This window comes from Oncorhynchus tshawytscha, linkage group LG04 (assembly GCF_018296145.1).
Source record: "Oncorhynchus tshawytscha isolate Ot180627B linkage group LG04, Otsh_v2.0, whole genome shotgun sequence".
Classification (NCBI taxonomy): domain Eukaryota; kingdom Metazoa; phylum Chordata; class Actinopteri; order Salmoniformes; family Salmonidae; genus Oncorhynchus; species Oncorhynchus tshawytscha.
The window spans coordinates 53,285,738-53,346,685 of NC_056432.1; the positions used below are offsets into that span (position 1 = coordinate 53,285,738).

Here is a 60,948-nt window from a genome sequence, read left to right on the forward strand (position 1 = left end):
AGCACGGGGGTGGCAGCATCATGTTGTGGGGGTGCTTTGCTGCAGGAAGGACTGGTGCACTTCACAAAATAGATGGCATCATGAAGTCGGAAAATTATGTGGATATATTGAAGCAACATTTCAAGACATCAGTCAGAAAGTTAAAGCTTGATCGCAAATGGGTCTTCTAACGCATACTTACAAAGTTGTGGCAAAATGGCTTAAGGACAACAAAGTCAAGATATTGGAGTGGCCATCACAAAACCCTGACCTCAAATCCTATAGAACATTTGTGGGCAGAACTGAACAAGTGTGTGCGAGCATGGAGGCCTACAAACCTGACTCAGTTATACCAGCTCTGTCAGGAGGAATGGGCCAAAATTCACCCAACTTATTGTGGGAAGCTTGTGGAAGGCTACCCGAAACGTTTGACCCAAGTTAAACAATTTAAAGGAAATGCTACCAAATACTAATTGAGTGTACGTAAACTTCTGACCCACTGGGAATTTGATGAAATAAATAAAAGCTGAAATAAATCATTCTCTCTCCTATTATTCTTGCATTTCACATTCTTAAAATAAAGTGGTGATCCAAACTGACCTAAAACAGGGACTTTTTACGGGATTAAATATCAGGAATTGTGAAAAACTGAGCTTAAATGTATTTGGCTAAGGTGTATGTAAACTTCCGACTTCAACTGTACATATGCACACACTGTACATAGATCTTTCTATTTTTCTTTTGTTTTGTGTTATTGACTGTACGTTTGTTTATGTGTCACTCTGTGTTGTTATGCTTTATCTTGGCCATGTCTCAGTTGTAAATGAGAACGTGTTCTCAACTGGCCTACCTGGTTAAATAAAGGTAAAATAAAATAAAAGGTCAGTTAGTTCCAGTACTTGTTTTAGCTCAATTTCTCTCTCTGTTGAATAGTTGTTTTTAAGAGAGTCTTCCAGGATTTTACAATGATTTTCCAATTCACTGATTTTCTGAAACCTTAATTTCTGTAAATTAGAGGATAATTAGAGGATGTGTAGTGTTTCCTCATATTACACCTTTTACAATTAATCATACCATAGTCGAGTCCTCCACAGAGTGGTCATTTATTTTTTTAAATGATTTTAAATTGGATCTAAACTGAAAGATTATGTTAAGAGGTGTGTAGTAAAGTGTTATTAAACCTCAATCTCAGCGCACACGTTTTCATTGGGAAGAATTAAAATGTACAAAGAATGGGATTATGATCAGATAAAATGGCTGGTAATGTTTTTATATGTTCCATGTTACTTGTAATATCAGTAGATGTTAAAACACAGTAAATTCTCGAGAAAGTCTTAAATCTAGCAGAAAAGGCATGTATAGTCCTTAGTTGTGGGATAATAACATCTCCAGCAGTTGCTCAGGCCCTGAAGACAGGATATGCATATAATTTTCTTACCATTGGAAAGAAAACACTTTGAAGTTTGTATGTTAAAATAATGTAGGAGACTATAACACAATAGTTATGGTAGGAGAAAATCCAAAGAAAAAACAACTGGAATTTTTATTTTTTGAGATGCCCCATGCTCTTACAATGGAAAGTTCAGAAAATAATGAATTTTAGCTCCCAGGATGTAATTCTTATGGCTTCCACAGAGTGTCAGCAGTCTATGTTCAAGGTTTCAGGCTTGTAATTTCCAAAATGAGTAAGAAATATGAGATTTAGTACAGGGACACACTCTTGGAAATGAGTGTTAGTGCGCGCGATGAACACATGATGCACCTGCTAATATCGGTTTCCTATTTAACATACTTCTTTCTGTATGAAATATAATAGTTTGATTACATTTTAGGGTATCTGAGGAGTCAATAGAAACATATTTGGACTTGTTTTAAAGTTTAGTGGTAGATGTTTGGATTATTTTCTCTGCATGTTGAATGAGTGAATTACTCAAATCGGTGCCGCCAACTAAACAGACTTTTTGGGATATAAAGAAGGATTTAATCTAACAAAACGACACTACATGCTATAGCTGGGACCCTTTGGATGAAAATCAAAGAAATATTTTCAAAAAGTGAATATTTAATCGCTATTTGTGAATTTATGAAACCTGTGCCAGTGGAAAAATATTTTGATGTGGGGCGTCGTCCTCAAACAATCGCATGGCATGCTTTCGCTGTAATAGCTACTGTAAATCAGACAATTCAGTTAGATTAACAAGAATTTAAGCTTTCAGACAATATAAGACACTTACATGTACATAAATGTTTAAAATCCACAATATTTATGATTATTGGTTTGAATTGCCGCCCTCCAGTTTGACCGGAAGTTGTCCCGCTAGCGGGACCCTAGCAATAAGGAGTTTTTAAAGATCTCAATCTTAAGTGCATTGGAAGCATTCACTTGTGATGAGCTATGAGAAGGTTCAGATCTATATAGCTTAGAATCAATAATGGCATTCATGTTAGTTCCAATATTAAGCGTATATTCCGATAAATTGAGCAGGCTTCTGGTTACAGAAGGGATAAAATCTTTGTCAATTGAGTTAGGAGCATAAATAGATACAAATTCTGTTTTCCTTTCATACAGAGTGGAACATGTGTAAGTAAATCTGTCCTATTTATCATTTTCACTTTTTTTCAATTGTAAAGGGTAGATGGTCTTCATGTAGAATAAGCACCCCTTTAGATATAAAGCAGGAAGCGGCTGCCAGTTTGTAGTATTTGTTTTTAAGTCTGTCAGAGATATGTGTATAGGTGGCAGGGAAGTCAGGCGCAGGAGAGTCAAACGGAGTGTAAAATGGAGTCTTTAAATATATGTCCAAGTAACATGCTCCATAACACTAAATAGAAAAATGAATAATAACAAATATGGGTTCGAAGACCCGTCGCGCACCTATACAAAAAACACTACACTGACAATCTCTGACAAAGACATGAGGGGAAACAGAGGGTTAAATACACAACAGGTAATGAATGGGATTTTAAACAGGTGTGTGGGAAGATAAGACAAAACCAATGGAAAATGAAAAATGGATTAATGATGGCTAGAAGACCGGTGACGTCAAACGCCGAGCACCGCCCGAACAAGGAGAGTCAACGACTTCGGCAGAAGTCGTGACAGTACCCCCCCCCCTGACGCGCGGCTCCAGCCCGTCCTCCACTGGAACCCAGCATCTCTCCTCCGGCCCGTAACCCTCCCAGTCCACGAGGTACTGAAGGCCCCTCACCCGACGTCTCGAATCCAAAATGGATCGAACAGAGTACGCCGGGACCCCCTCGATGTCTAGAGGAGGCGGAGGAACATCACGCACTTCAGTCTCCTGGAGCGGGCCAGCCACCACCGGCCTGAGGAGAGACACATGGAACGAGGGGTTAATACGGTAATTAGTGGGCAGTTGTAACCTATAACATACCTCGTTCACTCTCCTCAGGACTTTAAACGGCCCCACAAACCGCGGACCCAGCTTCCGGCAGAGCAGGCGGAGGGGCAGGTTTCGGTTCGAGAGCCAGACCCTGTCCCCTGGTGCGAACACTGGGGCCTCACTGCGGCGACGGTCTGCGCCCATTTTCTGGCGCCTTATGGCACGCTGAAGGTGGACGTGGGCTGCCTCCCAGGAAACCAATTGTCCACCGCAGGAGCCTCGGTCTGGCTCTAATGCCAAGGAGCCAGAACCGGCTGATACCCTAATACACATTGAAAAGGAGTAAGGTTAGTGGAGGAGTGACGTAGCGGGTTCTGAGCCATCTCTGCCCAGGGCACGAACTTCGCCCACTCCCCCGGCCGATCCTGGCAATAAGACAGCAGAAACCTACCCACATCCTGGTTAACTCTCTCCACCTGCCCATTACTCTCGGGGTGAAAACCTGAGGTAAGACTAACCGAGATCCCCAGACGCTCCATGAACGCCTTCCAGAGCCTTGATGTGAACTGGGGACCCCGATCAGACACTATATCCTCAGGCACCCCATAGTGCCGGAAAACGTGTGTAAACAGGGCCTCTGCAGTTTGTAAGGCCGTAGGGAGACCGGGCAAAGGGAGGAGTCGACAGGACTTCGAAAACCGATCCACAACGACCAGGATCGTGGTGTAACCCTGTGAAGGTGGAAGATCAGTCAAAAAATCCACCGACAGGTGCGACCACGGCCGTTGAGGAACTGGTAGAGGTTGTAGCTTACCTCTGGGCAGGTGTCTAGGAGCCTTGCACTGGGCGCACACCGAGCAGGAAGAAACATAAATCCTCACGTCCTTAGCTAAAGTGGGCCACCAGTACCTCCCATCAAGACAGCGCATCATCTGACCTATCCCAGGATGACCAGAGGAGGGTGACGTGTGAGCCCAATAGATCAATCGGTCACGGACAGCAGACAGAACGTACAGACGACCAGCTGGACACTCAGGGGGAGAGGGCTCTGCACGTGACGCCCGCTCAATGTCCGCGTCCAGCTCCCACACTACAGGCGCCACCAGACACGAAGCTGGGAGTATGGGAGTGGGATCCATGGATCGCTCCTCTGTGTCATACAGCCGAGACAATGCGTCTGCCTTAACGTTCTGGGAGCCTGGTCTGTAAGAAAGAGTAAACACAAAACGATTGAAAAACATGGCCCACCTTGCCTGGCGAGGATTCAGTCTCTTCGCCTGCCGGATGTACTCCAGATTGCGGTGGTCAGTCCAGATGAGAAAAGGGTGTTTAGCCCCCTCAAGCCAATGCCTCCACACCTTCAAGGCTTCTACGACAGCTAACAGCTCTCGGTTCCCCACATCATAGTTTCGCTCCGCCGGGCTGAGCTTCTTCGAAAAGAAAGCACAGGGGCGAAGCTTCAGTGGCGTACCCGAACGCTGAGAGAGCGCTGCTCCTATCCCAGCTTCGGATGCGTCCACCTCCACTATGAAGGTCAAAGAGGGATCCGGATGAGCCAACACAGGCACCGGAGGTAAACAGAGTCTTCAGGTGCCCAAAAGCCCTGTTCGCTTCAGTCGACCACTGCAAGCGCACCGGGCCCCCCTTTAGCAGTGAGGTAATGGGAGCAGCCACCTGACCAAAACCCCGGATAAACCTCCGGTAGTAATTGGCAAACCCCAAAAAATGCTGCACCTCCTTTACCGTGGTTGGAGTCGGCCAATTACGCACGGCTGTAATGCGGTCGCTCTCCATCTCCACTCCTAAGTGGAAATCCGATGCCCTAGGAAGGAGATGGATTGTTCGAAGAACAAGCATTTCTCAGCCTTGACATATAGATCATGCTCCAACAGGCGACCAAGCACCCTGCGCACCAGGGACACATGCTCGGCGCGTGTAGCAGAGTATATCAGAATATCATCGATATACACCACTACACCCTGCCCGTGCAGGTCCCTGAAGATCTCATCTACAAATGATTGGAAAACTGATGGAGCATTCATCAACCCATATGGCATGACAAGGTACTCATAATGACCTGAGGTGGTGCTAAATGCCGTCTTCCACTCATCACCCTTCCTAATACGCACCAGATTGTACGCACTCCTGAGATCCAATTTTGTGAAAAAACGTGCCCCGTGCATTAACTCAATAACCGTATTGATCAGAGGTAGCGGGTAACTATATTTCACTGTGATTTTATTAAGACCTCGATAATCAATGCACGGGCGTAAACCGCCATCCTTTTTTTTCACAAAAAAGAAACTCGAAGAGACGGGTGAAATGGATGGCTGAATGAACCCCTGATGCAGGGATTCAGAGACATATGTCTCCATAGCCTCCATCTCCGCTTGCGACAGGGGATACACCTGACTCTTGGGATATGCAGCGTCTACCAGGAGATCTATCGCACAATCCCCCCGTCGATGGGGTGGTAAGTGAGCCAAATCGGCATATTCGGGGGGAATGCGCACTGTGGAGACCTGGTCTGGACTTTCCACCGTAGTAGCACCAACGGAAACCCATAAACACCTACCTGAGCACTCTCGCGACCACCCCGTGAGAGCCCTCTGTGGCCAAGAAACAGTGGGGTTATGGCAAGCTAACCAGGGTAGGCCTAGCACCACAGAATACGCTGGAGAATTAATAAGGAAAAGACTAATCTTCTCCTTGTGACCCTCCTGCATTATCATACATAAAGGTGCGGTTACCGCCCTGATAAACCCTGACCCTAATGGTCGACTGTCTAAGGCATGAATAGGGAAAGGCATATCCACAGGAACAATAGGGATCCCTAAACTATGAGCTAAACTTTTATTAATTAAATTCCCAGCCGCACCTGAATCTACTAGCGCCTTATACTGGGAATGCAGGGAAAAATCAGGAAAAGAGACAGAGACAAACATTAGTGCAACAGAGGGCTCTGGATGAGAATGGTGCCTACTCACCTGGGGTGATGCCAGAATGCCCTGCCTGCCTTCTCTATTCCCAGAGGAACCAACCCGGCACCGACCAGCAGTGTGCCCTCTGCGACCATGAATGGTGCTCGAGCGGGAACCCCCTCCGGTCTCCCTGCACACCATCCCTCCCAATTCCATAGGTTCGGGAGAGAGGGTGCGGGAGGGTGGAACAACCAGACCCCGATCTAGACGTCCACGAGTAGCCAGCATGTTGTCCAGCCTGATGGACATGTCCACCAGCTGGTCGAAGGTGAGGGTGGTGTCTCTACAGGCCAGCTCCCGACGGACGTCCTCGCGTAGACTACAACGGTAATGGTCGATCAGGGCCCTGTCGCTCCATCCAGCGCCGGCAGCCAAGGTCCTAAACTCCAAAGCAAACTCCTGTGCACTCCTCGTCTCCTGCCTCAGATGATAGAGGAGCTCACCCGCTTTTCCTTCGGGTGGATGGTCGAATACTATCCGGACTTGGCGGGTGAACTCCTCAAAATAGTCCAAAGCCGCATCCTCCTTTCTACACACAGTGCTGGCCCATTCCAGGGCTTTCCCGGTGAGGCATGAGATGAGGGCGTAACTCTTCTCACGGTCAGATGGTACTGGGGAGACCGTGGCCAGATACAAGTTCAGCTTAAGGAGGAAACCCTGGCAGCCGGCAGTATCTCCGTTGTATCCCATGGGTAGGGATAAATGGATCTTCGGTTCCGGAGGGGAAAAAACGTTCAAGGGAGATTCCGGTTGTGGTGGTGGCGCTGGAGAAACTCCCTGTCTCTCCCAGCGATCCATATTTTGGACAATGCGATCCATGACGGAGCTTAAACAGTCAATCTCCTCCGCTTGTTCCCGAACGCGTTCCTCCACCTCCATGAGCGTAGTGTCCTCTCCTGCTGACTTCGTATGTATTGGTCAGAGATTCTGTCAGAGATATGTGTATAGGTGGCAGGGAAGTCAGGCGCAGGAGAGTCAAACGGAGTATAAAATGGAGTCTTTAAATATACGTCCAAGTAACATGCTCCATAACACTAAATAGAAAAATGAATAATAACAAATATGGGTTCGAAGACCCGTCGCGCACCTATACAAAAAACACTACACTGACAATCTCTGACAAAGACATGAGGGGAAACAGAGGGTTAAATACACAACAGGTAATGAATGGGATTTAAAACAGGTGTGTGGGAAGACAAGACAAAACCAATGGAAAATGAAAAATGGATCAATGATGGCTAGAAGACCGGTGACGTCGAACGACGAGCACCGCCCGAACAAGGAGAGGCAACGACTTCGGTAGAAGTCGTGACAAAGTCTATGGACATCACCCTCTAAAATATGTATTTTGCAATAGTGCAATGTCAATTTTATTCCTATGTAATACGTCAAGACATTTAATTAGCTTATTTGGCTCATTAGAACCCCTCAGATTACAGACAATTATCACTAAAGTAGCCATGATCCATCTGTGGTGATGTGAATGGCAGTTTGATGGATAAAAGGGGAGAAAAGTAACTTACGACAGCAATAAAGTGACTCTTCAGTTGCCAGCTAAATAAATGTCAACCAGATATTCCAGAAAAAAAACAGTACACACCTCCATTGTTGGATAAAATTATATATCAAATTACAAAACCCTTCAATAACCCTGCAAAATGTATCAAAACAATTGAAACAAAGAAACGCTCCCCTCCCTGATAGGTTAGAACACAACTGTCTGCCCTCTACCCTCAATGTTAGACCAGTGACTGAACGCAGCAGTGTCGATCACTAAAACCCTCCCAATACTCCTGAATGTCTCACTCCATTTCCTAAATATCTTGCATTAACTGACACAATGGAGATATTAGAAAGGCAAGAAATACTCAACTGACTGAATGATTAAGCCTTAACGTAGCACAAACATGGAAAACTAACTTGCTAAATAATTCAGTGCTGACAGTTTCAACAACATTAGGTTATACTGAACACTACTGAATAGATCATCAGTTAGCTAGCTAACAGTTGTTACTATGACTTGCTTAGCTAGCTGCTAACATTATTATCTGTAACTTTTACTGTCCTAATCATCCAGCTAGCTGGAAAGCTAGTTCACTAGTTAGCTAGCTTGCTGGTGCTCCTTTATCGAAGTTCATAATGATCACAAGTAATTAGATCAAATGTTTCTCAAAACTCCTTGGAGTTGTGAATAAATCCTCTTGACCAGTTCACTTATTCCATAGGTTTCCTGTGCTTGCATGGCCCCGTTGTTGAGTCTTCCTCCTCACAACAGGACCAGCGGTGTGGTGCTCACTGCGGTGCTCGTGGTTGTCCTTGCCCACTGATGCCACGAACTTCTCCTGTGTCTTGTGCTGTGATGAATGACAGGCGCTCTCCCCTGTGTTTTGCTCGGAGCGTTGCTGAATAGACTACGAATGTCCAGAATGTTTGTTCCGGACCACGTTGAAGACTTTGCCACATTGGGAGGTGTGCGTGCTGTAGTCAGGAAAAAAACGTAGTACCTTACCACCATGGTGAATGAGCTCTGCTGCTCTGGCTCCTTGTAGAATGGCTTGGCGGTCATTGTACCGGAGGACCTTCAAGATCAGCGTTCTCGGTCTGTCTGAAGAATTACTAGTCCCAGGTCCTGAGTAGATGAGATGGGCTCTTTCTATCTCAACCTTGTGAGATATGGATGGGATCCATTTAGGGATCATTCTCTGTAGGAATTCGATCGGATCGTCAGTCTTGTCTCCTTTAAATAAATTAATCTTACATTTGAGTGACTTGAACGGTCCTCCATTTCAGCCATCTTCAGCTGCATCTTCTCCAGTTGTGATTTTCCATTTGCTTTCCCTATTGTCACCTTGCAGATTGTCCACCTTAGTAGACAGATTGTCAATTGGTTCACCAACTACTTCTCAAATAGAGTTCAGTGTTCCAAATGGGAGGGCCTGTTGTCCGGACCTCTGGCAGTCTCTATGGGGGTACCACAGGGTTCAATTCTCTTTTCTCTGTATATATCAATGATGTCGCTCTTGCTGCAGGTGATTCCTTGATCCACCTCTACACAGACGACACCATTCTGTATACATCTGGCCCTTCTTTGGACACTGTTACCAAACCTCCAAACGAGCTTCAATGCCATACAACACTCCTTCCGTGGCCTCCAATTGCTCTTAAATGCTAATAAAACTAAATGCATGCTCTTTAACCGATCGCTGCCCGCACCCGCCCGCCTGACTAGCATCACTACTCTGGACGGTTCTGACTTAGAATATGTGGACAACTACAAATACCTAGGTTTCTGGCTAGACTGTAAACTCTCCTTCCAGACTCACATTAAGCATCTCCAATCCAAAATTAAATCTAGAATCGGCTTCCTATTTCGCAACAAAGCCTCCTTCACTCACACTGCCAAACATACCCTTGTAAAACTGACTATCCTACCGATCCTCGACTTCGGCGATGTCATTTACAAAATAGCCTCCAACACTCTACTCAGCAAACTGGATGCAGTCTATCACAGTGCCATCCGTTTTGTCACCAAAGCCCAATATACCACCCACCACTGCAACCTGTATGCTCTCGTCGGCTGGCCCTCGCTACATATTCGTCGCCAGACCCATCTGTAAGTATTTGCTAGGTAAAGCTCCACCTTATCACAGCTCACTGGCCACCATAACAACACCTATCCGTAGCACGCACTCCAGCAGGTATATCTCACTGGTCATCCCCAAAGCTAACACCTACTTTGGCCGCCTTTCCTTCCACTTCTCTGCTGCCAATGACTGGAACGAATTGCAAAAATCGTTGGAGACATATCTCCCTCACTAACTTTAAGGATCAGCTGTCTGAGCAGCTTACCGATCGCTGCAGCTGTACATAGCCCATCTGTAAATAGCCCATCCAACTACCTACCTCATCCCCATATTGTTTTTATTTAGCTCTTTTGCACACCAGTATTTCTACTTGCACATCATCATCTGCACATCTATCACTCCAGTGTTAATTTGTTAAATTGTAGTTACTTCGCTACTATGGCCTATGTATTGCTTTACCTCCTTACTCCATTTACACACACTGTATATAGATTTTTTTCTATTGTGTTATTGACTGTACATTTTTTTATTCCATGTGTAACTCTGTGTTGTTTTTTGCTGCACTGCTTTGCTTTATCTAGGCCAGGTCACAGTTGTAAATGAGAACTTGTTCTCAACTGGCCTACCTGGTTAAATAAAGGTGAAAAAGAAATCCCTTTCATCCTTCGCTCAATGTCGATCGTAAGAGCTTCAACCGTCTCTAAAATGTCTCTTGATGTTTTCTGTTGAGTGGTTCCACCACCTCAGCTAACACCCGTTGTAGTATATCCTTGAGAGAGTTCTATTGCTTGGCTAACGCCTCAGAAATCGCACCAGCTATGAAGGCCTCAGTTTCAGTGCTGAGGGCTGTCTTCTGACGCATAACTATGGAGGAAGAAGTCAGAGAAGTGTCTTTTTTCTCGCCTCCTTGGGTAGTCGGCATTGGTAGTCAGTCTTTGTCGTTTAAGAGTTCCTTACAGAAATAATGTAATAAAATAAATATGAAAAAGGGAATACCTAGTCAGTTGTACAACTGAATGCATTCAACTGAAACATGTCTTCCACATTTAACCCCTCAATGAACCATAAACAATTAATGAACATGCACATGTGGAACAGTCGTTAAGACACTAACAGCTTACAGACGGTAGGCAATTAAGGTCACAGTTATGAAAACTTAGGACACTAAAGAGGCCTTTCTACTCACTCTGAAAAACACCAAAAGAAAGATGCCTAGGGTCCCTGCTCATTTGCGTGAACGTGCCTTAGGCATGCTGCAAGGAGGCATGTGTGGCCAGAGCAATAACATGCAATGTCCGTACTGTGAGACGCCAAAGATAGTGCTACAGGGAGACAGGATGGACAGCTGACATGTAGCAATACCTACACAGGATCGGTACATCCGAACATCACACCTGCGGGACAGGTACAGGATGGCAACAACAACTGCCCGAGTTACACCAGGAACGCACAATCCCTCTATCAGTGCTCAAGACTGTCCGCAATAGGCTGAGAGAGGCTGGACTGAGGGCTTGTAGGCCTGGTGTAATCACCAGCAACAACGTCACCTATGGGCACAAACCCACCGTCGCTGGACCAGACAGGACTGGCAAAAAGTGCTCTTCACTGACGAGTCACGGTTTTGTCTCAACTGGGGTGATGGTCGGATTTGCATTTATTGTTGAAGGAAGGAGCGTTACACCGAGGCCTGTACTCTGGAGCGGGATCGATTTGGAGGCGGAGGGTCCGTCATGGTCTGGGGCGGTGTGTCACAGCATCATCGGACTGAGCTTGTTGTCTTTGCAGGTAATCTTAACGCTGTGCATTACAGGGAAGACATGCTCCTCCCTCATGTGGTACCCTTCCTGCAGGCTCATCCTGACTTGACCCTCCTGCATGACAATGCCATACTGCTCGTTTTGTGTGTGAGTTCCTGCAAGACAGGAATGTCAGTGTTCTGCCATGGCCAGCAAAACTATATTGGACTGCACCAGATTTGCCAGTTCTTGCTGTGTGATGTTACACCAGATGTGTGAGATGTTAACCCATTATAAACTCAGCAAAAAAAATAAACGTCTTCTCACTGTCAACTGCGTTTATTTTCAGCAAACTTCACGTGCAAATATTCTTCCACCAAGGCACCTGCAAGTTCCCGGACATTTCTGGGGGGAATGGCCCTAGCCCTCACCCTCCGATCCAACAGGTCCCAGACGTGCTCAATGGGATTGAGATCCGGGCTCTTCGCTAGCCATGGCAGAACACTGACATTCCTGTCTTGCAGGAAATCACGCACAGAACGAGAAGTATGGCTGGTGGCATTGTCATGCTGGAGGGTCATGTCAGGATGAGCCTCCAGGAAGGGTACCACATGAGGGAGGAGGATGTCTTCCCTGTAACGCACAGCATTGAGATTGCCTGCAATGACAACAAGCTCAGTCCGATGCCGGTGTTCAGCTATGGTATAACTGTACCACCATCAGAAAAAAAATTGGCCCTAGGACGAGTTATGGTTTACAATGCTTGCCAAATATCAGAACTCAAAATCAAACTGATCATGCAGTATAATGTGCGTTGGGTGTATTTTGGACCATTTTCAATGATGTTGACTACTTTAACATGCAAACGTCACGCCTCTCACCACGTGTTAGCTAGCGTCCAAAAAATTAGTACATAGGTCCCTCTTCACACAAAACATATTTGTGGAGAAGGTGGAAAGTTTTAAGTTCCTCGGCGTACACATCACATACAAACTGAAATGGTCCACTCACACAGACAATGTGGTGAAGGCGGCACAACAGCGCCTCTTCAACCTCAGGAGGCTGAAGAAATTTGGCTTGTCACCCAAAACCCTGACAAACTTTTATAGATGCACAATCAAGAGTATCCTGTCGGGCTGTATCACAGCCTGGTACAGAAACTGCACCGCCCTCAACCGCAAGGCTCTCCAGAGGATGATGTGGTCTGCACAACGCATCACCGAGGGCAAACTGCCTGCCCTCCATGGCACCTTACAGCACCCGATGTCATAGGAAGCCCAAAAAGATCCTCAAGGACATCAACCACCCAAGCCTCTGCCTGTTCAAACCGCTACCATCCAGAAGGCGAGGTCAGTACAGCTGGATCAAAGCTGGGACCGAGAGAATGAAAAACAGCTTCTATCTCAAGGCCATCAGACTGCTAAACAGCAATCACTAACTCAGAGAGGCTGCTGCCTACATTGAGACCCCAATCACTGGCCACTTTAATAAATGGATCACTAGTCACTTTATACTATGCACTCTAAATAATGCCACTTTAACCCCCAACAACAACTATTTTCCAGATGTCGATTAAGGCAGCCCCCTGCACCGGAAGTGGCTTCTCCCGTGGTGGAGGGGAGGGGAGACTGAACAGCAGTTTAACAAACCATGGCTGCCGCAGAAATAGTTAATGTCACCGCAGGGTCACTAGACTATGGTGCATTTTTCTCGGTTGAAACCTGCAGGACTGACTTTACTGAATGCAGCAGAGCCTGGCTAACTTTCCCTACCATTGCTTCATTGGTAACATAAGCTCCAGATCTCTTTGCTCCAGTGCAAAGTGTACATTTTAGTAACAATTTTTTTTGACAGTCTGGTTAACAACGTGTTTAGTTATTGTCCATCAAGAGACCTACAGACACGAGCCACCACCCTTCTTGGTTTGGTCCAACCAGTGGTGTAAAGCACTTACGTAAAAGTACTACTTAAGTAGTTATTTGGGTTATCTATACTTTACTCATTTATATTTTTGACAAGTTTTACTCCACTACATTCCTAATGAAAGTAAGTTTTACTACATACATTTTCCCTGACACCCAAAAGTACTCATTACATGCTTAGCAGGACAGAACCAATTCACAGACTTATAAGGAGACCACCCCTGGTCAACCCTACTGCCTCTGATCTGGCAGACTCACTAAACACAAATGCTTTGTTTCTAAATGATGTCTGAGTGATGGAGTGTGCCCCTGGTCCTGGCTATCTGTAAATGAAAAAGAAAACAAGAAAACGGTTTGCTTAATATAAGGAATGTGAAATGATTTATACTTTTACTTTTGATAGATAAGTGTATTTAAAACCAAATACTTCTATACTTTTTCTCAAGTAGCATTTTGCTGGGTGACTTTCATTTTTACTTGAGTCCTTTTCTAATAAGGTGTTAACTTTTACTCAAGTATGACAATTGGATACTTTTCCCAACACTGGATTTATCTTCAAGTGTGAGCATGGTTGGTGAAGGTGTCAGAAATGATAAAATACTAGAGGCACTTACTTAGCATATTCCCCTATAAAAGGATGAATATTAAACTGAATAATGGCTTAGTCAAATGATTGCACTTTCATGAAAATTAACCTATGCCAAATAAGATTCTTTAGAGATAAGCCTCGATTTAGCCATTCTTATGCATCGGCAACATATAAAGGCAGCCAATGGTTCAGAAGGAATGCAATAATTATGATACACCACAGAATGGGATTGTCAACCGAGTGCCTTCATTGGTCAAATAGACAGAACCTCTACAAGTGTAGTCACACAACCATCTCTGTTACATATTAATTTATCCAAGGAATATCTGTAGTGCAGACAACACTGTTTCGAGTCTGAACTGACAGAGGATTTGGTGTGCTGTCCTCTTTCTGAGAGGGGGCTGACAGGCACCTACGTTATAAGAGATGGAGGCGTTATATGTGTTTCCCATGCGTTGGCAGTGTTACATGTTGTTTCTAGTGGGAGCACACACATCGCTGATGCATTTAAGCCATTCTGCCTTGTGTTTTGACACAGATAGTCTAAAGGTGTGAGCTTGATCCCCTTGTGTGGGTGAATTGACCTTGAGTTACAGACCTGAGCCTGTCCACGTACCAAAGGAGCTAAACCACTATATTTACACTTAGACAGACAGGTAAGACAAATCTCACTATTCCAAGGCAACAGAGTTTAAAAGATTTGAGTCCACCCCTGTGCAAGGTATAAGAAAGGTCCTTGTCGGATTAAAGCAATCATATATGGAGCAATACCCTTATGATAATATCTATACGTGCAGAGGATAACAGAGCTGGGGCAACCCTTCTTGGTCACTAAATCAAAAGGGAGAACAGGTGAGCATGTTGACTTTGCAGACTCTTGTGTTCATTGCTGATTTCATTGACTATCTCTGCCTCTAAATTTCATTCCTTAGTGTGTGTGTGTAAACTAGTGTATATCTGAATGGCATGCGTGTTACCCCTGAATATTTATGTTTGACTGTAATTTTTGTATTTGTCATGCTCAAAATAGATGATACAACTTGTGGAGAGGTAGAACTTGATCTGGAAGTGTTCCAAGGCAGTGTGATCTTTCAATGTTTATTTTATTTTTTATATTACCTTTATTTAACTAGGCAAGTCAGTTAAGAACAAATTCTTATTTTCAATGATGGCCTAGGAACAGTGGGTTAACTGCCTGTTCAGGGGCAGAACGACAGATTTGTACCTTGTCAGCTTCCAGTTACTAGTCCAACGCTCTAACCACTAGGCTACCCTGCCGCCCCAATGTGACTAAACTGAAAAGTTGAAAGACTTTCATGAGATTTGATTTTGAGATGTACTGTACAAATGTAATCTCTTAATTGTCTCCCCTTTTCACCTTCTAATTTGCTTGGGTACCCTGACTGTAGCGTTTTATAATGCAATAATATAATAATACAATAACAACAATACATTTTTCCTAATTTTAAAAGACTCCGTGTAGCACAGATTATTTGATCAACTAATTGACGATTTAATCTGAACATTTCATGTAATCTAATTCAACATCATTTTGGTAATACATTTGTCCTCCCTTCTTCCCTCCCCTGGACGCCTGCATTGACTTACATCAAATTACTTTTTATAGATGATCTTATCTTGTCCACCGCACAGTAACAATAGCCTTAAGCTGTCACTCTTTGCACCTTTCATCCTGGCCACAAACATCTAAGAGGGCTATGTTGATGTAGAATAATCTATTCTCTTAATGAGTGAAGTAGCTTCCAACGGTATACTATCTTTGTCCTCCCAAACCTACTATTGGTTTTGGCTCATGACCAAACAGAAAATGACTCATCTGACTTTGTCTGTATTCTTTATGTGATTTGATTAGAATCTCTCTTTGCGCATCTGAAGATCTCAGATTTTGATGGCATTATCTCTGACAAACATCTTTAACAGAGCCACAGCAATGTCCTCCGAGCGGTTGTGAATCACTGATTGAAATGGTAGATAAAGGCCATCATTTTAGATGTCCATTTGGGAGACCAAGAGGGAATGTTATGTGGTCTGAGAAAATCTAATTTAGGAAACCTGCCACTATGGCCATAATCATATTCAGGTTATAATAGAAGTGATACAACAGGTGAAATACGTTTGTCTGGTGCTATGGCAAATGTGGCACACATAACCCTATATGCCACCCTTCATATAGGATGACATTTCCTTAATGATTTGGGGTGCCCTTATAAAGGGAGTCTGAAGGCCTTATAAGATAAACGTTGTTTAAAGTGTGACTTAACATGCTGACCAGACCGCTTGGGCACATCCGCATGCACCATTGCACGCATGTTGATTTTGTCCACCCACACCAGATGCGATCAGGACATGCAGATTGAAATGTCAAAACGAACTCTGAACCAACCACATTGTGGAAGCATTATGTACTGCACCCACTTAAGGAAGCTGCAGCTGGCCATCATGGCAACACTGTGGATGACACCAGTGAGGGCGGGGACAGACTGCAAATGTGGCAGCCGACTAAACAACATGAGTCACGGAAGCATCACCATCACCATCTGCGCCGGCCTGTGCGAAACAACGGTAGCGAAATAGGGATAGACAGTACTTATTTAGGGTTGTGTGTTTATTAGGTACCAAACTGGACAGGACTGACTGAAACAGGGAGGGCCTACCTGGACATCTTTTTATTTTCTGATACAAAAAGATCTCTGTTGAGTGTCCTAATGAACACAACACTGTTGTTTATCAAAGAAGGTTACAATTGTTTTTCATTACATTGAGTTATATTATGTTGCATGTGAGCTGTTGTGTAATATATTGTAGTGCAACCATGCTACAGTGTCTGCTGTTTAATGTAATTGTCTAGGACTATGTGCTAATTGAGCTAAATAATTAATTATACTATTTGATGTTGCACTAGCACCGTTTGATAAATACTGAACAAAAATATAAACACAACATGCAACATTTTCTAAGATTTTACTGAGTTACAGTTCATATGAGGAAATCAGTCAATTGAAATACATTCAATAGGAACCTAATCTATGGATTTCACATGCCTGGGCAGGGCATAGGCCCACCCACTGGGGAGCCAGACCCAGCCAATCAGAATGAGATTTTCCTCACAAAAGGGCCTTATAACAAACAGAAATATGCTGTCAAACAATGGCGCCTACGGAGATGGCAGCATCGTGACTAGCTCGCAACTCTGCAGTATTTAGTTTGTTTATGTACTATTTTTTTAAAACATTATTAGCTCAGGAATTGTTTTGTGTCATTACATACAGCCGGGAAGAACTATTGGATATTAGAGCAGCGGCAACTCAACAGAACATCCAGCATCACGACCAGGATTACAACTTCCCTGGAGTGGATCCTTTGTTTGCTCTCCCGAGAGCAGTCACACTTATTCCAGAGGCTGACCCAAAACAACGCCGGCAAAGGAGAGGTACTAGAGGCGGTTTTCTGGTCCGACTCAGGAAGCGTGCACACCACCCACCACTCCCGAGTATTTTACTGGATAATCAAATTGATGAGCTCAAGGTGAGAGTTGCTTTTCAGAGGGACACCAGGAATTGTAACATATTCCGCTTTACAGAAACATGGCTCTCTCAAGATATACTGTCTGACTCTGTAAAGCCAGTTGGTTTCTCAGTACATTACGACAACAGGAACAAACATCTCTCCGGGAAGCAGAAGGGTGGAGGTATATCTTTTATGATTAACGACTTATGGTGTAACTGTGATAACATACAGGAACTCAAGTCCTTCTGTTCACCCGACCTAGAATATCTCACAATTAAATGCCGAACTTACTATCTCCTGAGATCATTTATGTCTCGAAGAACTTCACTGTGGATAGATGGGAGCCGTGGATAGAGGGGAGCATTCGCGCAAAACTGAAAGCATGAACTACTACATTTAACCAGGGCAAGACGACTGGGAATATAGAAGAATACAAATAGTGTAGTTACTCACTCTGGAAAGTAATCAAGCAGGCTAAACGTCGGTATAGAGACAAAGTTGAGTCCCAGTTCAACGGCTCAGACACGAGACGTATGTGGCAGGGTCTACAGAGAATCACGGATAATAAAAGGAAAACCAGCCATGTCGCGGACACCGACGTCTTGCTTCCGGAGAGGCTGAACACCTTTGCTCACTTTGAGGATAATACAGTGCCACCGATGCGGCCCGCTACCAAGGACTGTGGGCTGTCATTCTCCATGGCCGACGTGAGTTACAGGCTAACGACACTGCTCGCGTCGAATACTCGAGTGTTGCAAAATAAATTTAGACATGTCATTCAGTTATTGCGCCAATGAGCGTCTGCATTGCCAAGGGCTAAAATAGACACAGATCGCGCTGAAAATCCTGCCTCTCCCATCTCATTGGTTTGTAGAAGGAGGTACCCACGTCCCATCTCCTCATTGGTTTTTCCCACGTGGGTGACTGAAAGACGAACGAGGTCAGTGGTGGTAATGCACCTAATTTATGAAAGTTGCCAATCGCAATATAAAGAGAAGAAAAAGCCTGGAAGGAAGAGAAATTACTAGAAACGATTCGGTTGACCGTTTTATGTGTGGATTAATTGGCGGAGTAGAGGACCTTGTGCATTTCAGGTAAAATAACAACTCAATGCTTGTATCCCAGGACAAATCAGCTAGCAACAGCAAGCTAGCTAAATAGGACAAATTAGCTAGCAAGTGCCAGCTAGCTAGCTAAATGCCATAAATGTTTAATGCTTTTCGACCTGTCCCCAAATTAATATAATTGGTTCAGAGTTTGTTTTGATATTTTAACCTGCGTGTCTTGATCGCGTTTGGTAGTGGGGGAACAAAATACATTTATGCACGATGGCGCACTCGCGCAGCAGGTTTGGGTTCCGTGTAAGACATTAAAGAGTGTTAACCCTCACATGGCTGACAGCCCAGATGGTATCCCTAGCCGTGTCCTAAGAGCATGCACAGACCAGCTGGCTGGTGTGTTCACAGATATATTCAAATCTCTCCCTATCCCAGTCTGTTGTCCCCACATGCTACGAGATAGGGACAATGTTGGCTAAGAAAGCAAAGGTAATTTAACTACAGTGCCTTGCGAAAGTATTCGCCCCCCTTGAACTTTGCGACCTTTTGCCACATTTCAGGCTTCAAACATAAAGATATAAAACTGTATTTTTTTGTGAAGAATCAACAACAAGTGGGACACAATCATGAAGTGGAACAACATTTATTGGATATTTCAAACTTTTTTAACAAATCAAAAACTGAAAAATTGGGCGTGCAAAATTATTCAGCCCCTTTACTTTCAGTGCAGCAAACTCTCTCCAGAAGTTCAGTGAGGATCTCTGAATGATCCAATGTTGACCTAAATGACTAATGATGATAAATACAATCCACCTGTGTGTAATCAAGTCTCCGTATAAATGCACCTGCACTGTGATAGTCTCAGAGGTCCGTTAAAAGCGCAGAGAGCATCATGAAGAACAAGGAACACACCAGGCAGGTCCGAGATACTGTTGTGAAGAAGTTTAAAGCCGGATTTGGATACAACAAGATTTCCCAAGCTTTAAACATCCCAAGGAGCACTGTGCAAGCGATAATATTGAAATGGAAGGAGTATCAGACCACTGCAAATCTACCAAGACCTGGCCGTCCCTCTAAACTTTCAGCTCATACAAGGAGAAGACTGATCAGAGATGCAGCCAAGAGGCCCATGATCACTCTGGATGAACTGCAGAGATCTACAGCTGAGGTGGGAGACTCTGTCCATAGGACAACAATCAGTCGTATATTGCACAATTCTGGCCTTTATGGAAGAGTGGCAAGAAGAAAGCCATTTCTTAAAGATATCCATAAAACGTGTTGTTTAAAGTTTGCCACAAGCCACCTGGGAGACACACCAAACATGTGGAAGAAGGTGCTCTGGTCAGATGAAACCAAAATTGAACTTTTTTGGCAACAATGCAAAATGTTATGTTTGGCGTAAAAGCAACACAGCTTATCACCCTGAACACACCATCCCCACTGTCAAACATGGTGGTGGCAGCATCATGGTTTGGACCTGCTTTTCTTCAGCAGGGACAGGGAAGATGGTTAAAATTGATGGGAAGATGGATGGAGCCAAATACAGGACCATTCTGGAAGAAAACCTGATGGAGTCTGCAAAAGACCTGAGACTGGGACGGAGATTTGTCTTCCAACAAGACAATGATCCAAAACATAAAGCAAAATCTACAATGGAATGGTTCAAAAATAAACATATCCAGGTGTTAGAATGGCCAAGTCAAAGTCCAGACCTGAATCCAATCGAGAATCTGTGGAAAGAACTGAAAACTGCTGTTCACAAATGCTCTCCATCCAACCTCACTGAGCTCGAGCTGTTTTGCAAGGAGGAATGGGAAAAAATGTCAGTCTCTCGATGTGCAAAACTGATAGAGACATACCCCAAGCGACTTACAGCTGTAATCGCAGCAAAAGGTGGTGCTACAAAGTATTAACTTAAGGGGGCTGAATAATTTTGCACGCCCAATTTTTCAGTTTTTGATTTGTTAAAAAAGTTTGAAATATCCAATAAATGTCATTCCACTTCATGATTGTGTCCCACTTGTTGTTGATTCTTCACAAAAAAATACAGTTTTATATCTTTATGTTTGAAGCCTGAAATGTGGCAAAAGGTTGCAAAGTTCAAGGGGGCCGAATACTTTCGCAAGGCACTGTAAATGACTATCGCCCCATATCACTCACCTCTGTCATCATGAAGTGCTTTGAGAGACTATTTAAGTATCATATCACCTTCACCTTACCTGCCACCCTAGACCCTCTTCAATTTACTTACCGCCCAAAAAGATCCACAGACGATGCAAATCGCCACCACACTGCCCTGTCCCATCTGGACAAGAGGCATACCTATGTAAGAATTCTGTTCATTGACTATAGCTCAGAATTCAACACCATAGTACCCTCCAAGCTCATAATCAAGGTCGAGGCCCTGGGCCCGAATCCCACCCTGTGCAACTGGGTCCTGGACTTCCTGATGGGTCACCCCCAGGTGGTGAAGGTAGGAAACAACACCTCCTCTTAGTTGATCCTCAACTCTGGGGCTCCACAAGGGTGCATGCTCAGCCCCCTCCAGTACTCCCTGTTCACCCATGACTGCGTGGCCAAGCACGCCAACTCAATCATCAAGTGTGCAGATGACACAACAGTAGTAGGCTTGATTACCAACAACGATGAGACAGCTTACAGGGAGGAGGTAAGGGCTCTGGGAGTGTGGTGCCAGGAAAATAACCTCTCACTCAACATCAACAAAACTAAGGAGATTATAGTGGACTTCAGGAAACCGCAGAGGGAGCATCCCCCATCCACATCGATGGGACTGCCGTGGAGAAGGTGGAAAGCTTCAAGTTCCTTAGCGTACACATCACTGACAAACTGAAATGGTCCACCCACACAGACAGTGTGTTGAAGAAGGCGCAACAGTGCCTCTTTAACCTCAGGAGGCTAAAGAAATGTGGCTTAACACCTAAAACCCTCACAAACTTTTACAGATGCACAATTGAGAGGATCCTCTCGGGCTGTACCACAGCCTGGTACGGCAACTGCACCGCCCACAACCGCAAATCTCTCCAGAGGGTGCCTAACGCACTACCAGGGGAAAAATTCACACCCTCCTGGACATCTACATCGCACACTTTTTGAAAGGCCAAAAAGATCATCAAGGACATCAACCACCCGAGCCAGAAGGCGAGGTCAGTACAGGTGCATCAAAGCTGGAACCGAGAAACTGAAAAACAGCTTCGATCTCAAGGCCATCAGACTGCTAAACAGCAATCACTACCGGCTACCTATAGACATAGATTAGGATTCAATGGCCATTTTAAGGAAATTAAACACTGGTCACTTTCATAATTTCTCTGTATCTTGCATTTCTCATCTCATATGTGTAAACTGTACTCTATACTATTCCACTGTATCTTAGTCACTTTCATTGTTTTGGAATATTGCATCACCCATCTCATATGTATATATACTGTACTCTATACTATGCCACTGTGTCTTAGTCAAATGCCGCTCTGACATATGTATGTATATTCTTAATCCATTCCTTAATTAGATGTACGTGTATTTTGGGTATACAGTTGAAGTCAGAAGTTTACATACACCTTAGCCAAATACATTTAAACTCAGTTTCTCACAATTCCTGACATTTAATCCTATTAAAAATTCCCTTTCTTAGGTCAGTTAGGATTACCACATAATTTTAAGAATGTGAAATGGCAGAATAATAGTAGAGAGAATGATTTATTTCAGCTTTTATTTCTTTCATCACATTCCCAGTGGGTCAGAAGTTTACATACACTGAATTAGTATTTGGTAGCATTGCCTTTATATTGTTTATCTTGGGTCAAACGTTTCAGGTAGCCTTCCACAAGCTTCCCACAATAAGTTGGGTGAATTTTGGCCCATTCCTCCTGACAGAGCTGATGTAACGGAGTCCGGTTTGTAAGGCCTCCTTTCTCGCACATGCTTTTTCTGTTCTGCCCACAAATGTTCAATAGGATTGAGGTCAGGGCTTTGTGATGGCTACTCCAATACCTTGACCTTGTTGTCCTTAAGCCATTTTGCCACAACTTTAGAAGTATGCTTGGGGTCATTGTCCATTTGGAAGACCCATTTGCGACCAAGCTTTAACTTCCTGACTGATGTTTTGAGAGGTTGATTCAATATATCCACATAATTGTCCTACCTCATACCTTTTTTTTCAGAGGTCTTGGCTGATTTCTTTTGATTTTCCCATGATGTCAAGCAACGATGCATTGAGTTTGAAGGTAGGCCTTGAAATACATCCGTAGGTACACCTCCAATTGACTCAAATTATGTCAATTAGCCTATCAGAAGCTTCTAAAGCCATGACATAATTTTCTGGAATTTTCCAAGCTGTTTCAAAGGCATAGTCAACTTAGTGTATGCTAATTTCTGACCCACTAGAATTGCGATACAGTGAATTATAAGTAAAATAATCTGTAAAAAATTGTTGGAAAAATGACTTGTGTCATGCACAATGTAGATGTCCTGACTTGCCAAAACTACCACTGGAGTGGTTGAAAAACTAGTTTTAATGACTCCAACCTAAATGTATGTGAACTTCCAACTTGAACTGTTTGTTGTGAAACTGTTAGATATCACTTGTTAGATATTACTGCACTGTCGGAGCTAGGAGCACAAGCATTTCACTACACCCGCAATAACACCTGCTAAACACGTGTACTTGATCAGTAAAATTGGATTTGAAATACTCCTGTGCCTCCCACCCCCACAGATGATCCTGCAGGTGAAGCAGCAGGATGTGGAGATCCTGAGCTGGCATGGTTACACATGGTCTGCTGTTGTGAGGCCAGTTAGACGTACTGCCAAATTCTCTAAAACGATGGAGGTGGCTTATGGTAGAGAAATTAACATTCAGTTCTCTGGCAACAATCCTGCAGTCAGCATGCCAATTGCACACTCCCTCATAACTTGAGACATCTGTGGCATTGTGTTGACAAAACTGCATATTTTAAAGTGGCCTTAATGCCCCCAGCACAAGGTGCACCTGTGTAATGATCATGCTATTTAATCAGCTTCTTGATATGCCACACCGATCAGGTGGATTTATCTCGGGAAAGGAGAAATGCTTACTAACAGGGATGCAAAAAAAAAAGTGTGCTTAAAATTAGAGCGAATTAAGCTTTTTGTGTGTGTATGGAACATTTCTGGATTTTTTTTATTTCAGCTCATGAAACCAACACTTTACAAGTTGCGTTTATATTTGTGTTCTGTGTAGCTCACAATGGCAGCAGAAGAGTAGCACAATGAATCATGCAATAAAAAAAATGGTTTTCATTAACCGAATTGCAGACCCGTTTGAGCTGTCTTGCCAAGTCCTATGGTTATTGCCATGCCATTAGTTGACTATACATCACAACAGATCTGGGACCAGGCCAGTGTTTCAACTTACTGGTATGAATGCGGTCATTGACAGGATCTGAACTATCAGAGCAAATGTTTGACACGCTCCCAGGGGGTGTGTAACTTCAAGGAGTGGTCCTACGAGGTCGACCTGAAAGGCTGTCCATCTGGGGCCATCCCCTACATCATACCTGTTGCCAAAAGCTGACTGCATCAAATGCAAGACAGACAACTCCAACTATGATCGCATAAGCATGGCAACACCCAGCTGTGTAGTTAACCCACTAGAAGCGTAAAACTGTAGAGTTGAACTGTGGCTGCTCCAACACCCTATGTAAAGCAACAGTTGGACTAATTTATGATACTGTTGCCATCATTGATGTGCTCACAAAATAAAACACTTAAGTCAAAGTATTTGCTTTTAAATACTCAAGTATCAAAAGTAAATGTAATTGCTACAATACACTTAAGTATCAAGTAACAGTATAAATAAGACAATTATATTAAACAAACCAGAGCAGCGTGTTCTTTTTTAATTTATTGATACCCAGGGGCACAGTCCAACACTAAGATATAATTTACAAATGAAGCATGTGCTTAGTGAGTCCGCCATATCAGAGGCAGTAGGGATGTTCTCTTGATAAATGTGTGAATTAGACCATTTTCTTTCCTGTTACACGTTCAAAAAGTAACAAGTACTTTTGGGTGTCAAGGAAAATGTAGAGTAAAAAGTACATTATTTTATTTAGCAATGTAGTGAAGTAAAAGTAGTCAAGATATAGTAAAGTAGAGAACAAAAGAAAACTAAAGCAGTACTTCCCAGTATTTTTACACCACTGTGACTACACAACATTTATCACTACCCATAAATAGACCTAATATGTCACAGAAAATAATTGTGAAATTGCACAAAACACCCTTTATTGGAGCTCATCTGTGGTAAAGCAGCACACTAGTTTTAGCCGCTTAACACCTCGTGGACATTTGAAGAAATTGATGCAAAACCACACATACAATACTGAAGAAGCCACCAGTCACATCACCGATAATTATTCTAAACATTTTAATAATGATTTAAGACCAATGTAATTGACAGCTGTGGGCACAAAACAAATATGTAAATCACTAATCAAAACAAGTGGAAAATTGCAAAAACCATAATGCAGAATGTCAGAAAACGAAACATAGAAAATTCTTCACGCATGCATACTTTCAAAAAAGGTCAAAACAAATCTCCGTCATATACCTTTTTCACCCCTTGCATGAGTTCTCGTAGCGAGGCACCGGTGAAGTGTATGTGCATAGACTTTCTTGAATTGAACCTCTGTACAGGAATTAAACTACATATGCAGTGTCTATAACACCTGGTTGAAATCATTGTGGGAGTATTATTTCTTATTTACTCTTGATACATAATCAAATCAAGTTTCTCTTTTGGCAACTTCAGACCAATTCTTATTCTCACTCTACAGAAAAAAAAAATATATATATTATTGATCTCAACAACAGTCATAGTTGAAGGTCTAAGTGTTGGGGAGACTAGCCAGCGTACTTGTTGCGGATGATCTCGCCCCCGCCTCAACCTGCTCGTAGAGCCACTTGCGGTCACAGCGGCACTCCACGCCACACATGCGAGAGCTGCACTCGGGGCAGGGGTAGAAGCAGCCCATGCAGTCCGTGTCCAGGCAGTCACACATGTCCTTGCCACAGGAGAGCATGCGCCCTTTGCTGTCATACACTTTGCTCTTCGCCCCTATAGTCTGTCTGCAAATACACAAAAACGGGAACGTATGACAGCCCTGTCCATTTTTTTCTTCTCTCTGACCTGCCTCCTGCAAGTAACTAAATTCTGCGTCTGCACCATTTACAGAATGACACTACTTTCTGCTGGATTACCTTATCCCTTACACTCATTTTCACTGACTAGTCTCTCCAGTAAAAAAAGGCAACAATTTGAAACGCAATATTGAAAACAAACATACATTGCAGCCTTTGAGGAAAGTAGCAGAGCAGTGCACCAATGCAGTGATGGATTCTGGAAACATGTGTCCACTCTTACCAGTCAGTGTTTGAGGAGACGCCTCCTCGTTGTCTTCTGCCATCACCTCTTCACTGCAAAAACAAAAAAAAGAACTGAGTGAATGTTGATGACAGGGGGAAGTATGCTCTTGTGCATGTGAAAAAATCCCCTGAAAAACAGCACTTAACTGTGCAAAAATTCGCAAACTCCCTATATACAGCAACAGGATTTACACTAACATGAATTTAAAGATCATTGAGAGGTGATTTACCAAAAAAAGTAAAGTATGAAATGTACGCGAGCTGAGAAAACACGAGACACACCTTGCCAGTATCCCGGGTACTCTGTCGTTTCTCTTTGGCCTTGCTCTTCTCCAGCGCCTTAGCCCTCTCCCGGTCTGATGGTGCCCCGAAGCGATTAGCCGCATTTGTGTCTTTGGTCATTATCTCCCTTTTTCGTAATTCAGGCTGCAATGTTTTTAACATGCATTTTATAGTCCAGTTGAATAAAAAATAAAAGACAGTAGGCAAAGCTCGATGGAGCAACTATGAAACCACATATTACCTTCGATGAATCAGCACCGAAATGGTGGGCACTGCATCTTCCCTAAGAAACTGTTTGCCATTGTAGTCTCGGAAACAATCTGGGTTAAAATGCTCTGAACAGAGGAAAGTGTTAGGTGTAGGGATGAACTTTGTACCCAATGGTTGGCAAGCTGAGGTTTACTGATGGGGAACCTAAGAACAACAGGACAAGAAACACTGCTTAACACAAGCAAGCGCAGCTGACACATGCATACATGCATTCCCTCTCTCTCGCACGTATAAACACACCTAATTTAGCTAGCTTGCTAACTAGACTCAACAGCGACTATCTAGTTAGCTGGCTAACAACTAGAGACAACAACATTTGAAGAAAGCGTTTGCTAACGATAGTTTGAAGTCCTTTACTCCTTACCTGTAAAATCTTATTTCTGACACTTTGATAAACTTGTTGGTGCAGCCGTTTACTGCACAGGTGACAGGCATGATGAACCTCCTGCTCGTATGGTCTGATGCCAATTTATTTAGTAACAAAAACTTTCAGAAGCGCGCTTCCACAACTCCTGTGATTCTTCTTATATTTTATAATAGCGGTTTGCAAACAAACATTTGCCGCCACCTACTGTGCTGGAGTGTGTAGTCAATCACGGTTTACAACATTAGCGCCACAAGTCTAAATCCTCTTACCTAACTCAGTACTTCTGATAAAATAAAAGAGCCCTACGAACTTCCAATAGACCCTTCCCAATCACCAAAATTCCTTCCAAACCCCACCAACCTCAATGACCCTACACTTCAATCTTTCCCTCTCGTCAACATACTTACAACAATGTAACACATGCTCCACTATTTCATGACCATACACTCCTGAGACAAACCATTCACATGCTTGCCAACCAGCTGTAATGACGAGTGCAATGTCCTGGAGCAAACACTTCCTCTTCCTTCCTAATCAAACCTATGAATCTTGGTCCACCGACCTTTCTTTGGAGGGCATATTCTGTAAATGCCGGCTCTTGGGCTCAGAGTCCCATCACTTCTGCCACACATCTATCAAAATGGCTCTAATCTTACATTTCGCCTCACCTCTAACCAGTGGAACATTAGTATCAATTATATCTTGTTTTAAAGCACTTTTGGCTGGTCTACAATTTCATTCTCTTCCACACCCGAAAGAGCTGGGACACAGCAGAATCTCACTACCACACCTAGTCTCTCAATTCTGCATAATAACCTTATTACTTCCAATAGTAGGCCACTCCTATTAGATTTTCCAGATGATAAACAATTCAATACAGACAGGAAATCTGAACCCACCATAATTCTGACAAGTTGTTTGTCCTCCACCCACTAGAGGGCAACTACTATCACCAACAGTTCAACTGAGTATGCTGACAATTTGTCTATTAGTCTTCAACATATCTGCACATCAAATTCAGGAACGTAAACACCCGCTCCTGAGCGACCCACTATCTGGATCCTTGGATCCATCTGTGGAAAGTGCAAAAAAATGCATAAAATCTTCTACCAATGTACTTGTCAATCAGTTTCACTACATCATTGACTTCTGACCAATCTTTCCTTTTCTCTACCAAGGTTGGATCAACAACAGGATCTGGGAGTAACCATGGAGGAACATTCTCTATCACCACAGAAGGGCCAACCATAAACCACTCTCATCAGCAAGCATTTCCAACTGTCCAACCAAAACCACTGCCTTGTCTATTAGTATATTCCCAACAGTCATCTAGAACAGTAGCAGTGCGATGGTCAACCTCACAGCCTAACCCAAAAAGCTAATAACTATTTTTTCCAAAGGCATCTCACCTGCCTCCAGAAGTAAGAAACATAAGGATATTGATTTAAAATGCACCATTACGTATCCTTAAAAACATGTATAAAACTATGTACTGGATTCTGTCCAGCCTCTGAAGCCAAGTTTTCCCCGCTGTTTCATAAACTATACACCAGTAATCAATTGTCGTCCTGATCAGAGCTCTATAAAATATCCATCAACGATTGTTTGCACCCTACTCATAACCATACAACGAACGCATAAGATTCACCACCTTCTTACACTTTGTTTCAAAATTTATGACATGCTCTTCCCATGTATATCGCTCATTGTACCATAGACCTAAATATTTGTACATTTTAAAACTGAACCATCTTTCAACATCCATTATAGCTTGTTGAATAGATTTGGTCACATGAGAGATATTCCTTCCCCTCTTCCAAATAGCTCCATCCTCAGTATATAGGGAAGCCCCAATACTTGTATTTATTTAACCTTTGTTTAAATAGGCAAGTCAGTTGAGAACCAATTCTTATTTACAATGACGACCTACACCGGCCAAACCACGAAAATGCTGGGCCAGTTGTGCGCCGCACTATGGGACTCCCATTCACCACTGTTTGTGATACAGCCTGGAATCGAACCAGGGTGTCTGTGGTGATGCCTCAAGCACTGAGATGCAGTGCCTTAGACCGCTGGAACCGCTTCAGAAGTTCCAGCTAGGCAGGCTAACGTTATTTGGCTAATTGATTTGCTAGCTATCACACAGTAAGCATATATTAATAATTATATTACATGCCATCACAATGTACTGTAGCTACCGGTGGCTGAAAACACAATCCCCGCGGGATGAACGAGTGTAAGGGCGAGCCATTTAAAAAATAAATAAAAAATCCTTCATTTTTTTTCTTCACAACAAATCAATACAGGAAGTACATGTGGGTTTAAAAGCACGAATCATTCCTTCCTCACCTTGCAAGTGTGTACTCGTCAGACGGCACCAGTAGTGTCCAATTAATTTGAGGGCTGAGGGTTTGTCTTTTAAGTGTTTGGACTGAAGCCATTGTTTCCTTTTGATTTAACCAGGCAAGTAAGTTAAGAACAAATTCTTATTTACAATGACTGCCTACCGGGGAACTGCCTTGTTCAGGGGCAGAACGACATATTAAACTATAATATTTTTCTATGGCATTCGGTAACCAAAGCAATGCTCATTTTCGCCGCCTGGAGGATGAGCATGGTTCCACACCACCATGACCTCTGTGATTTAACATGGAAATACATTCTTTGACCGTGTTTTCTTTCTGCTCTGCTTTTCGTATTTATATTTTGATGTGAATTGTCTGTAATTTGTCACCCAGGGCTCATCTGTAGAAGAGACATTGGTCTCAGTATGACTCCCTGATAAAATAAAGGTTAAACAAATTAAATAAAACCATGGCAGGAATGATATCGTTTGCTAAAGTCCCCACATATTCCAGAAATACTGCCGCGTTCAGAACAACTTGGAACTCGGAAAAAAAACTAACTTTGATTTGAACGGTCCGAAATTTGAACAGTCTTCCAATTTGGAATTCCAACTCCAGAAATCGGGCCTCTTTCTATATCTCCACATGAAGATCACCGAGGTCATAATTTGACCTCGTAGTTTTTCGAGTTCACAGTTGTTTTGAAAGCAGCATACATTGCGATCCCTCTTCAAAATGGAGTGAGTTTATAAATTGTCGTTGTGACGTCATGTGCTATCGATTAGAAGTGTTTGGACAAGGCCGAGGCTGGTGCAGTTAAATATGTGGCATTCGTAATAATGTATTTTAGTTGTGTCTAGCTATGTGTCAACTCTGACAAATCTTTGCGTCGGGTGAAATTTATTTAGGCCTAGCTCTACCTATTTCCTGCTCAAGTCACATGATTGAATACACCAACCGTGCAGCAGGACTTCGCGGGATCTGTCTGGCTAGTCGCTACGAAACGGGGTAACTATCGGTTACAAACTCAGGCAAGCCACCAATTCTGACCTTTTTGTGTTGCTTAGGATAGTTTGTCTTGAGATGCCAGTTTAGACATGATACAGTTGTCTTTTTCGGTCTACTGGAATAGCTAGCTGACGAACTTGGTAGCTAGAATCCACCACCAGCCAGAGTTAGCCCTTGAGCCTTAGTTAACGTTAGCGTGCTAAGCCTGTCTGTATTAGTTTACCGAACGAGCTAACATTAGCTAGTAAGCTCTTTTCTAATTAACTAGCTATAGAAAAACGCACGACGAGCCACAGAAGACGTCTAACAGCTAAAATGTGAAGTGTTTGTCAAGTTTAAATGAGTTGTGCTTAGCTTGTTGCGTTAACAACTTGCTAGCTACTAGTAGTTACCTAGCTAACGCTACCTATTTAGCCAGCTAACGTCAACATAACTGATGTCATCAGAAAACAATGTAGTTAACTAACGTTAGCTATCTAACTACCCCAATGGTCATGCCCTGATTGCGAAATCGTACGTTGGGATCTTGCCATATTGCAACATAACTTCAATAGCAGGACAATGTTGTCACATAAGTTAGCGAGGTACAATTTCATAGGTACATTTTAGCCATTAAGCAGACGCTCTTACCCAGAGCGATTTAGGCACATCGGCGGATTGTTCACCTAGCCGGTTCGGGGATTCGAACAAGGTTCTTTATCGCTGGGCTACCCTGCCGCTAAATTTGACATCAAAGATGTTGGTGACTAATGGAGCCCGTGCTCAACTTTTCAGACAGAATTATTACAAATGAGATTAGTTGTTTTTGAACATGGGTTGTTCAATGTGATTGATTGCATAGCTAGCAGATTGTAACGGGCTAACAATTATGTTCCATTAGCCTTTATTTAACTAGTTAAGCACATGATTAATTTCATGGAACAGTGCCTTGTTAAATGCTGTGTTCAGGGGCAGAACAACAGATTTTTACATTGTCAGCTCGGGGATTCGATCTTGAAACCTTTTGGTTACTAGTCCAACGCTCTAACCACTAGGCTACCTGCACTAGGCTACCCGTGTGGAGGGAAAAAAGGCACAACACACCAACATCAAAACCTCAACCCAACTGTAAAGGATTGTAGAGGGAGCATCATGGTTCGGTGCTGCCTCAGGGCCTGGACAGCTTGCTGTCATTGACCGAAAGATGAATTCCCAAGTTTATCAAGACATTTTACAGGAGAATGTTAAGTTATTAGGCTATCTGAAGCTCAACAGAAGTTGGGTGATGCAAACACAGAAGTAAATCAACAACAGAATGGCTTCAACAGAAGGAAATACACCTTCTGGAGTTGCCCGGTCAGAGGTACTGTTTGGTTTAACACAGTTAAACTTTTTATGCTTTTTATGTCCTCCAATTATCAGTATTGGCGTTGAAAAATCATAAATCGGTCGACCTCTACTGAAAACAGCCTGTAGCAGACTACAAAAGACTCATTGTGTGTCATTCAACTGCTAAATTTCAATGCCTCAAGGATCTAGACAACAATTACAAAATAATTCAAACCTGTCCAAGTAACAAGCTACCATTAGGATGCCTTCCTCCAATTGGATTCAACTCTAATGAATATGATGTCATGAGGCTGAGATGGAATCTGTGTGGAAAAACTAGGTCTGGGAATTGCCAGGGAACTCATGATACAATATTGTCACAATACATAGTTGCTGAGAAGAGACGTATTGTGATTCAATACTGCAAATGTATTGCTATTTGAGGTTCCAAATATATTGCTCAATATACACTATATTAACAAAAGTATGTGGACAGCCCTTGAAATTAGTGGATTTGGCTATTTCAACCCCACCCGGTGCTGACGTGTATAAAAATCGAGCACACAACAATGTAATCTCCATACACAAAAATTGGCAGTAGAATGGCTTTACGGAAGAGCTCAGTGACTTTTAATGTGGCACAGTCATAGAAAGCCACCTCTCCAACAAGTCAGTTCGTCAAATTTCTGCACTGCTAGAGCTGCCCCGGTCAACTAGAAGTGCTGTTATTGTGAAGTGGAAAGGTCTAGGAGCAACAACAGCTCAGCCGCGAAGTGTTATGTTATAATAAAGTCTATGATTTGACAGAGCAGTCTGACTGAGCGACGGTAGGCAGCAGCAGGCTCGTAAGCAATCATTCAAACAGCACTTTCGTGGGTTTTGCCAGCAGCTCTTCGCAAGCACAGCGCTGTTTATGACTTCAAGCCTATCAACTTCCGAGATTAGGCTGGTGTAACCAATGTGAAATGGCTAGCTAGTTAGCGGGTTGCGCGCTAATAGCGTTTCAAATGTCAATCGTTCTGAGACTTGGAGTAGTTGTTCCCCTTGCTCTGCAAGGGCTGCGGATTTTGTGGAGCGATGGGTAACGCTGCTTCGAGGGTGGCTGTTGTCGACGTGTTCCTGGTTCGAGCCCAGGTAGGGGAGAGGAGAGGGACGGAAGCTATACTGTTACACTGGCAATACTAAAGTGCCTATAAGAACATCCAATAGTCAAAGTTATATGAAATATAAATGGTATAGAGAGAAATAGTCCTATAAATACTATATTAACTACAACCTAAAACCTCTTACCTTGGGATATTGAAGTCTCATGTTAAGAGGAACCACCAGCTTTCATATGTTCTCATGTTCTGAGCAAGGAACTGAAACGTTAGCTTTCTTACATGGCACATATTGCACGTTTACTTCTCCAACACTTTGTTTTTGCATTATTTAAACCAAATTGAACATGTTTCATTTATTTGAGGCTAAATTTATTTTATCGATTTATTACAGTGCCTTGCGAAAGTATTTGGCCCCCTTGAACTTTGTGACCTTTTGCCACATTTCAGGCTTCAAACATAAAGATATAAAACTGTATTTTTGTTGTGAAGAATCAACAACAAGTGGGACACAATCATGAAGTGAAACGGCATTTATTGGATATTTCAAACTTTTTTAACAAATCAAAAACTGAAAAATTGGGCGTGCAAAATTATTCAGCCCCTTTACATTCAGTGCAGCAAACTCTCTCCAGAAGTTCAGTGAGGATCTCTGAATGATCCAATGTTGACCTAAATGACTAATGATGATAAATACAATCCACCTGTGTGTAATCAAGTCTCCGTATAAATGCACCTGCACTGTGATAGTCTCAGAGGTCCGTTAAAAGCGCAGAGAGCATCATGAAGAACAAGGAACACACCAGGCAGGGCCGAGATACTGTTGTGAAGAAGTTTAAAGCCGGATTTGGATACAAAAAGATTTCCCAAGCTTTAAACATCCCAAGGAGCACTGTGCAAGCGATAATATTGAAATGGAAGGAGTATCAGACCACTGCAAATCTACCAAGACCTGGCCGTCCCTCTAAACTTTCAGCTCATACAAGGAGAAGACTGATCAGAGATGCAGCCAAGAGGCCCATGATCACTCTGGATGAACTGCAGAGATCTACAGCTGAGGTGGGAGACTCTGTCCATAGGACAACAATCAGTTGTATATTGCACAAATCTGGCCTTTATGGAAGAGTGGCAAGAAGAAAGCAATTTCTTAAAGATATCCATAAAAAGTGTCGTTTAAAGTTTGCCACAAGCCACCTGGGAGACACACCAAACATGTGGAAGAAGGTGCTCTGGTCAGATGAAACCAAAATGTAACTTTTTGGCAACAATGCAAAATGTTATGTTTGGCGTAAAAGCAACACAGCTCATCACCCTGAACACACCATCCCCACTGTCAAACTTGGTGGTGGCAGCATCATGGTTTGGGCCTGCTTTTCTTCAGCAGGGACAGGGAAGATGGTTAAAATTGATGGGAAGATGGATGGAGCCAAATACAGGACCATTCTGGAAGAAAACCTGATGGAGTCTGCAAAAGACCTGAGACTGGGACGGAGATTTGTCTTCCAACAAGACAATGATCCAAAATATAAAGCAAAATCTACAATGGAATGGTTCAAAAATAAACATATCCAGGTGTTAGAATGGCCAAGTCAAAGTCCAGACCTGAATCCAATCGAGAATATGTGGAAAGAACTGAAAACTGCTGTTCACAAATGCTCTCCATCCAACCTCACTGAGCTCGAGCTGTTTTGCAAGGAGGAATGGGAAAAAATGTCAGTCTCTCGATGTGCAAAACTGATAGAGACATACCCCAAGCGACTTACAGCTGTAATCGCAGCAAAAGGTGGCACTACAAAGTATTAACTTAAGGGGGCTGAATAATTTTGCACGCCCAATTTTTCAGTTTTTGATAAAAAAGTTTGAAATATCCAATAAATGTCGTTCCACTTCATGATTGTGTCCCACTTGTTGTTGATTCTTCACAAAAAATACAGTTTTATATCTTTATGTTTGAAGCCTGAAATGTGGCAAAAGGTCGCAAAGTTCAAGGGGGCCGAATACTTTCGCAAGGCACTGTATATTAAGTTAAAATAAGTGTTCATTCAGTATTGTTGTAATTGTCATTATTATTAAAAAATTGTCCGGTTAATCGGTATCAGCTTTTTTTGGTCCTCCAATAATTGGTATCTGCGTTGAAAATCATAATCGGTCGACCTCTAGTGTCTACCCCTTCTATAAGATTATAGCGGTCTGCGAACAAACGTTAGAGATGCATGCTGCCACCTACTGTAGTGTAGTCAATCACAGCTTAGAGACTAAATTAATAAAGAAACATTCAGAGAAACTAAACCCTCTTACCTAATCCTGTACTACTAAGAAAATAAGAGCCCAGCTAACTGTTAACAAACCCTCCCCCATCCCCCAAATCCCTTCCATCCCTGTCCAACCTCAATAACCATACATGTCAATCTTTCCCTCTCTTCCACATACCGGTATATAGAACAATACATAAACGCATGCTTCACATGGCAGGTAGCGTAGTGGTTAGAGCGTTGGGCCAGTAAACGAAAGGTTGCTGGCTCGAATCCCAGAGCTGGCAAGGTAAAAATCTGTTGTTCTGCCCCTGAACAAGGCAGTTAACTAACTGTTCTTAGGTCTTCATTGAACATAAGAATTTGTTGTTAACTGACTTGCCTTGTTAAATAAAGGTAAAAACAAAAGATACACTCCAGTGGGTCCACCCAAAAGTGCAGTATGCCATTATGACACTCACCTGTCTCGATCAATGACAGAATATTTGAATTAGACAAGATGGCGACGTACACACTGTTGGATTTCTTCATGAAGGAAAACATGGATTTCTTTTAATAACTGAATTTAGAAAATGCTCCAACGAACCACTTGAAACTGGACACTGACTTTTTTTAGAAGATACAGTGCATTCGGAAAGTATTCAGACCCCTTCACCTTTTCCACGTTTTGTTAAGTAACAGCCTAAAATGTATTTTTCTTCCCCCTCATCAATCTACACACAATACCTCAATGACAAAGCAAAAATGTGTCACATTTACAAAAGTATTCAGACCTTTTACTCAGTACTTCATTGAAACACCTTTGGCAGCGATTGCAGCCTCGAGGCTTCTTGGGTATTACGCTACAAGCTTGGCACACCTTTTTTTGGGGAATTTCTCTCATTCTTCTCTGCTGATCGTTAAGCTCTATCAGGTCTCACCAGAGATGTTCAAGTCCGGGCTCTGCCTGGGCCATTCAAGGACATTCAGAAACCTGTCCCGAAGCACTCGTGTTGTCTTGGCTGTGTGTTTAGGGTCATTGTCCTGTTGGAAGATGAACCTTCACCCCAGTCTGAGGACCTGAGCATCCTGGAGCAGATTTTCATCAAGGATCCTGACTAGTCTCCCAGTCCCTGTTTCTGAAAAACATCCCCTCAGCATGATAGTGCCAAGTTTCCTCCAGACGTGACGTTGGTCTTGGTTTCAGCAGACCATAAAATCTTGTTTCTCATGGTCTGAGAGCCCTTTGTGGCTTTTGGCAAACCAAGTGGGCTGTCATGCCTTTCACTGAGTAGCTTCCATCTGGCCACTCTACCATAAAGTCCTGATTTGGTGGAGTGCTGCAGAGATGGTTCTCCCATCTCCACAAAAGAACTCTGGAGCTCTGTCAGCATGACCATCGGGTTCTTGGCCACCTCCCTGACCAAGGCCCTTCTCCCCCGATTGCTCAGTTTGGCTGGGCGGTCAGCTCCAGGAAGAGCCTTGGTGGTTCCTAACTTCTTCCATTTAAGAATAGAGTCCACTGTTTTCTTTGTGATCTTCAATGCTGCAGAAATGGTTTGGTACCCTTCCCCAGATCTGTGCCATGACACAATCCTGTCTCGAAGCTCTACAGACGATTCCTTCGACCTCACAGCTTGGTTTTTGCTCTGACATGCACTGTCAACTGCGGGACCTTTATATATAGATCGGTGTGCCTTTCCAAATCATGTCCAGTCAATTGAATTTACCACAGGTGGACTCCAATGAAGTTGTAGAAACATCTGAAGGATGATCAATGGAAACAGCATGGACCTGTCTCGTGGAAATAGGTCTGAATACTTAAAACAGAAATACCTTATTTACATAATACTTTTGTAAAAATGTCATCTGTTTTTGCTTTGTCATTATGGGGTATTGTGTGTAGATTGCACATTATTTAATCAATTTTAGAATAAGGCTGTAACGTAGCAAAATGTTGGAAAAAGGGAAGTGTTCTGAATATTTTCACAATGCACTGTACATGTTTGGCCAACTTGAGAATGAGGATAGTATCGTTATGGTTGGTCAAAAGTTCTCTGTGCTACTCCAAACAGTACCTATACGGTAACTGCTAATTGAGCATCACATTATCCCTTTAGCTAGCAAAGCTAGTGATTGTGTCCGTGTCCAATTCTACCTGTGTGTGTGTGTGGGAAATTTAATTTGATGTTACTTTTCTTTCCTCAGTGGGTCAACGGAGGCTAAACTCATAGGAATAGAATGACTAGTTCTCTACCTTAAATTCCCTAAAATGTGATTTTTTTTTGGATAGTCAATCTGCTAACGTTACTGTATCTTCCTTTCACACACTGTTTTCGGTGCTGAGTATGGAGTACTTTTGCTTAACCAGTAGAGTTACATCTGCTGATGTGACGTTCAGGCGAAAAATAAAAGTTACACCCAATTTGCTTACTGGCACTAGATGTTCTACTGTGATGGAGCTCAGTCTTCTGCTGCCTTTTACTGTGAGATTGTACGTGCTCACATGCATGCTCCCCATCAAAGGAGGTACTGAAACTTGGGCATTAGCAACATTTTGTATTTTTATTAATGCTTTGAATGGTAATCATCACAATTGTTCAGTAACAATCCCATGTTTACAAGTGAGGGGATCGTTCCATATAGTTCTCATGACAGGCTTAGAATAAAGTACAGAATAAAATAGGTTAAAGGGCATATTCCTTACTTCCTACCTCAATGTCCACTCCCTCAAGCCATGGGAATACATTCATAATCTATTATGACCAAAAGGATATCTTTCAGGTTTTTGAATTAGGCCTCTTCAGGAATCAGTGGGTGTATATCATGAATAAAATAAAAAAAATGGATGTAGTTAATGCAGATTTCCCCTTAAGATTTTAAAATGTATTGTGAATGCCTCCTATGATATGAATTCTACATGTCTTTGAGAACAGTAGCACTCATTCCCTGGACAAAGGTACCTGACAAGCTCAACAGAGCATTGGACTTGAGTGAGGTGACTTTAGGTCAGTGGCCCACAGCCCAAAGAACCTCATTCACCCAGTCAACTCGAGCTTTCAAACCAGCTGCAGCTTTCCTGTCCTCCAAAGTGGAAATTGTTAGCCTAGGACACAGTACATTTGAATAGGCAAAAAGTCTTTAATGTAACAATCCTTCCTTAGTTTTTCATCTCAATGGCAGCCCAGCCGCTCTTGCCGTAACTCTTTAGAAATGGTCTGGGAGAAATATAGGCCTAATCACTCTCACATTCATAGATAGTGCGATGGATACAACTGACAGTCCATGATATCAAAAAGCTAGTTTTAAACTTATTTTGAAACTTGTTTTAAAAACAATGGATTAAAACAACTATAGCCTATTTGGGGTTGTCGGTAGTGATAGTTACATATTACAATACTATTTCAATAATGTTTGTCCCAATAATCAATTTGTAAAAAGCAGTGGTGGGAAAATACTACTTCATTAGTTCTTTGGAGTTATCTGTAATTACATAGTAAAGTATTTGAAAAAATGTTTTCTCCCCAATTTTGTGATATCCAATTGGTAGTTAGTTTTGTCCCATCGCTGCAACTCCCGTACGGACTCAGTAGAGGTAAAGGTCAAGAGCCGTGCATCCTCCGAAACACGACCTGCCAAGCTGCACTGCTTCTTGACACAATGTCCGCTAAACCCGGAAGCCAGCCGCACCAATATGTCAGAGGAAACACTGTACAGCTGGTGACAAAGTCGGTGTGCCCGGCCAACCACAAGGAGTCGCTAGAGCGCGATGGGACAAGGACATCCCAGCCTGCCAAACCCTCCCCTAACCCGGACGACGCTGGGCCAATTGTGCGCCACCTTGTGGGTCTCCTGGTCGCGACCGGCTGCGATACAGACCCGGGTTCGATCCCAGGCGGTGGCGAGAGCCCTGAATTGTGTAGACATATTTGAGGTGTTGGCAGCTGCGAAGGCTATTCTCGTTGAGCGTGGCGACATACTGTTAACGTTTTATCAACTCCCTGTCCTTCGCTGTTGTAAACTGGGAAGTCTCAATGTTCCCAAACTGGAGGTTTAAACTAGTTCCTGGCTGCGTCTCACAAAAGCACAGTTTCAAATTCGCCAATTAAGATTAGAATTTTGATTACAACGTGCTTTGTTTTAACGGAATAGCCTGAAATGTGTTTTTCAGCTCAGATTTACTCGCGGCATATGCCTGCAACCCGGCATAGCCTATAGGCCTAGTGTTTTTTAAAAATTTTGTAAATATTTTTTTCTATTAATTTGGGTTCACAATGAGGGTAGACCTGCAGTCCCCGTACCAAACGTTTCTGTACAAATAGTCTACTGTTACACCCTAATTTGTGATTGGTTAGTTCTCTGTTAACTAGCCTACTTTAGGCCCATTTTTTTTTTGTTTTTGTGAGAAGTGGCTGGTTAGACACACTCCAAGAGGAAAAGACTTGAGCAACACAAGGCCCTATGGGGATTTCAGAGCCATGCAATTGACCGATAGTTACCTCTCCTGTGTTCCCGTTTTCACCCTGCCTCCCCTCACTCCCTTTTTCTGTTTCTCTCTGACTCCCACAGAGTGTTGACAAGCAGAAGGGTTTGTTTCTCTGAAGATATTATTGTCGTAAAACTTCCACGTGACCGAGGACAGAGGGATTTAGTATTTTTGTTGTTGAGTGGAACACACAGGCCTGTCCTTTTAAAGCTGTTCATCTGTCAATGCCAGGGTAGCAGCCACATTGAATGAGGTTTCAGTCTCACATGGGCAAGATGGACCGATCATAACAATTACTTCAAAGGTATGTTGAACACCAGATGCCCAATTCAACGGTCTCTCTGGTAAATCTAAACACACTGACACACAATACACTTGTGCCGCTTAAACGAGTAACAGGTCTATGCTATGTCTGTTTTTTAATTATTTTTAAAATTATGCCTACATTTGCCAAAATGTTTAATTGAATCAATGTCAATACTCATATCTGAAGCTAGGGCAGACTGCAATCAGCTAAAAGTGTTACAAATGATAGTAATTTAGCAGACGCTCTTATCCATAGTGATTTACAGGAGCAATTACAGTTAAGTGCCTTGCTCAAGGGCACATCAACAGATGGCGCCTAATCGGCTCGGGGATTCAAACCAGCAAACTTTCGGTTACTTGCCCAACGCTCTTAATCTAGGCCACCTGCCGTCCTGCTTTTTTCTTAGTTGATCATGTTTGAACAATGCTGATGAAGGAAAAATACTGGTGTTTTTGTTGCAGGTACAGCCAACTAGTGCAAAATTAAATTTGCGACATTGTATAATTTTGACCATTTAGTTTTGGGGCTATACAGTTTGTTTACACTTACTTTACTCTAATGTTTGTAAATAACGGCAGCTTTGGGTTCTGATGGGGACAGTTGAACTAAACTCATGAGGCATTTATATGTTCTTAAAGAATCAGTTGGTATCAATTGTTCTACAAATAGAGTACAATTCGCATCTCTTTGATATTTTAATGCCTGTTAGATTAAATGAAGCGCCCTTTAATATAGACCACATGGAACATTCGATATATATATATTTTTATGAATAAAGACAGCATTTTTGTAATGTTTTTCAGACTTCTAGGAAGATTTCAACCCACTTAACCTCAATGTCTTCTAAATTTTCAACATCACTAAAGCCCTAGTTATGGGCAGTTCCACAGTAATGGAATTGCGCTGAGACCCTTAAAATGGATACCAATCAAAAAAACATTTGAATCTCAAACTCTATGCACAAGGACTACTTTTAAGAATTGACCCAGAACATTTTATAAAAACACTTTTACTCGAACTGTGCAGATGCAAAGTTTGGTAGCAGAATTTCAGTAACAAAAGTCATCACGTTTTCCTAAAAATGTTAAATAACTGCTCCAAATTAAGATTCAAAGATGTCTGCTGAAAGAATGGGGTGACAACTGACATGACATGTTGAACATCTCAGTTGGTTATTGAACTACAGTAAGTAAAGTGGATTTACACCCGGTAACAGAATTATGCTAATGGGATTTCATCATGGGTCCCTGATCTGTACAACACAGAATTGCATAATTCTAGATATGAATGTCATTCTCTTCATGGTGATGTATCCTTAATAGCTACACAAAGGTAAAAATATGCAATATCCTCCGTTGCATATTTGGGTATTATTCTACACTCTTGTCTATTTATTTTAATGAGCTCTGGCACCATACAAGACCAAATTTGTTGGTTTTGGACCGGACCAAATCCGAACCAATTATAGACATCTGTTGCGCAAGTTTGGACATCAAAGTACAGCACAATTTAGCTCCGTAATTACAATATAGGTACACTACATAACACGACCCCTGTTGAGTACACTTAACTCAGAATTCAGCATTTTTCACACACAAAATGTAGCCGCTTAAGAATGATCTTGCTGCGTTTTGTTAACGCAGATCTAAAATGCTACATATTGTAAGCATGAATTCTGTACTTCAGTCGCACTTCTCCACTCGGATGAGAATTCACAAATGGGAGTTTTTTTATCAGCAGACAACGCTCTGACTGATGTGTAGCTACTTTTCTAGGTGTAACCTACTTTTTTCCGGTAATATGCAAGATGAACTTTAAACAAAACATTACAAAATGTAGCTAGCTACATTCTTTCTATTATGAACATTAGAAATATGATGGCCGTGAACAGTTTTGACAAAGTTATTTTTTCATTGTAAGCTCATTTTACTTGTGGCTGCTATAAATAGCGTTGCACTTCTGTTATCTGATGAAAATTAAGCTATTTTATGACGTGTTGCACTAATGTATTTTCTGTGAAGGAACACTATAGTTGCACGCCCCTGATCACTCTATATATACTTTCAATATATAACCCAGGTTAAATGGTTTATAACGCAGATTTTTTTTAAGGTCGTTTTGAAAATGTAGATTTCTGAACTCTAATGCAACCCCTGCTCAACTCTAGTGTGCTCTACTGTGTACTGTACTAAACTCTACTCCATTCTATTGTACTGTTCTGAACTATACTCTATAGTACAGTAAAGTACTGTACTTTTCTTTAGTGTACTATACTCCTATTGTACTGTTCAAACTTTTGAAACCTGGACGTCTATGATCTGTTCAGATGTGGACCGGACCAAATCTGAACCAATCATGGACGTCTAGATTTGGGCCAAATTAAAGTCCAATTAAGGACCAAACAACATTTGTGGATGTTGAAATTAATGCCAGATGGACCGACACTTTCAACTACAGTTGAACAAATGAATGAAAAGCTGAAATGTCTTGTCAACTATTCAACTCCTTTTGACACGAGTAAAAAATTGCTTAAGTTGCATGGACTCTGTGTGCAATAAGTGTTTAACATGATTTTTGATTGACTGATCTCTGTAACCCACACATACAATTATCTGTTAATCCTTCAGTCGAGCAGTGAATTTCAAACACTCAACCACAGACCAGGAAGGTTTTCGAATGCCTTGCGAAGAAGGGCACCTATTTGGTTGATGGCAAAAAATGTAAAAAGCAGACATTGAATATCCCTTTGAGCATGGTTAAGTTATTAATTCCACTTTGGATGGTATATCAATACACCCTGTCACTACAAAGATACTTCTTAACTCCATTGCCAGAGAGGAAGTAAACTGCTCAGGGATTTCACCATGAGGCCAATTGTGACTTTAAAAGCGTTGAATGGCTTTGACAGGAGAAAATCTAGTCAAAATTATAATGCACAAAAATAGCCAAATAAATAGTTTAAAATACCAGAGATTCTTACGTGGCCCATTTTATATTCGGCTGGTGGTATTATTGGGCTATATCAGCCAACCCGGGTAGACGTAGTTTGAAAGAGGAGTTGGGGCGAAATAAAGGAGAAGCCACTTTCTTGACTTAAGCTACATTTTGCATAAGTTGTGGCGGCAGGTACCCTAGTGGTTAGAGTTGGGCCAGTAACCGAAAGGTTGTTGGTTCGAATCCCCGAGCCTTCAAGGTGAACCTGTCTGTGCCCTTGATAAGAGCATCTACTAAATGTGAACCGGATGATTTTCAAGCAGTGTAAAATCTATTTCCAGTCGGTGTTGGAGTCTATTTAAACTATAGCCTATCATATTTAGGAAGTTAAAGACGAGTGCTGTGCTTCTGCATCCTATATAGCCTAGTCTACAGGCTATTTAATTGAGACCACACGTAGAGGCGCACTTGATCTGGCACACTTTCTACTTTTTCACTTCTTTATGGCATTTTCCTTCACATAAAGTGGTCTTTTGTGTCTATTGGCTCTTATATTAGTTATATGATATTATTTTTATTACCCCCAGGTGCAGATTTGATTTCGTAATGACAAGCTGCTGTGCAGAAGATGTCCACACTGTCTGCGACTGATATCACAGATGTTGGTCATGGTAAGAGAGCCCCATGTTTTAGTCATGATCTGACTGAGTCCTTGAACTGTTGATGTGAATTTACATTATCTCCCATTCATCAGCTGGGTTCTGTCTTTTTATTCAGTCACCCTTATTCTGCCCATCCTACAAGGGTAAAACATTTATTGGAGTTTTAAAGATTATTTACACCAGCGATTCTCAACTGAACGTTTTGAATGTGTCGTGGGTAAAATACAATAATACTCCAGTCTGAACTTAAACCAGGTATGTGGAATGTTAATGTACTTACATTTTCACACTTGTTGTTCTGATGTATGAACTCACTACTGTAATTTGTTTTCAATGTAGCGCTATTAGTGCTATTTACTGGTAGATCTGTGGTCTCAAACCAGTGAGGTCATCAAGAATATGGGCATTTTATTATTGACATTGAAAGAGGTGGAAAGGGATGAGCTCTTGTCATATAATTGCTACATTTGCTATCAATATAGCATAAAAAAATAGTTTTCCAGATTGTATTCTGGTGACTCTTTTTTTGTGATGTGAATATTGGGTTGCTTCTGAGACAACCTGGTTCAATTTGGGTCCTGAGGCAAAACCAGTTGACAACCACTAATCTACACAATTAACATTATTTTACCCATTGGTCAAAAGATGCGTTTTTGATTGGACACCCTACAATGTGTGTTTTTATTTGTTTTACCTTCTTATTTAACTAGGCAAGTCAGTTAAGAACACATTTTTATTTTCAATGACGGACTAGGAGAAGTGGGTTAACTGCCTTTTTCAGGGGCAGAGCGACAGATTTTTAACTTGTCGGCTCGGGGATTCGATCTTGCAACCTTTCGGTTCCTAGTCCAACGCTCTAACCACTAGGCTATCTGCCGCCCCGTATCACAGGTGAGGTGTTTGACGGGGACCCAGAGCTGCAGCTGGACTGCCTCTGCAGTGGTGACGACCGCAGCAGTGCAGAAATGAAGCATGAGGGCAACCTCCTCCCCCTGGAACCACCTGACCATGCAGGGTTTTCCAGCTCCCCCCAGAAAAGGCCTTCCTCACTAGCTGAGGAGAGCAGCCCATTGCCCATGGAGCCCAGTGACATCAAGGCCGACCCCGCCGGCAGCATGCCTGCCAACACAGGTGCGCATGTTTTTGTATTTTGGTTTGATTTAACCTTATGTATATCTATAAATTCCCATTTGCGTTCAAGAGACCTATTTTGTGAGGGAGACCTGACACCTGTGTGTTCAGTAATGTCATCAAACCAGTCAGACTGGTCCAAGCATCAGGCTAATCTGTCTCATCTTATATATTTAGAATACATACATTTTCCCAGATAGTTCCATATAGTATATTGACAGTACATGTATGCATTTACTGTTTTCTCTGATATTTGCATATCATCTATTGATAGTACATATATTTTATGTATTTCCACAGAGGGCCAGCCGGTGAAGAGGAAGAAGGGTCCAGCCCCCAAGATGCTGGGAAACGAGGTGTGCAGCGTGTGCGGGGACAAGGCCTCAGGCTTCCACTACAATGTGCTGAGCTGCGAGGGCTGCAAGGGCTTCTTCCGCCGCAGCGTCATCAAGAGTGCCCAATATTCGTGCAAGAACAACGGCCGCTGTGAGATGGACATGTACATGCGCCGCAAGTGCCAGCAGTGCCGGCTGCGCAAGTGCCGTGAAGCGGGCATGCTGGAGCAATGTGAGTTGTGGTTGCCACTGTTCCCTTTTTTACTATTTTAAAAAATATATATATACACCTTTAGCTTCAGAAATACCTGTGCTTTTTTTGGGACCTTTTCCTTAGATATGTAGGGGTTTTTCAAAAAAACAAACAGAAGATACTTTCTATAAAAAGCTGAAGTACATCATTGAAATGTACCTCCCAAACTATGGTAGTACTTATTTTTCCTACTTTTCATTACTGTGCTGATTGTGTTCCTGGCACCCACAGGCGTTCTCTCAGAGGAGCAGATCCGAGTGAAAAAGATGAAGAAGAACGAGGAAGAGACTGCACGCACGTCTGCCGTGGTGACCCCCACCCCAGTGCCAGAGGTGGTCCCGCTGGCGCCCGAGCAGTTGGAGATGATCGAGAAGCTGGTGGCCATGCAGAAGCAGTGCAACAAGCGCTCGTTCATCGACCGGCCCAAAGTCACGGTGATTGTCTCGGAGTGTCCCAATCCTTTGACGCCACAGGGCAAACTACCAACATATGGCATGCTTAGATATCTTAAACAGTTTTGATTGATTGACAGTTGCACTAATGTAAGAATTGGTATGAAATCTTCATCTTGATGTGGAGGTGGAATACAACATTTCTGCATTCCACAATATTTACACACTACCTCCGCATGTTCAAAGACATGTTAGCCAAGAATACTGCAAATATATTCTTACTGTTGAATTTTGGACAAATTAACTGTCATCCAGACAATTTTTGGTAGTTCAGCAGCTCTGAGCACATGGTGAAATTTCTGCATTGTATTAGGTGTTTTTATTTTAAAAATGTAATTTAATAATTTGTTCATTAATCTATTGATGTCGTTTTCTCATCTAATTTCCAGCCGTGGCCCCAGAGTCAGGACCCTCAGAACAGGGAGGTGCGGCAGCAGCGCTTTGCCCACTTCACTGAGCTGGCCATCATGTCGGTCCAGGAGATAGTGGACTTTGCCAAGCAGTTGCCTGGCTTCCTAGAGCTCACCAGAGAGGACCAGATTGCCCTGCTGAAGACCTCAACCATTGAGGTGAGTCATTGTTTTTCTAGTGTATTGCTCTTTCCCCTCACATTCTCACAGGTTTGTTTAAGTGGTAAATACAGTAATACCAAATGCGGGCTTGATATTGTCTTTCGCCTATTAAAACCCCCCACAAATAAAACACTTGTAGTCAAGACCACTGGGAGGGTGGAATCATGTCTGGCTCAAGAGCATTATGTTGGTTTTCAGGATCACATGTCTCAATATGTCAAGTAGATTATCTACTTTGCAGGATGTTTCACACTTGATCCCCAGTCACTGAGATGTGCCTTGTTTTTTGGCAGATCATGCTGCTGGAGACATCGCGGAGATACAACCCTGCCATTGAGAGCATCACGTTCCTGAAGGACTTCAGTTATAACAAGGAGGATTTTGCCAAAGCAGGTACAGCATCATATTTTGTTTGTCTGAGATGTTCATGGTCCACATTCAAGCTGCAATCAGTCAAAAACAAGCTGCTCGCCTTCAACTCCCTCTTGTTCTGTACCCCATACTTCAGGGGCTCCCACCCTTTTCCCCCCAGGGTCTCCTTTTTAACATAAATTACTTTTATTTTTTTGAAGGTCATTTCCTGCAATTCCATGTAGTTTAAGAAGATTCATAACATATTTTAGGTAGGCTATTTGATGAGGATAATAATGGATAAGGAAAATTAAGTCTATACCCGTCTTCCCAAAAATGTTATTCAGCTTAAATGTTTTTATTATAATTTATGAACCCGCAATCTTAAAAAAAAAAAAAGGTGAATAGATCAATTGAAAGCGACAGTCACACACAAGATTACTTCTCAAGTAAAGTCCAATTTCTTTGACTTTACTTTAGGTCGTAGCTCAGCTTCTGATTGTCATGGAGACAAACCAAATATATCCCCATGTGCATCAGTCGTGTCTTTATCTGACATTTTACCACTTAATAATTTTTTTTTTTTATATACAGTACCAGTCAAAAGTTTGGACACCTACTCATTCAAGTTTTCTTCATCAGGTCATCACTCTCCTTAGCAAATAGTAAATAGCCTTAGCAAATAGCCCTTACATAGCCTGGAGGTGTGTTGGGTCATTGTCCTCTTGAAAAACAAATGATAGTGGGACTAAGAGCAAACCAGATGGGATGGCGTATTGCTACAGAATGCTGTGGTAGCCATGCTGGTTAAGTGTGCTTTGAAATCTAAGTAAATCACAGGTAGTGTCACCAGCAAAGGATCATCACACCACCTCCATGCTTCACGGTGGGAACCACACATGCGGATATCACCCGTTCACCTACTCTGCTTCTCACAAAGACATGGCGGTCAAATTTGGACTCCAGACCAAAGGACAGATTTCCACTGGTCTAATGTCCATTGATCTTGTTTCTTGGCCCAAGCAAGTCTTCTTATTATTGGTGTCCTTTAGTAGTGGTTTCAGAAATTTGACCATGAAGGCCTGATTCACGCAGTCTCCTCTGAACAGTTGATGTGCCTGTTACTTGAACTCAGTGAAGCAGTGGTGGTCCTCATGGGAGCCAGTTTCATAGCGTGTGATGGTTTTTGACTGCACTTGAAGAAACTTTCAAAGTTCTTAATTTTCTGGATTGACTGACAATGTCTTAAAGTAAAGATGGACTGTTTTTCTTTGCTTATTTGAGCTGTTCTTGCCATAATATGGACTTGGTATTTTACCAAACAGAGATATCTTCTGTTTACCAGCCCTACCTTGTCACAACACAACTGCTTGGCTCAAATGCATTAAGAGGGAAAAATTCCTCAATTTAACTTAACAAGGCACACCTGTTAATTGAAATGCATTCCACCTCATGAAGCTGGTTGAGAGAATGCGTAGTGTGCAAAGCTGTCAAGGCAAAGGGTTGCAACTTTGAAGAATCTCATGTGAAATATATTTAGCTTTAACACTTTGGTTAGTACATGATTTCATAGTTTTGATGTCTTCACTATTATTCTACAATGTAGAAAATAGTAAAACATGAAACACCCTTGAATAAGTGGGTGTGTCCAAACTTTTGACTGGTAGTGTGTGTATATACACTACCGTTAAGTTTGGTCACGTAGAAAAGTCTTAGTTTTTAAAAAGCTTTTTCCCCCCCATTAAAATAATGTCAAATTGATCAGAAATACAGTGTAGACATTGTTAATTTTGTAAATGACTATTGTAGCTGGAAACAGCTGATTTTTATTTAAATTGATGGAATATCTACATAGGCGTACAGAGGCCCATTATCAGCAACCATCACTCCTGTGTTCCTATAGCACGTTGTTAGCTAATCCAAGTTTATAATTTTAAGACTACTTGATCATGAGAAAACCCTTTTGCAATTATGTTAGTACAGCTGAAAACTGTTGTCCTGATTTTAAAGAAGCAATAAAACTGGCCTTTAGACTAGTTGAGAATCAGCATTTGTGGGTTCGATTACAGCTCAAAATGGCCAAAAACAAAGACCTTCTCAAATTCGATAGTCTATTCTTGTTCTGAGAAATGAAGGCTATTCCATACGAGAAATTGCCAAGAAACTGAAGATCTCGTACAATGCGGTGTACTACTCCCTTCACAGAACAGCGCAAACTGTCTCTAACCAGAATAGAAAGAAGTGGGCGGCCCCGGTGCACAACTGAGCAAGAGGACAAGTACATTAGTGTCTAGTTTGATAAACAGACGCCTCACAAGTCTCAACTGGCAGCTTCATTAAATAGTACCTGCAAACACCAGTCTCAACGTCAACCGCGAGGAGGCTACTCCGGGATGCTGGCCTTCTTGGCAGAGTTCCTCTGTCCAGTGTCTGTTCTTTTGCCCATCTTAATCTTTTCTATTTATTGGCCTGTGAGATATGGCTTTTTCTTTGCAACTCTAATGATCAATTAGCCTTTTAAAATGTTAAACTTGGATTAGCTAACACAACGTGCCATTGGCACACAGGAGTGATGGTTGCTGATAATGGGCCTCTGTACGCCTATGTAGATATTACATAAATCAGCTGTTTCCAGCTACAATAGCAATTTACAACATTAACAATGACTAGACTATATTTCCGATCAATTTGATGTTTTTGTAATGGACCAAAAAATTTGCTTTTTTCAAAAACAAGGGCATTTCTAAGTGACCCCAAACTTTTGTATATACACACACACCTCCCTCAAATCAAGGAAGATCCCCCCCCCCCCAGGAAACTTTGGCGCCACCCCTGCCATACTCTGTAGAGACATTGACCTGTTACCCTTAACCCATATTTGTTTCCCTCTGTCTGTATTTCCCTCTCCTCTCATCCCCCTCAGGGCTGCAGTTGGAGTTTATCAACCCCATATTTGAGTTTTCCAAGGGCATGAACGACCTGCACCTGGACGAGGCGGAGTATGCTTTGCTCATCGCCATTAACATCTTCTCTGCAGGTCAGAGGTCAAGTGGTATGCTAGTGTGGAACAGAGCCCATATGCAAGGTCCCTTTATTACAAAGGTCTGGACATTGTCGTAATCATTAGGGACTCACGTTTGTGGATATTCTGGGCCGATACCAATATAAAATATTTTCTTTGCAATATCGATTTAAGTTATCGGCCGATACCAATATTGTCACTGACATATTGTGCATCCCTAGTAATCATATGCGGAAGCGTCCCGAAAACGAACAAATTCATGGGAACAGCGCTGTTTTTAAAGATTCTACAAGGTTTCAGGTGAAAATATGACCAGGGGTCAGGAAATTAAGTAATAAGGTGGCTGTAGATATTTTGAAAAACTTTTCAATAAATAGAATGACAGTTAATGATGCAGTGCCTTCAGAAAGTATTCATACCCTATGACCTATTTAAAATGGACTGAATATGTTATCTACATATAATACCCACATAATGACTAAGTGAAAACAAGTTTAGAAAATGTAGCAAATTTATTGAAAAATTAAAAACATATCTAATTTACATAACTATTCACAATACATGTTAGAATCACCTTCGGCAGCGATTTACAGCTGTGAGTGTCTGGGTAAGTCACTACGAGCTTTGCACACCTGGATTGTACAATATTTGCACATTATTACAATAATTCTTCAAGCTCTGTCAAGTTTGTTGTTCGATCATTGCTAGACAGCCATTTTCAAATATTGCCATAGAATTGTAGGCCTATTTAAGTCAAAACTGTAACTAGGCCACTCAGAAATATTCAGTCATCTTGGTAAGCAACTCCAGTGTATATGTGGCATTGTGTGTTTAGGTTATTGTCCTTCTGAAAGGTGTATTTGTCTGTCAGTATCTGTTGGAAAGCAGGCTGAACCAGGTTTACCTGTAGGATTTTGCCTGTGCTTAGCTCTGTTCTGTTTCTTTTTATCCTAAAAAGGTGTGAACACCTTCTGAAGGCACTGCATGCTTTTGCTGAGGAGTTCACTACGTATGTCTATTTTCCACTTTGAGTGAATGGTAGCGGCACGGAAAGTTCACCATCAAAGTTATTTTCACTCTCCTCGCTGGTCTCTTTGCCTAAAAGCGGAAGAATTCTAAACAAAGAGTTTGGGATATCAAAATATTAATGTCTTGACCTGGGTACTACAAAGACCTTCCCCATATGTAGGAAGTAATATTCAACATATCTATGCATTGTATTGGGTATAAAACATTCAGCTGTATATGTATGTTTCCCAGACCGGCCCAATGTGCAGGACCATGAACTGGTGGAGCGACTGCAGCAGCCGTATGTGGACGCACTTCGTTCTTACATCATGATAAAGAGACCAAACGTGAGTGCCCTAGTTATATACACTGCTCAAAGAAAAAGGGAACACTTAAACAACACAATGTAACTTGAAGTCAATCACACTTCTGTGAAATCAAACTGTCCACTTAGGAAGCAACACTGATTGACAATAAATTTCACATGCTGTTGTGCAAATGGAATAGACAACAGGTGGAAATTATAGGCAATTAGCAAGACACCCCTAATAAAAGGAGTGGTTCTGCAGGGGGTGACCACAGACCACTTCTCAGTTCCTATGCTTCCTGGCTGATGTTTTGGTCACTTTTGAATGCTGGCGGTGCTTTCACTCTAGTGGTAGCATGAGACGGAGTCTACAACCCACACAAGTGGCTCAGGTAGTGCAGCTCATCCAGGATGGAACATCAATGCGAGCTGTGGCAAGAAGGTTTGCTGTGTCTGTCAGCGTAGTGTCCAGAGCATGGAGGCGCTACCAGGAGACAGGCCAGTACATCAGGAGACGTGGAGGAGGCCGTAGGAGGACAACAACCCAGCAGCAGGACCGCTACCTCCGCCTTTGTGCAAGGAGGAACACTGCCAGAGCCCTGCAAAATGACCTCCAGCAGGCCACAAATGTGCATGTGTCTGCTCAAACGGTCAGAAACAGACTCCATGAGGGTGGTATGAGGGCCCGACATCCACAGGTGGGGGTTGTGCTTACAGCCCAACACCGTGCAGGATGTTTGGCATTTGCCAGAGAACACCAAGATTGGCAAATTCGCTACTGGCGCCCTGTGCTCTTCACAGATGAAAGCAGGTTCACACTGAGCACATGTGACAGAGTGTGGAGACGCCGTGGAGAACGTTCTGCTGCCTGCAACATCCTCCAGCATGACCGGTTTGGCGGTGGGTCAGTCATGGTGTGGGGTGGCATTTCTTTGGGGGGCCGCACAGCCCTCCATGTGCTCGCCAGAGGTAGCCTGACTGCCATTAGGTACCGAGATGAGATCCTCAGACCCCTTGTGAGACCATATGCTGGTGAGTTTGGCCCAGGGTTCCTCCCAATGCAAGACAATGCTAGACCTCACGTGGCTGGAGTGTGTTAGCAGTTCCTGCAAGAGGAAGGCATTGATGCTATGGACTTGCCCGCCCGTTCCACAGACCAGAATCCAATTGAGCACATCTGGGACATCATGTCTCGCTCTATCCACCAACGCCACGTTGCACCACAGCCTGTCCAGGAGTTGGCGGATGCTTTAGTCCAGGTCTGGGAGGAGATCCCTTAGGAGACCATCCGCCACCTCATCAGGAGCATGCCCAGGTGTTGTAGGGAGGTCATACAGGCACGTGGAGGCCACACACACTACTGAGCCTCATTTTGACTTGTTTTACAAGGACATTACATCAAAGTTGGATCAGCCTGTAGTGTGGTTTTCCACTTTAATTTTGAGTGTGACTCCAAATCCAGACCTCCATGTGTTGATAAATTTGATTTCCATTGATCATTTGTGTGATTTTGTTGTCAGCACATTCAACTATGTAAAGACAAAGTATTTAATAAGAATATTTCATTCAGATCTAGGATGTGTTATTTTAGTGTTCCCTTTATTTTTTTGAGCAGTGTAAATGATTTACCTTGTACAAGCCGCCATGTGTAGGTTTTGACGATTCAGTTGTCACATGCACCCTTGAGTCCGCATTGAGTTGAATTCCGTTTTCAATTCCAGTCGGTACAGGAAATGTATTGAAATGTAGGTCATGAGTGGGAAAATCCAAATAGAAAGTGAAATGAAAATGTTAGGTTAAAAAATACAAAATGTATTGATCCCCACAACTGAATTATGCCACCAGAGACTCTGGGTTCGAGCCCAGGCTCCGTCGCAGCTGGCCACGCCCGGGAGGTCCATGGGGCGACGCACAATTAGCATCGTCCGGGTTAGGGAGGGTTTGGCCGGTAGGGATATCCTTGTCTCATCGTGCACTAGCGACTCCTGTGGCGGGCCGGGCGCAGTGCACGCTGACCAGGTCGCTAGGGGCACAGTGTTTCCTCCGACACATTGGTGAGGCTGGTTTCCGGGTTGGATGCGCACTGTGTTACGAAGCAGTGCGGCTTGGTTGGGTTGTGTTTGGGAGGACGCATGACTCTCGACCTTCGTCTCTCCCGAGCCCCTTACGGGAGTTGTAGCAATGAGACAAGAGAGGAACTACTAAAAACAATTGGATATTACGAAATTGGGTAAAAAAAAACAATTATTTCTCTTCTGTCTAGGATCACCTGATGTTTCCACGCATGCTCATGAAGCTGGTCAGCCTCCGCACCCTCAGCAGCGTCCATTCTGAGCAGGTCTTCGCCCTGCGCCTCCAGGACAAGAAGCTCCCGCCGCTGCTGTCTGAAATCTGGGACGTCCACGAGTGACTCCGTTGACGCCCTCACGGAACTCTGCTGCGCTTCGCAAACGTGTGTACTTGGATTGACATTGGATCTGTCTTTCAAGTGTCGAAAAAAAGACTTGAATGATGCGATGCCTCCAAGGCTACCCAAACACGACGAATCAAACCTACAGATTGGTTGCCAGATTGGAGGAACTTTTTTTAAATTCTTTTTTTTAATGTCTTCTGTGCGGTTTGGCAGGATATTGATGGCCCTCTGTCCTGCAGACTGGGACACTAATCTCATGGGGGAGGTTGGGGCACAGAAATAGAATGAATATAATTGGTATTTCTATGGGTTGAGGATTGTGCACACCTGATTTCTGTCCCTCGCCCATTCCGTTGTATTAAAGGTGAGACGGCTTGTGGTGAGATTGTGCTGCCATGGTCAGTTTGGCTCAGACTTGCTAGCCAGTGTTAACTATTTAAATCTATTATCTGTTGATAGTCAGTCTCGTGATAGACATATCTTTAATGACAATTGCCATGAAGCTTCAATTGCCAAGAAGCTCCACTCTCAGATCCACATCATCGATGATAACCCCATAGTGAAAATAAATGGAAAAATACATGTTATAGCCCTGTGTTGCAATGGGATAGGATAGAGGTATTTTAACTGCTGCCCAATGTTAAGAAATGTCTTATTGGTGTCCACTGTCCAGATGTATATTAGAATGGTAGGTCGCCTGCTTGATACTGTTGCGATTTTAGCAGTTTAATATTCAGCCATCTGATTTGTTCTCCTCTCGGGGAAGGAACAGGAAAACAATTCATGCAGAATTGCTTAAGTTAAAGTGATTGGAAGTGTTGGTATCGTCTACCACTTTCAAGCGCAGGGCCCCCACCAACCATTTGTAAATGCACTCAAACATTGATTTACATGTACAAAGTATATATTACTATGACAAAATATATATATTTAGTATGCCCACAAGTGAAGACATCCATACAAAACGACTGTACAATCAACACTCTAACGCACAAGCTAGCAGTGATTTATTTTTAAGCATGACTGGGTATGTCACAGACAAGCTGAGACCTTATACACTGGAACAACTTCAATGCTACGCTAAGCTTAGGCTATAGGTGGGGGCACAAAAAAACTGAACTCACCATGCAGTGGGCCTGCTTACCCACAATCTGCCCCGCCTACCTTGCGAGCAAAACATTTTAGTGCTCCTCCCTCATGACAGTGAAGAGAACACATTTTAGTTTTAAAGTGAATTTCCTGCAATTCTACACTTTTTGCCATAGGGCGGAGGCAAATGTTTGCAGTTTTTAATATGGTAACTGATTATCAACCGGTCGGTCATTCGACCATGCTTTCTACAAGTTTGGTAATTAAGCTGACCTGGGCTAATTGACTGCTGATGCACTTTGTCTTTTATTGTAACTCACAACAGTAAGTTGAGACCCCATCCCTGGTCTAGTCATATGTACTGTCCTCCCCTCCACCAAATCAGCATGATTCAAGACATCTGAGTGGAAACTTTGTCTAAAATGTGCTTTGCATCCCACAATAGTTGGAATATCAAAATAATTAAAATTGTGCTCCTTGTGTGGGCAGTACTTTCTTCAACGGTAACATTTGTGGGTTACACTTTATAACTTCAATGAATAAACCATTGTAAATGTTTTAAAGGCTTATATACATCTATGAATGTCTACTAATAATGAAATACTTAATAGTTTTAAACTATTTATAAATGGTTATTTGTGAATGTTATTAGTCTTACCCATTTGATTACTAATAAGGCCATTATAACGTTTCACTTGACTAAGCTCTGTTATTCATCTTTTTTCCCCTTCATGTGTCTATCACAGTCCTTTGTATGATGACGACTTCTCTAATGTGACACTTTTATTAAACAAACGTTCAGAAGGAATTAGAGAAGGAAAGCTTTTTTTTTGTTGCCATTTCTGAGTGACAGTTTTGTCCATTCCTTACCTTACAACTCAAATCAGTGAAATGGAGAGAGGAGAGTTGAGGACTCCGAGACAAAATGGGTTGCACAATATGTCAAAGTAGCACAGAGAAAGGAGGTAAGATACATTGGGGCATAAGGTTTTCACACACTTCTATACTATTCAAAGGGTTTGCTCTTCCCTGGGCATGTGTGTGTGTGTGTGTGTGTGTGTGTGTGTGTGGAGCCATCTATTTTCAATTAATCTTGAGACCCAAATGTCAACCATACAATCCGTTTTTCTTATTTTTCCCTTCAATATGTGACTCATACCAGTGAATGATTGTCTGCATTGAAATTACATTATTTCAGTATTTTCAATATTAATAGAAAACTAAGCATTAACACAAGGTATGCGATTTAATGGTATGGAGTCTTAGGTCTAAATGATGTTTTCAGTTGTTTGGAATACACAATGTTCCTTGAAATTATTGTTAATACTGTTGGTAACTGAAAGTTGATTTGTAATAGAATTTACGACATTCTGGTGTGCAGAACTCATTTAATTCCCTTCTCTACATCTTAAAAGGGTGAAGCTGTAAACAATTGTCATAAATGCAAACTTATTTCAATGTTTTTTTTTTAACACTTTAGGACCTTCTATATTCTTTTATATGTATAAATTAAAACAAAAATATTGTAGCCTATTGCCAGATAATGTTTCCGAAACACATATTTTCCCGATTTGTTTTATTACAATTTCAAAGTGATTTAAGCTCATACAACATTAATAAATTGTAATTGTTCCTAGTTTTTTTTCAATATGCTGCTTTTATAAATATTTCAACACTAGGTGAAAGAAATTAGTTAGTTCTCTTAAATGTAGCACGGCCAGTAAACCGGTGCTGGGAATTTATTCACCCACACGTGTGTTTGGTGTTCTGTGGTCAAAGAGCAACAGAACTGTTGACTGCTCTATTTATACATTTTTTTTAAATCAGAAGAGCTTGTAAATACAGAATCAATTTGGTTAAGTTGGAAACTACCTTGGCATTTTACTGTATTGACAACCATTTACTGTATTACACAGTAGGCTTCATGCAATTATAGTTCTAGTCCATTTGGGGTCTATTCTTGTCATTTAAATTATGCTTAGTGACAGCTCCCAAATATACTGAACAAAAATACAAACGCAACACGTAAAGTGTTGGTCACATCTTTCATGAGCTGAAATAAACAATCCCAGAAATGTTCCATATGCACAAAATGTTTCACTCAAATGTTGTGCACAAATTTGTTTACATCCTTGTTATGGTGCATTTCTCCTTTGCCAAGATAATCCATCCACCTGACAGGTGAAGCATCAACAAGCTGATTAAATAGCATGATCATTACACAGGTGCATCTTATGCTGGAGACAAAAGGACACTAAAATATGCAGTTTTGTTACAACACAATGCCACAGATGTTTTGAGGGAGTGTGCAATTGGCATGCTGACTGCAGGAATGTCCACCAGAACGGAATGTTCATTTCTCTACCATAAGCCACAAGTTGTTTTAGAGAATTTTGCAGTATATCCAACCGGCCTCACAACCGCCGACCACGTGTAACCACACCATCCTAGGACCTCCATCCGGCTTCTTCACCTGTGCCTGAGACTAGCCACCGTCCGGATGGAGGTCCTAGGATGGTGTGGTTACACGTGGTCGGCGGTTGTGAGGCTGATGAAACGGGAGTATTTCTCTCTGTAATAAAGCCCTTCTGTGGGGAAAAACTATTTCTGATTGGCTGGGCCTGGCCCCCCCCAGTGGCTGGACCTATGCCCTCCCAGTGGCTGGACCTATGCCCTCCCAGGCCCTCCAGTGACTGGGCCTATGCCCTTCCAGGCCCCTCAGTGGCTGGGCACAGGTGAAGAAGCCGGATGGAGGTCCTAGGATGGTGTGGTTACACGTGGTCGGCGGTTGTGAGGCTGATGAAACAGGAGTATTTCTCTCTGTAATAAAGCCCTTCTGTGGGGAAAAACTATTTCTGATTGGCTGGGCCTGGCCCCCCCAGCGGCTGGACCTATGCCCTTCCAGGCCCCTCAGTGGCTGGGCCTATGCCCTCCCAGGCCCTCCAGTGGCTGGGCCTATGATGCCCTTCCACACCCACCCATGGCTACACCTTTGCCCAGTCATGTAAAATCCATAGATTAGGGCCTACTTCATTTATTTCAGTTGACTGATTTCCTTATATGAACTATAACTCAGTAAAATCTTAAATTGTTTTATGTTGTGTTTTATATTTTTGTTCAGTATACATTGTAATGATTAAAAGTACACTAATCAAGTTGTAGTTGCTAATGAATTCAGTGTTGACTGTTTTCTCCTTAAACTACACAATCCTTACAATATTTCTGGCCATTTAGGAGACCCTTTTTGAACATTAACTAATTTCAATTAATTAGGCCCTGCATTCAATATTGGACTAAGAACTGGCAATAACACATCCACCCAATGTTACACAATGCAATCATTTGACAAATACATGTTAAAAAATAAAATGGTGTGTGCTGCTGTACTGGCAGCAAAGAGACTTTTAAGCTCCCTGTCCCGTTTTCCCAATGACCTATGTGAAGCTAGCCATAGTAAGGATTACCCACAAAAAAAGTCCCTCATTGAAAGTGATGCAAATGGATACAAATACACTTCAGAATTGCATTTGGGGCATACTTGTAATTCCCTTTACAGCATTACCTATGGATTGGGGATCAATGAAATGGGGTGTCAGTCTACTCAGTGACACCTACAGAACAGTGAAGAGTTTACACAAATATTAGCATCGTAGCTCATATTGCGGGACTCTGAAGCGCCAACTCTAGGTCCAAGAGGCTTCTAAACAGCTTCTTACCCCCAAGCCATAAGACTCCTGAACATCTAATCAAATGGCTACCCAGACTATTTGCATTGCCCCCCCTCCCCCTCTTTTACGCCGCTGCTACTCTCTTATTATCTATGCATAGTCACTTTAATAACTCTACCTACATGTACAGTACATATTACCTCGACTAACCGGTGCCCCGGCACATTGACTCTGTACCAGTACCCCCTGTATATAGTCTCGCTATTGTTATTTTACTGCTGCTCTTTAACTACTTGTTACTTGTTTCTTATGCATTGTTGGTTAGGGGCTTGTATGTAAGCATTTCTGTTGTATTCAGCGCATGTGACAAATCAAATGTGATTTGATTTTTATTTGAAACCACTGTGAAATGAGCCACATTAAGCTTACCAATTAAGCCACTATGTGTATTGGACATTCATTTAGCACATTACAGCCTTACCTATGGATCCTGGATCAATAAAATGGGGTATCAGTCTACTCTTTGACACCCACAGAACACAACTGAAGGATTTCACAAATATTAGTGTCGTAGCTCATATTGCGGGACTTTGACTGTGGGAAATCACCTCCCCGTCAGTCTCTTGTACGTATTGACATTCATATTGTACTGTACAAGTGATTTCCCACAGTCAATGTCCTGCAATAAATCAAATCAAATTTTATTTGTCACATACACATGGTTAGCAGATGTTAATGCGAGTGTAGCGAAATGCTTGTGCTTCTAGTTCCGACAATGCAGTAATAACCAACAAGTAATCTAACTAACAATTCCAAAACTACTGTCTTATACACAGTGTAAGGGGATAAAGAATATGTACATAAGGATATATGAATGAGTGATGGTACAGAGCAGCATAGGCAAGATACAGTAGATGGTATCGAGTACAGTATATACATATGAGATGAGTATGTAAACAAAGTGGCATAGTTAAAGTGGCTAGTGATACATGTATTACATAAGGATGCAGTCGATGATATAGACGTATGCATATGAGATTAATAATGTAGGGTAAGTAACATTATATAAGGTAGCATTGTTTAAAGTGGCTAGTGATATATTTACATCATTTCCCATCAATTCCCATTATTAAAGTGGCTGGAGTTGAGTCAGTGTCAGTGTCAGTGTGTTGGCAGCAGCCACTCAATGTTAGTGGTGGCTGTTTAACAGTCTGATGGCCTTGAGATAGAAGCTGTTTTTCAGTCTCTCGGTCCCAGCTTTGATGCACCTGTACTGACCTCGCCTTCTGGATGATAGCGGGGTGAACAGGCAGTGGCTCGGGTGGTTGATGTCCTTGATGATCTTTATGGCCTTCCTGTAACATCGGGTGGTGTAGGTGTCCTGGATGGCAGGTAGTTTGCCCCCAGTGATGCGTTGTGCAGACCTCACTACCCTCTGGAGAGCCTTACGGTTGAGGGCGGAGCAGTTGCCGTACCAGGCGGTGATACAGCCCGCCAGGATGCTCTCGATTGTGCATCTGTAGAAGTTTGTGAGTGCTTTTGGTGACAAGCCGAATTTCTTCAGCCTCCTGAGGTTGAAGAGGCGCTGCTGCGCCTTCTTCACGATGCTGTCTGTGTGAGTGGACCAATTCAGTTTGTCTGTGATGTGTATGCCGAGGAACTTAAAACTTGCTACCCTCTCCACTACTGTTCCATCGATGTGGATAGGGGGTGTTCCCTCTGCTGTTTCCTGAAGTCCACAATCATCTCCTTAGTTTTGTTGACGTTGAATGTGAGGTTATTTTCCTGACACCACACTCCGAGGGCCCTCACCTCCTCCCTGTAGGCCGTCTCGTCGTTGTTGGTAATCAAGCCTACCACTGTTGTGTCGTCCGCAAACTTGATGATTGAGTTGAGGCGTGCGTGGCCACGCAGTCGTGGGTGAACAGGGAGTACAGGAGAGGGCTCAGAATGCACGCTTGTGGGGCCCCAGTGTTGAGGATCAGCGGGGAGGAGATGTTGTTGCCTACCCTCACCACCTGGGGGCGGCCCGTCAGGAAGTCCAGTACCCAGTTGCACAGGGCGGGGTCGAGACCCAGGGTCTCGAGTTTGATGACGAGCTTGGAGGGTACTATGGTGTTGAATGCCGAGCTGTAGTCGATGAACAGCATTCTCACATAGGTATTCCTCTTGTCCAGATGGGTTAGGGCAGTGTGCAGTGTGGTTGAGATTGCATCGTCTGTGGACCTATTTGGGCGGTAAGCAAATTGGAGTGGGTCTAGGGTGTCAGGTAGGGTGGAGGTGATATGGTCCTTGACTAGTCTCTCAAAGCACTTCATGATGACGGATGTGAGTGCTACGGGCGGTAGTCGTTTAGCTCAGTTACCTTAGCTTTCTTGGGAACAGGAACAATGGTGGCCCTCTTGAAGCATGTGGGAACAGCAGACTGGTATAGGGATTGATTGAATATGTCCGTAAACACACCGGCCAGCTGGTCTGCGCATGCTCTGAGGGCGCGGCTGGGGATGCCGTCTGGGCCTGCAGCCTTGCGAGGGTTAACACGTTTAAATGTCTTACTCACCTCGGCTGCAGTGAAGGAGAGACTGCATGTTTTCATTGCAGGCCGTGTCAGTGGCACTGTATTGTCCTCAAAGCGGGCAAAAAAGTTATTTAGTCTGCCTGGGAGCAAGACATCCTGGTCCGTGACTGGGCTGGATTTCTTCCTGTAGTCCGTGATTGACTGTAGACCCTGTCACTGAGTAGACTGATACACCATTTAATGTATGCACAATCCATAGGTAAGGCTATACAGTGCAATATGAATATAAATATGCACAATAGGCCCACAGTCAAAGTCCTACAATAAGAGCTATGGTGCTATTTGTGTAAACTATTCGATGTTGTTCTGTGGGTGTCACTGAG

At 42.6% G+C, this 60,948-nt stretch overlaps 1 protein-coding gene and 2 pseudogenes across 6 annotated transcripts; 2 read left to right on the forward strand and 1 right to left on the reverse strand.

Moving 5' to 3' along the window:
• Nucleotides 1-16,556: 16,556 nt before the first annotated feature.
• On the forward strand, nucleotides 16,557-24,381 carry LOC112249736 (annotated as a pseudogene).
• A 1,243-nt stretch (nucleotides 24,382-25,624) lies between these two features.
• LOC112248988 lies at nucleotides 25,625-29,042 on the reverse strand (annotated as a pseudogene).
• Nucleotides 29,043-30,122: 1,080 nt separating this feature from the next.
• On the forward strand, nucleotides 30,123-55,187 carry LOC112248987 (oxysterols receptor LXR-alpha). 6 transcript variants are annotated; one of them, XM_042320879.1, is made up of 11 exons: nucleotides 30,124-30,441; nucleotides 39,780-39,847; nucleotides 43,372-43,455; nucleotides 44,338-44,577; nucleotides 44,878-45,144; nucleotides 45,397-45,599; nucleotides 46,007-46,186; nucleotides 46,483-46,582; nucleotides 49,464-49,592; nucleotides 50,823-50,917; nucleotides 53,141-55,187. In XM_042320879.1, the coding sequence occupies exons 3-11, from the start codon at nucleotides 43,413-43,415 to the stop codon at nucleotides 53,285-53,287; spliced, it is 1,404 nt and encodes a 467-aa protein (XP_042176813.1). In that variant the 5' UTR covers nucleotides 30,124-30,441; nucleotides 39,780-39,847; nucleotides 43,372-43,412; the 3' UTR covers nucleotides 53,288-55,187. The 6 variants fall into 6 exon arrangements, with proteins under 6 accessions (XP_024274259.1, XP_042176813.1, XP_024274255.1 ...); XM_024418487.2 differs by having other exon boundaries at nucleotides 30,124-30,418; nucleotides 39,627-39,847; XM_024418489.2 differs by having other exon boundaries at nucleotides 30,124-30,418; nucleotides 39,775-39,847.
• The last annotated feature ends 5,761 nt before the right edge of the window (nucleotides 55,188-60,948 follow it).

Coding starts and splice junctions, on each gene's coding strand:
- LOC112248987 (XM_024418491.2), top strand. CDS start 43,413: ATGTCCACACTGTCTGCGACTGATATCACAGATGTTGGTCATG. Junction 45,600..46,006: donor TCGACCGGCCCAAAGTCACG/GTGATTGTCTCG, acceptor TCTAATTTCCAG/CCGTGGCCCCAGAGTCAGGA. Junction 46,583..49,463: donor GGAGGATTTTGCCAAAGCAG/GTACAGCATCAT, acceptor CATCCCCCTCAG/GGCTGCAGTTGGAGTTTATC.